We start from the raw sequence: 72,089 nt of genomic DNA on the forward strand, positions 1-72,089 counted from the left end.
AGCAACTCTCACAAGATCTTCATTAATATGAAAATTGTTGTTAGGCTGCAGACTAGTGGTAACAGCTGCCTTTGAAGGTTTGCAGCAAACGTCCTTTTGCATTAAAACTAGTGCGGGCCTCATCAGTTTGAATGTTTTATATAAGCTATCAACTCTATCTCCAATAACCAAAAGGTGTGCACGCATACGATCAAAACAAGACTCATAAACAGTAAAAATATGAGGTAAATACTTGTAAACCAGCATATCCTGAATAGCAGCTAAAGAAACATCATTCAACATAGAATCAGAGTCTGCAGATGATAAACTTGGTGGTTAACAGAGTCATTCAGGGGTGCAAGTCCATCCTTAGCAACTATCCAGGGGTATTTGTCTTGACATTTTCCTCCATTTCAATGACAGTAGGAGCATTTGTGACACAGAGATTAGAAAATAATACAGACCCACAACTTTCATGACCCTTACATGTTGATTTAACAGTTAAAATATCTAAAAGAAGGTGAGGCAGACCATGTATAGAGCTCAAAAGACACTTCTCAGTTTTGCTCATATTTTTTATGCAAGGCACCAATGCACAACCTAATAAGCAGTCCATTGATGAAGAAGCAGGGGGCATCTTCATCCAAATATGATCAGAGGGACAGTAGATTTTTTTCTCTTGACCATGTTAAATGGATTTCTCAGGAACTTAAAAAAAACAAGAACGGTGGCTTAGCCCAACCTCTTTCAGACTCATATGGCACTGACGAGTCCAATCTTTGCCCAGGCGGAGCCAGTGCATGCCATGCTGCAGGAGCACTAAAGCACGTTTTAGCACTTCCTCATCCTCCTGCAGCAGGCAAAAGTGCAGAATAACCTGGTAGGTGTAGTCCTGTCATCGCAGGCAGAATAAAAGTCCATGGCATTCCGGGCTGTGGGTGCACAAGCATTTTTAATAGTCCTTCCTTCTCCTCCCCCAATGGGCAAAGGTGTAGAGTCACCTGGGAGGTGCAGTCCTGCTCTCCCAAGCAAAGCAAAGGTGTGTGGCATCCCCCCTTAACTCAAACTTTAGACACCTCTCTCAACAGGGAACCTGGACTGCACTAACAACTCTCCTGGTGATAAGTTGGATGCATCTATATGGTCCAAGCAACTCCAGGTACACCCTTAGGATGAGCCACACAACTCTGCGCCCACCACACTCCTTCTGGCAAAGGTTCCCTCAGCTCACTGGATGTATTTCCCCTAGAGAAAACACAACTCCAGTACCCTCAAACATCCTGGTCACTACATCCTAATAAGTAGCAGGCCCTTTTAAGGACTTCTGACCCTCACCCACAGCACTTAGGCTGTCAATAGCCCTGCAGGATGACTGACGTTTCTCAGGAAAGAGCACCCCATTCAAACTTCAAATCACTCTGCTGATACAGTCACTATTGGGCAGTTCCAACCTAGGAACCCTAGGCCATCTGCCCCTCATGAGAAAAGGGTTCATGCATCCCCATCCGAGGATTCTCAAGCCCCACAGTGTCAACTGGAAGGGCCACTGCGCACTGTGATGGCCATGCCTCACACAACCCCACCTTGGGCCACTTCCTATCATCCAAGTGGTCAAGATGGCAATAGGGATCCGACAAAGCCTCATGAGAAACTTAGCATGTCACTCTGTAGGCACACACTGTCTCCTTGCGCCTCACTCTGCTGAGGGGCCATCCTCACCACTAAGCCCCTGCAAGGCATGCTAGGACTTCCTAGGGGCCAAATGGCCTCACAGCCCAAGTCTGGCATTAATAAAGAGCAAAAGGGTTTGCTAAGGCTCAGACAACCCAAGAAGCAGGATCGATTCCTTTGTCCCAATCCACAGAATTGTAGTCTTTAAACCTGCAGAGATGTGCTACCCTCATAAAGGCTTAGTTTGTGAAATGTTGGAGTTCAAAGGGCACTATGGTAATGGGTCCCTCTAATGGAAACAATTCTGTGAGAGCCCACCCCACCATCACATCATTTCAAAAGGTGTGGACTAGGAACTCTAACTTTCTGGTACAGAACACTAAATAAATAATTATCCAGTCAGTGTTTTTTATTATAACAAGGAGCTACCTTTATTACAAACACACACACACACTCATCAATGCTATGCAATCATTACAAATATATTTTATCAGGTAGATGGAAATACTTTGGGTAGCATCCTAGAGAAATTTCACATCCTCAAAAACCTTGCATTGTCGATCATTGCCATGGCTAGTAATGCATTAAAATAAATAACATGTCTCTTATTTGTATTTCAATCTTTCTTGTGCTGCTACTGCATCTTTAGAACCAACCAACAGGATGTCCCACACTCCAGAGCTTACGAGAAAAAGCTTCAGCTGCAGCTATGTATTACAGTGATAGTCACTTTCACAGCTGCCTTATCCCTTTCCACCACATTGTCAAAGAGAAGCCCCTTCTTTGTTTGGCTCCAGGGGTCTGGCGTTCCCCTTTTATTTCTGAGGGACTGGCCAGGCCAGTGAAGAGTGAAGATTTCCTCCCCACTTCTTCCTTTATCAGGAACTGGGCCAAGCACTGACTATATATCTTTTGTGGGGAGGGCTTTGCTCCTCCTGCTGGCCAGCATAGTGATTAAGCTGGTCAAGTAGGGGGCAACGGCATGGATTCTGATTATGACTGAGCCAGGGAAATATGATAATTCTTAAAGTGCCACAAGAAGTACAGCTATCATAAAAATGATAGTGAATCTAAATTCAGTGTACATTTTCCCCTGGACCTTGTAGGCCTATGTGGGGGAAAGACTACCTTGAAAAGTGCCTTCTGTGAGAGGATACCTGTGCGCAGATACAGGGTTGAGCCAGAAGGTAGCCTCACATGCTCAGCCCACAGATGTGAGCACACTAGTGTGCTCACTTATAGCAAACATAGAGCCCCTTACCCTAGCTGTGCAACGGCTGCCTTATCATAAAAGCCAGACACAAGTGGTTAGCACACACACCCCATTTCCATAGAATTGAAAATGAATGAGAGGTTGTGAGACTCACTTACAGGAACAGTCCAAAAACCGGGCAGTCAAAATAAACAAAATCAGGGGGGTTTAAAGAGGCAGAACCCATCTTCTACATTGAGGTATAATCATCTGTTAAATTTTCATTGGTGATTGAATTTTTTTACATTTGAATTATTGCAAAATGAGAAATTCCACAAAATTGCAATTTTGCACACCCATAGTCCATATTCAACCAATGGATTTTCCAATGCTAATGACACTTTTCACATGGCTGGATGCCAGCCCAACCAATCTATTAAAAGTATTGTATTGCTTGAAATACTGAAGTAAATATTGTTGTACTGTACTTCTTTACCATACAGTATGACAGTGCCAGTAGCATGGTAAAAGACGTATTCATCATAAGTGACTTATGCAGAGATTCATTGACATTTTGCTGAAGAAATAGCAAAGATGATTACAAGCTCCTGAAATACTGCTTTTCACTATATGTGTATATCCTTATTGTGTTTACCTTGTTACAGAATTATATGTAGACTCTTTAGGATAGCTGAATGCTGTGCATTTTTACAACTAATGGTGAATTCCATGGGCAAAATAGAACATAGTTAAGAAACTGTGAGCCAGATGTATCAAGGGGCTTCACCTATTCTGTCTCTATGGGAAATGTGTTTGTACATATGGCCGTGTATTATTTCTTAGGTGCAAACAGTATTCACTTTTACAACACACACACTGTGACAGAATTTCGTGCTTAAATGAGATACAATTTAGAAATAGTCAATTAATACACATTATTAGAAAGCAGAAAGATCTGAGAACATTATCACAGTTTTGCATCAACAACTACAAGTTGAGAAGTATCTTAAGAGGATTCCTGACAAGACACAATCTTGCCTTTATCACCACCATGTATTAGAGTTTTGAGTCAGTCGTGACTTTGCACTCTTTATCTTGCCTCTTGTGCATGTCTACCACAATCTGCTGCTTCCCTTCCATGCAGCGACCACCTTGAAATAGCAAAGTCCACTTAGGGGATACGAAGAGACTAGAGTCCTGTCTGGTGCAGCACACTGATCAATCCCGCAGATGCAGTCAATAGAACGTAACTGATGTCCTTGCTGTTTGCGTCATCTCTCGTGCCATTGGTACCAGCTTGATTGCAAAGATCGTAATTGCAGCAGGAAATTGGATGCTCTTCTCCAATGCTATCTTGGGATGGGTTGCAGCTTTTAACACAATTTTTGACAACATATCCATCTGGCGGATAGGGATAAACTGGAAGAGAAATTTCACTCCATTAAACGCTCTGTTTAACCCCAAAATGTGATACCAGTGCACACAATTCAAATATCTCATTTTGCCAAAAATAATGTTTGTCAGATATACACAAGACCAATACTTTAGGAAGTTTCATTATCATCTATTGAGCGATAAAAAACATGTAAATATTCTTCGAACTTCATCATTATGTGCCATTATTTGCGATTGAATGTAAATGAACACCAAGTGTTTTATATGTTCCACAATTTGTATAAAAACAGAATTTGGGCCTCATTCATAAAGCATATTGTTCTCCTGTGTTACATTGAGATGCCATACATTGGATTTGCCATTGTTAAATGCAATTCCTGATTTAATGAATAAGGATTTCCACTTTTTCAAAACCGAAAGTCTAGTTATGTGTGGATACAAATAAATCTGTTTGGCGGACTTTCACAATGAGTTGGTCTGTCTTAGGGAATGGAGAGTGGAGAGGCGGGCTCTGTTGAGCTACCATGCTAGAAACAGATCTACAATGATGGAATTAGAAAAATGTCCGGATAGAAGATATTTATGTCTGGCATTTAGCTAAACCACTTCAGTTTTTCAGAACATGGTCTTGCGTAGGAGTTGGCAATGTCATATATTTTTATTCTGACAGTGGGCAAATGTGTTCTTGCATAGCTGATTGACTCCACTTGAGGTGAAGGTTAACATGTCTAACCCATCAGCAGTGAGGGTATCCTGCAGAAACCTCTCTGCAATTGCCAGGCATAAGGTTCCAGGTGGGCAGAGGCATGACAAGCTGCCCTGGGAGTGAAAGGAGCACAGGTAATCTCAGCTCAGAGAGGGTTAGGGTGGTGCCGGGGAGAGCGTTGGAGAAGTGAACTCTATACAGGGGAGGAGTGGGAACTTGAGATATCGTTTTTGCTTGTGGGGTCCAGTAGGATGTAAGGGGATGAATAAGGGCTGACAAGATTTCCACCCACTTTTCTAGGCGATTATGAGTAGCAGTTGTAACATGTTTCCACTGTAGCTCAAAGAGGCGAATGCTTCCCCCGTATGACCAAGGCAAGCCTCACATGTCGAAGTTTCCTCTTCACTAGTTTACTCCCTAGTGGCAGCAAGAAACCTCTAGCAAAGCGGCTGCAAGTGTGTGAATTATACTTTATAGAATAATAGATTGGTAACTGAGAATACACTCCAAGAGATCCTCCGTGACATCAAATAAACAATGTCACTGAGAAACGCAGAGTTGAAAACACCACTTTGTTTCACATGACATCCTCAAATCCTCCCCGTTCCGATCAGAAGTGCAGGAATATTGAAGATATCGGGGAGCCGTTCTTAACATATCCTCACCACACTCACCATGTGATGAATGTACAGGAAAAACTGTACCTGGTGTCTATTTTTGTAAGAAACTTTGATGTTTATATGATATTTTGTATTTTGGAACGTTCATCGAGCCCTTGCCCCGTGGCCAATTTCAAATACGTTTTGGCTTGTTTCTTAAAACACTTCATCTATTTGGGTTGTTGGCTAGGAAACCAACAATCTGATGTTGCTGGTACTACAGTTATATAGAGTTCCACTAGTGGTGCAGTCATGGTGTTGCATCAAATTCTTGACCGATTCTCTGTGCCGCTTGTGACTACAAGGATATATAATTTATATATCACTAGTGTGGTATTGTAACTGGTGAAACTCAAAGATCTATATGATATGTATATATATATATATATATATATATATGTAAATATATATATATATATATATATATATATATATATATATATATATACACACACACTGAAAAAAAACAAAGGTTACAGGGACTTTCTAGTTAGGAAATAGATATAAAAAACTTTGAAAGTCACTTAAAAAAACAAAGGTTACAGGAACTTTATAGTTAGGCTCACATTTTAAACGTACAAAACCATAGAAATTCACTACTTTTAGTTAGAATTATCTCAAGTTACTATAACTTGTGACTTAAGGTAATTATAACATGTGCCCCCGCCATACACATTTTTTTGGTCAAAAAGTTTACAGCAAATATTACATTGATATTATCAATGAAATCAAAGATGTCATGAGTGCTGTAATTTGTGGGGTAATTAGCAGTGTGTGTTGAGGTCTCGAGTAATAGTTACTTTAGGGCCCGATTTATAGTAACTGGAGATAACTCTAACTATAACTGGTGAATTTCAATGGTTAGGTATGTTTAAAATGTGAGCCTCTCTATAACGTCCCTGTAACCTTTGTTTTTTTTAAGTACATTTCTATTTTTTTTAACATATAGTAATTTTCATTACTATACGTTAATCCAACCACTGCCGCATATAGTGTACTGCCGTGCATAGCTGCAGTTGGCCGCAGGGCCAGCAGCCAACTCCTATAACCACTGAACTCCATGCTGCGCATTTCCTTTGGCTGTGCGCAGCGGAGATTGTCAGCAGGGCCTGGCCTGTGGCCACTCCCTGTGGCCAACCACTATGACAACCCAATCTCTGCAAATATGGGCCCCAGAGACCCCATCCCCTGGGGCCCATCGTAAATATAATTTTTTTGTGGGTAGGGGTGCTGCGTGCTCCTCCAGTTCAATCTCGGCCCTGGAGTTCTGATCCCCCCGGGGTCTGGCCTAAAATTAAATTTTTATTTGGGGAGGGAGGCCCAAATGGCCCCACTCCCTGGTCCGATCTTGGTCCCTGGGAGCTCATCCCCCGGGGTGCAGTTAATAATTTATGTTTGGGGGGGAGGGCAGATCCGTGGCCCTTTCCCATGGCTGAACTCGGCTCCGGGGACCCTTTACCCCACGGCCTGACCATGTGACCTGGTGCAAACACTGGAGTGGGGCACAATGGTCTAGTGTAGAATGAAGTGGTGTAGAGTGCATTGCATACACTGGACTGTGTAGAGCACATGAGTGTACAATGGAGTAGCATACAGTGGAATAGGGTAGAGTGCAGGGCTGTAGAGTGCAGTGGCATACAGCGAAACAGTGCAGAGTGGAGTTGCATAAGGTGAAAGGCGTATAGTGTAATAGCGTATAGTGGAGAAGGGTCCAGTGGATTGGGGTACCGTGAAGTGGCATAGAGTGGAGGTGCATGCAGTGTGAGAGCATGCAGTATAGTGGTGTACTGTTGAGTTGTGTACAATGCGCCAGTGTACAGTGCAGTGACATAGACCAGAGTCTCGTACAGAGGACTGGTGTAGGGTTAAGTGGCATAGATTGGACTAGCATATATTGGAATGGTATACAGTGCCCTGGCATTGAGTGAGGTGGCATAGAGTGGAGTGGTGTACACTAGAGTGGCGTATACTGGAATACCATAGAGTGGAGTATAGCAGGGGTTCCCAGTCTGTGCTCAGGGGACCCTTGAGGGTCTGCGACTGATTAGAAAATTAAATAACATTAACAGAATAAGAAAATGTATTTAAATAAAGTGGCTAAATGTAAATTTAAAAGATACTGTTAATGTCAAGGAATTTGAATTTAGAGACTCAAAATTAAATTAGCATCCTCAAACTGATTTGTGGTAGCAGTGCAGGTGCATGAAACAGACTATAGTATGGCTAATGTACGGCTTCTATTAAATTTAGAAAAGCTTCAGCCATCCTATTAAAACATTACGTTTTTAATTTTTCTTGTTTGCAAATGAAATGAAATGTGTTATCATTTGTGTATGTGTTTGATGAAAGCTTGTTTCTTTACTTTTCATGAATCGCTTTGCATTTCAAATCATTACAATGTTAGGCTGGGGTCCCCAGTTTCCAGTAATGACTTAGTGGGGGGTCACAGGATTCCAATAAGGATTCAGTATTGGGCCCAGGTTCCAATAATGATAAAGTCGGGGCCCACTAAAATCAAAAGGATGGGAACCCCTGCAGTATAGTGTAGTGGTGTACAGTGGAGTGGTATATGTATGCATGTGAAATTTGGCAGCAATGTAGGTTATGGTGTGTAGAGTAACACAAACAGTGAATTGTGCTGCCTTGAAATTCTCTAGACTTACAAATCAATGCAGGGGCACCCATAGGGGCCTTAATTTGCTTTGTAAATTTAATCTAAGTATTTTGATGCCCATGCGGCACCATGAGTGGGCCAAAGGTACTACAATACAATAATGCAGGTTGGCCTTTGTTCTATTTTGGGCCACAGTATACCACCGTAACTTTGCAGTTTTTTACAGTGACATGACAAGCCAGCATACAATTGAGTAATGGCTATGTTTAGAGGCAGCCATATTATTTTCACTACACTTTGGCTGTGTTCTGTGTTAGGGCCTTAAATATAGGTGAGTCCAGGCCAGGCTCCGCGGCCAACCCCCTAAAACTACCCATCCCTGCATGCATAAGTCTCAGAGGGGGTCTGTGAGTGTGTGCATGAGTAACTCAGTGGGGCTGTCAGTGGGTGGATGGTCTTTGAGTTGGTTTTTGAGTGGGTGCATGAGTCTCTGAGTGGATGTGTGAGTGGATGCATGGCTCTTTGAGTAGGTCTGTGAATAGATGCATGACTGTCTGAGTGGGTCTGCGAGTAAGTATGTGATTGTCTGAGTGGGTCTAAGTTTGGGTACACGAGTTTCTGAGTGGGTCTGTGAGTGGGTGAGTGAGGGTCTGAGTGGGTCTGTGAGTGGGTGTGTGAGTGCTTGAGTGGGTCTGGAGTAAGTATGTGATTTCCTGAGAGGGTCTGTGAATGGGTGCATGAGGGTCTGAGTGGGTCGGTGAGTGGTTGCGTGAGGGTCTGAGTGGGTCTGTCAGTGCATGAGTCAGTGGCTGGGTCTGTGAGTGGGTGCATAACTGTCTGAGTGACTGTCTAAGTGTGTCTGTGAGTGGGAGTGCTAGTGTCTGTGTGGGCGGTTAGTGGCTGTGTGAGTGAGGCCACAAAGGAACCTCACCTGCCCTTTTATCCGCAGTTATGCACAGAACATCTACCCAAGTGGAGTTGTTTCTGACTCCTTGGATAAATGTGCAGTACATATTCTAAACTACAGCTGTGTAGTGGGCCATGAGGAAATCAGCAAGCTTGGGTGCGTTTGGCAAGGTGTCTGTGACTCATGCATCTTTCTCCAAAATTCTGTGATAACATGAATCCTCCTCTAGAGAGGATAAAGAGACTACAAAGATGTAAATCTTCACCAAAGCAGGGTCCTTCCTTTTATCCTTATGATAAGTGCTTCTTTGTATTGTAGAGATGTCCCCATATCCCTTGCCGGAAAACACACTTGAGGGCCAGGTAACGCCCTCTACGCCGACTCTTAAACAACGAAGTCCTGGTTAACGAAAGCGTAACAACGCTTTCCTTAACCATGACTTCATTGTTTTGTGCCTTAACCACGCATGGGCTGAACAACGAACATGCGTGGTTAAGGCACAAACAAGCGAGTCGGCTGAGGAGGACGACGCGGACGACGAGGCGACGACTCAAGTAAGAGGGTGTTCGGGGGTTAGGTTTTGGGGCGGGGTGGGGGGTCGGGGGTATTAGGTTTTGGGGCGGGGGTGGGGGGTTTTAGGTTTTGGGGCAGGGGGTTTTAGGTTTTGGGCGGGGTTTTAGGTTTTGGGGCAGGGGTGGGGGGGTGGGGGTTTTAGGTTTTGGGGCAGCGGTGGGGGATCAGGGGGTTTTAGGTTTTGGGTCGGGGTGGGGGGTTGGGGTGACGCATGCAGGAACAACGGATGCCTATTAGTAATGCCTTTACCAGGAATGCCTTTACATCGAAATATCGTTGTTAAGGCATTCGTGGTAAAGGCATTAGTGCTAACAACGAGGTCGTTGTTCCGACCTCGTTGTTCAGGCACTCGTTGTTCCGGCAGGCGCTGTTCAGACATACAACTTTGAGGGCCCTTTGATAAACTGTCCATCATCCTGGCAAAAGGTGAGAAGACCATCCAATATTAATATAAATGGGAGAGGGGCCGTACGCCCCCGTCCAATTTTGGCCCTTTAGATCCCATCCCCCAGGGCCCAGCCATGTCTCCATGGGTGCCCTGGAACCTACCCGTGGCACCCAGTGTGAAATGGGACTGCAGGGGGAGCCTCAAGACCCCGCGGTCCCAGCCAGCTCCCTGCCTCCTGCAGGAGCCAGCACCGCTATTGCACACAGGGAGCTGCTCAACATGCAGCTCCATATGTGCAAGAGCAATATTTTCATCTCTTTCCCTGCCCGCATCTCTGCGAAAAATAGATGAAACCTCTGCTTCCAGCGTGCGGAAGCACTTTGACAGCTCCCACCTGCTAGAACAGGAATGTTTGCTTTTGCTAGGAGGGCAAGCAAAAGCAAACACCTCTGTACCCAAGGTGGGCACCCTGAGACATAGTAGGAGCTATCCATGGGTGTGGGGGTCCCCAGGACCATTATTGGCTCAAGGAGGGGTGCCACGCACCTCCCCTCCTTTACTTTTCATGGCCGTCCCTGGGGAGGCGGTGGTCACTGAAACCGCATGTGGCCTGGAAGGGGGGCCACAAGACCCCTCTCCCATTGTTTTTTAATTATTTGGCCCCAGGGAGATAGTGGTCCCTGGGCCCCAATTACATGTTATTTAGCCCCCAGAGGAGGTGGTCCCTGGAACTTATAGAGCCGCAGGGGGGGCTGTAGTGATATTTGTGTTTTGACCACTGACTCCATGTCGAACCACTTTGCACTTGGCTTAGTGTCCACCATCACATTAGCAGTCACAAGTTACAGACTCCATTTTGTATTCAGCTTAGCTTCATCGCCAGTTAAAGGTGGAGGATTTTCCCAGACAAAACATGTTATGCAACGTGTTTTCTATTCTGCATGTCTGCGTGTACTTTCTCACGTGGAGGAGTCAGTCAGTCAGCAAGATAAGGATGTACAAGAATTATATTTATGGTACAGCAGGGAATGATTTAGTTAGACACCTTGGGAAACTGGTTAGATCAACGTGTTTCTTTCAAAACTGACCTAAAGTAGCCAGCATTTTTTCACACTTTTCACAGAGCGGGAGGGGTTTTATAGAAATCTCCTTCCTGGCTTGTTTAAGGTATATAAGAGACCCAGGTCGACAGTGGGAGATTCAGAGACCTCAATCAGGATTGAGACGTCAAACACCTGATATATTTCAAGTGAGGGTAGATCTCTCTTTCTGTTGCTATCAAACTGGTGTCAATGACTTGCTGGCATGAGAAGGATGAAGGAGCAACTGTGCCCCATGGTGATACATTTTTAAACATTATTTGCTTTGCCTTGTGTATGAATATATATGTCAATATAGGTATTTGTATCTTTGCATGTATATATTTGCTGTTTATAGATTGAAGGTTCTTTGTACATGTTCTCACTTTATTGTTGCCCATTTTAAAGGTGTACTTTTGGTTGTACTGACCTTCATTCACGAGCCTTGCAAAGTGATTTAATAAATGTCTTCTTTAGACTAAGAATTGCATTCCAGAGATTCTTTTTTACTCTTTTCAGTGTATGTATTTTGGCTCGGTCAGCAGTAAAGTAAAACAGGGGCCCATGTGCCGCGTCCTTTTTATTATTTAACAAAGCCTGGGGGAGGTGGTGGTCCCCGGGGCTCAAGAAGCCTCCTGAGGGGGGTCTGTACACCCCCTCCTTTTCTTAACTAATGCCCCAGGGACCTGGCCCACCCAGGTACTTTATTCAAAACAAGCTCGGGAGCCAGTGGTCATGGATTCGCCACAACTTTCGGAAATTTTTCTTTTTTTAAATGCTTTTTTGCCCCTCTGGAGTCCTTCTAGGACCCCAGCACCAGACCTAAGGGGTCAGAGTGTTCCTACCCTGACCCCTTTTCTTTTTTTAATCTGTTTTTCAGGAACTCAGTTGAAGCAGAGTCCTAAGAATGCTGCTAACTCTTCCTGGTTGAACTGCTGGCAGCCAATCAGATCTCTGCACGCGGTCAGGTGGGTTTGCGGAGCCTTCGTGTCCCTATATATTTTTTTTTTATTTTTCTTTAATATCTCAAAAGCTACTGAAATGATTTACACCAAATGACAAAAAGGGCGATTTTTGGACCAACAGCTACCCTTCTGCCAAATTTGGTGTAATTTCACCTAGCGGTTTGGGCTGTAGTCGTGTTTAAAAACCCTATGGGAATTAACATGAGGAAAACACATTTTGGGACAACCCCCTGCCCCCATTTTTCTTTGCCCCGCTTGACGGATCACAACAAAACTTTCCAGACAGCAGCTGAAGTGAGCGTCAAATTTTTGGGAAAAATGTTGTGAAGATTCATCAACAGGTGCCAAAGATATAGATACTAGGTCCTAACTATGAGGCGACCGCCAATAGGTATATATACCTATGGAAAGGCTGGCCGTAAGGGGGACATGGGGTGCCCACTTGGCATGGGCAGTGCAGGGGCCCCCAGGCATAACCCCATCGCGCATTTCACTGCCTGAATTTCAGGCAGTGAAATGCGCGACGGGTGCTACACATCAGCATTGCCGCCGTCTCAGTTACGAGCCGGCAGCAATGTTGATGTGACGTTTCCGCTGGGACAGCAGACGGTAACACTGTTACCGTCCGCTGGCCAGCGGAAAAGTCGAAATAGGGAACCAGAAATACCGCTGAGGTTGTAATGAGGGCCAATGTGTGCTTATTTTCTGTAGGATAAATAAATATACCAATCCTGGTTTGTAGTAAACATTGCTGTTTACAATATGTTTGAAAAAGGCCTTTCTGAAGGATCACCCCAAACTTTTTGTCTTCCTCCTCTTCTCTTTCTGACAACTTTTTTGCTATCTTTAGGAGTCTTGACACTTTACCACTGCTAACCAGTGCTAAAGGGCATGTGCTCTCTCCCTAAAAACATGGTAACATTGGTTCATACCCAATTGGCATACTTAATTTACTTGTACGTCCCTAGTGAAGTGCACTACATGTGCCCAGGGCCTATTAATTAAATACTACTAGTGGGCCTGCAGCACTGATTGTGACACCCACATACGTAGCCCCTTAACCATGTCTCAGGCCTGCCACTACAAGGCCTGTGTGTGCAGTGTCACTGCCACTTCGACTTGGCATTTAAAGGTACTTGCCAATCCTTAAACTCCCCTTTTTCTACATATAAGTCAACCTTAAGGTAGGCCTCAGCTAACCCACAGGGCAGGGTGCTATGTAGATAAAAGACAGGACACGTTCATCTGTGTTTTATATGTCCTGGTAGTGAAAAACTCCCAAATTCGTTTTCCACTACTGTGAGGCCTGCTCCTTTCATAGACTAGCATTAGGACTGCCCTCACATACTGTTTGAGTGGTAGATTCTGATTTGAAAGGGGTAACCAGGTCATATTTAGTATGGCCAGAATGGTAATGGAAAATCCTGCTTATTGGTGAGGGTGGATTTTATATTACTATTTTAGAAATGCCTCTTTTAGAAAGTGAGTATTTCTCTGCACTTAAAACTATCTGTGCCTTACAGCCTGTCTCCAATCAACGTCTGGTATGGGCTGGTTGACAGCTCCCTTGTGCATTTCACCCAGACAACTACAAACACAGTATACTCAGTCACACCGGCATTCATCTGCATATTGTATGGGTCTTCCTGGGCTGGAAGGGTGGAGGGCCTGACACTTACATTTCAAAGGCCAGTGGCCTGCCCTCACACTATAGACTGCCAAACCCCCTACTGGACCCTGGCCGACAGGACTGAACTGAAAGGGGAACTTGTGCACTTCAAAACCACTCTTTGAAGTCTCCCCCACTTCAAGGCATTTTAGGCACATAAACTGGGTCTCTGACCTTACCACTTCAGACACTTCTGGACCTACACCTGCATCCTGTCAGAGGAGTTGCCTGGCTGCCTAAAGGACTCATCTGGATTGCTTTGCTGAGGAGGACTTCTGCTCTGCTGTTGCCCTGCTGCCCTGCTGGAAGCTGGCATTGCTTAGACGGACTCCCCCCTTCCCCAAAAGTGCTTTCCAAGGCCTGGGACTGAGCTTGCCTCCTGATCTTTGAAGTCTCAGGGCCAACAAAGACTTCATCTCTTAAGAAACTCCTTGTGTGCCAAAAATCACTGCACCGCATGCCGAAATCCACACGAAGCCCGCATTGCAACTGAGAAATCGCGGCACAACCGACCGGAACGATGCACCCTGACTTTCCGACTGGAAATTCAAAGCAGCCCCTACCTTGGATGGAAAATTCAACGCATCACCTACCAGATCGACGCAGCACCCGTGCCTTCTTCCAGCTTGTCAAGGATTTTACCTGCATCATTCCTGGCCATCAAAATATCCCCATATCACAGTGAGGAAACAAGAATGTGCGCCAAAAAATGACACAAACCCTTAGCAGCGTAAAAAGAAATTACACATAGTCCGTGCCACGTTGACAAATCTGATGCAACACCTTATTTTTCCACGCATCTCCTCCTCTGCGGTCTCTGTGCATTGTTATTTTTGACGCATACCAGGTACTGTGTGTAACAAAGAGACAAGTGTTTCTTTTCAAGGATTAAGACTCTTTTAAACCTTTTAAAAAGTTATATTTTATCTTGTGCTTATTGGATCTTTGTCATTTTGACCTTACTTTATTGAGATAAATATTATCTATTTTTCTAAACCTGTGTGGTGTATTTTTGTGGTGTGTTCACCGTGTTACTGTATGATTTATTGAACAAATACTTTACACATTGCCTTCTAAATTAAGCCTGACTGCTCAGTGCCAAGCTACCAGAGGGTGGGCACAAAATAATTTGGATTGTGTGTGACTTAGCCTGACTAGGATTGTGGTCTCTACTTGGACAAGGGTGTATACCTCTGTCAACTACAGACCACATTTCTAACACAATACATTCCTTGAGGGTTTTGGAAAAAGTTGATGAAACCCTACCATACATAGGGATTATCAATCATTGAAAGTGCAAGTGTCTAAGAAGTGCTTCTCTTGGAGAACTATTTTTAGGTGTATGTGTACAGGTGCAAGGGCAAAAAATGATTTTCTAAAAATGATTTTCTTTTTAGATAGCTTTTTCCAAATTATTGATTTTTGATTAAATTGATTTCGCGTGAAGACCCACATGCTGATGCTAATTTTAGATAGATAGGCTGACGAGGGTAATTAAGGGTGACTTTGACTAAGACTGGTCGACTCATATTGCTGAATTATTCAATGTTTATGATTTGCTATTGTTTGATTAATGTTGGTTGCAGATTAATAAAAATTCTGATAATTAATTGTTCGTATTGCTAATAAAGTTTGGTAATTATGGTTTTCACCGAATAAAGGACTTTTGATTAGAATTGTAACTAATAAGGAATAAAACAAACTAACTTCCATATGAGTGATGGTGGTTATTTTTGATTAGAATAGTTCATGATATTTAGAGTTGATTGAATTGAATTCATGTGAATGTCTTTTGCTCCCTATGCTTAACTAGGATACCCTATGCGATCCAAAAGATTAATCGACCTATACGCGCCCCCTTGTAAGTTTACTTACTAAGGACAAGGCGCGCTAACACAGCCATGAAAACAATTATTTATTATATCATCTGCCTTCAATATACCATCAGTCATTCATATCATCAATCATTATATTAGTGGTCTTCAAACCATTTGATGCCTCCCCACCCCTCCTCACATGATATACTTGCAGAGCGAGATCCTCAAAATGATAAATAGGACTTTTGAAAGAATAATCCAAAATCAATGTTCTGTATTAATCTTACAGTAAATCTCTTATGTGAAATTAAAAATGTGTTGTTAAGCAAAGAAGTCAAACAGTGAGAAGGACTTTGGAGAGGACTGTTTATTCTACCTTTTATTTTTTTAAATTATTGAATTCAGCTGGCAGTTTGCCCCACACACTAATTCATCCTTAGAGGGTGACCAACAGGAGCTTGATTTTCATATATCATACCACAGCAATGCTTTAAGGTTGTTGGACTGGCTAAGAGCTCCTCTCGGCCAGAGTCTGGAGCCCCCCTTGACATCCATTAAAACTTTCCCCACAGGGGGCCCAACCCATAAACTGAAGACCACTGTTTCACATCACTCCTATGTCACTGTAGTTTTCTTTCTTATGTTGGATTGTTGCACCTATTTTAATGGTATGCAAACTCGGCAATAAGTAATTAGTTGTTCTGTATCCACCTCTTGATTATAACTTAAAATCTTACCAACTTCATCTGAGTACAGCTTTGTCTGACACCACTCGAACTGGTCGGTGCAGTTTTTTATCTCCATGCATTCTGCAGCAGGCACTGGCATAGGACAGTAGTAGCAGCGGAAAGCGTCACCTACAACAGAAAATGCAGTCAATCAAGAGTTTGCACGTCTTTAGGTGTATGTACATGTTTAAAATTCAAATGTGCAATATGGTACCTCAAGGAGGACCTAAATGTGTACCCGTGAACAAGTATGCTGTAAATTTATAGTTAGAACGCAATAATCATAATGGTAAAATCCAATTGTACTGGAATGATTGTGCAACAATACAGCTACAATTCATCCTTTCTTTTCCACAATATCTTAGAATTTAGGTTCAAACTATTTGTATTGAATATTTGTAAATGCATGCACACTGAAGCTTTATGCCACTGCAAGAATGAGAGAAAGAAAAATATGAGATTTCTATATCAAGCACTGTAGGCAGTGGAATGACTCAGGGCCAATAATTGCTGGTATAAGCCTTATGCTCTAACATTCCAGTGTTTGTCTTCATGTTTCTCTCTTTTAAATTTAGAACATTTTATTCCAAAAGGGTAACTTGGGTGAAGGGCCTTAACAATTTGTAGAGCCCTCTGTAGAGGGCTATAAGTCCATAGAAAAATGTATGGGGTGCTAGGGTGCCAGATAGTACTACTGCTTAAATAAAGATGCTTTTGAGGAGAGTAGTTGGGAGATTATCTGAATTTTGTGAGGGAACTTATTCCATTTTCTGGCGACAATTACCAAGAAGGCTCTGTCCACTGAGGTTTTTTGTCCAGGTTCTTCGGATGGCAAGTGCCAACCACCTCTTGATTTCTTGATACTTCTAATGTTATCAACAGCAGTTCAGTCATTTCAAATATCAAATATTCATTCATATCAGCAACTGCACAAAATTCCCATGCAGGTCAATAGACCCAATAGAGGCGGGAGTCTCCTGATTTTTGAAGTCAAATATTACTTTATTTTGGCTGTCCCCTGCCTGAAATTGCTTCTGATTCAATAGAAGTCAGTGGGAAAAACACAATCTCTCGATTATTTTTAAACAATCTTCTAAAATGTTGGCATGTATGCATTTGGGTCTTTATCTTATCACTTTTTGCACCAGTATATGTAATATTTTGAAGTAATGGCTCACTGATATGACAAGTCAACAATGCTGATGTGAGACCTAAAGATATGGACAGAATTTATGGTTCAAATTATACAGTAAGATAGTTTTCTGCTCTTTCATGGATAGGTGGCACAATACCTCTATATCATATATTTAATATACGACATGCACAGACACTCATCTGGTGTGTTTTTGTCCACTCCTTACTTATCCTGTTGGAATTTGGAAACATTCCAATCTTATTTTGCGCAATGATCATGCTGTGTATAATTTTCCTTACCTACCCATTAGCCATCATGTACGTACTTTTTGTACAGTTGTAACTTCTTTGTGTTGTTGGTCACTCCATCTACACATAATTACTGAATTATGTTGGCCCTTGATATCATGAAACCCATTTTAATGGCCCCTTATTCTATAAAGGTGACAAGGTATTCCATACTTTCTTATCGGTTATCTAACATTTATTCTGTAGATCTGAAATATTGCTGATAAGCTGTATGACCAATCTAGCTTCAGAACCTGAACTGGAATCTTCCTAATGATCCCACACAAGGTTTTCCCCTCCAGGTGCTCAGATATTAGAACTTCATGCGTTGTCTTTTAAATACATGGCATTAATATAACACTAGATGCCTGGTAGGTTATAGGTAATAATGTGTTTCTATCACAATTCTTTACTGAGTTCTGAATAAACATTTGCATGCAATAATCATTGATATGGTTCCCTCCACTCCTTCTGAGCTGTTGCTTCATCTACTCATTGCACCCATTCACATTGGGTATCGTTTATCATTAACACACACCCTTAATTAACGACCCTTGTTTTGTTGCGATATATCAACACAAAGTAGTTCCACAACACTGTACCCCTGGGCTCTTGTTCAAGTAAAAGCAATAAGATAAAACACCCTCCTAGCAGTGCTGAGGCTTTTCCTAGGACTAGAGCATCCTCCCACAATGATCCATGCATACATTCCACAGTCACACCAGTCCCATCACTTGTAAAGGCCCAATAATCACATAAATCTTAAATCCTAGCAAGACATCAATTAACTGCCACCCAATTACCAAATAAACTGTTTCCTAAAACCTAGCTTTCCTGCATCATGAACATTTTACATCTATGGTGCCGAATTTTGCAATGAAAACCGAGATTCCCTAATGAGTGTAGATTTTGTTAATACTCACCTGATTTATGGAATTCTCAACATATATTGTCTCTCTTTCTCAGCTTTATGTGGGGAAAATGCAGAAGCAACAGAAAGGAAGGAGGAATGATTGAAGCAAAGGAGATTCTGCTCCAGAGGGAGCTATCATCGTAAGCTACTAACAGGGCAGGTGCAATTTGGGGTACAAATTGTGTTTAATTAAAGCTCTGCCGAGCTGACTTCAGTGCTGACTTAGTGGGGCCTTCAAGAGGTTAATCTTTGCAGGAAAGCTGCAAAGAACAAATTACTGAGCCAGAGGTGGTAGGTTCTCTTTTATGCCCAGGAGCTGAAAGTTTCAGACAAGTGTGCTATTAGGGATACTAATATACAAAGAGCAGAAAGCGGGTAAGTGCACGAAGGAACAATTACCTAATTTAAGGACGGGGGTGAGTGACTGAAAGCAAAACTAAAATCATGGAAAAATGTTGATAGAATACCCAAAGGCCAACATTACCCCTCTGGGTTTACAAATCACCAATAAACTTGTAACTTTAATTGATAACTCAATAATTAAATGAATTATTAGCAGACACAACAGTCCCCTTCCAGTTAACATCACTAGAAATGCAATTATTATTCATTCTCTTCCAGATTGAAGATCTTGACAATCATCCACAATTGTGTATTTAATGCTGTTTCCCCCTATATTTTCTCAGTGTTTCCCTCTACAACAGTGGTTCTTAACGTATTGACTTCTGAGGACCCGTAACTAATCATTACTGGAAACAGGGGACCTTTGCTGAATTATTATTGGAATTGGGGACCTCCTCTGAGCCATTGCTGGAAGCCGGGGAAATTGGCATAACCATTTTTGATGATTTGAAACTCTAAACGATACACAAATAATACACAAACAAGCTTTCATCAAACAAGTACACAAATGATAAAATCATTTATTTAATTCATGATCAAATATAACAAAAATCAATATTGTAATTTTAATAAGGGTGTTGGAGTGTTTCTAAATTCAGCTGAGGCCACTCATCGCCCATATTCTATTGTGTATGATGCACTTGCACTGTTCTCACAAATCAATCTGAGGATACTCACTTGATTTTTAGCCTCCAATTTCAAATTTCTTCACATTTACAGAAGGTTTTAAACTTAGAAATTGCACATTTAGCTGGGTCTGTCTTCACAGCATAAAAAGCATCATCCTCTGCCATATTTAGAGGGAAACCCCTTGTAAAATATGTACACAACAGTGCCGGAATGTCAGTAAAGAACTAAGCATCAACTGGCATGTCCGGCTACAAACTGCTCCCTAGTGAGCATGCAACTGCCCCAGATTTCTACCAACATTGTTGGTCTCCAGCCCTCTGTTGACATACGACACCCTTCTTGTCGAAAGTGCTGCAAGGAAGAGGCTGAGTATGACTCATGTCTGATTTTACTAGTCAGGACTTTCCTTGAGGCACCAGACAACATTCCACAGATGCTTCTATAAGGAACAGCACCAGAGCTTTACACATGAGAAACTGCTTCACAGCTCAGTTAGCTCTGCACTCCCTGGTATTTCATTGCAATAATGCATCGCAATTGGGTAATCTTGCTTTATCTTTTTGTCCACACATTTATTTTCTTTCTATCTGTAAGGCTGCAATAGAAAACGCCATGACACTTTACAAAGTACTAATATATCCTAAAGATATTACTTTTTTCTATTTGTACATAGACTTTTAGAGCATACATAACTCTTTTTAAATAATGTATACACATGTAGCAATAATGTCTGCTCTTCTGTGAGGCAAGCAGTATCCTCTTGGAAAAATAAATCCAGACATCATTATAAATGCAGCTTTCAAACAGCAAATTAAAATGGGATTTAGCTAGGACTTAGTCATGAGTGTGTTTTAAAAATTGCCTACACTATATAACTACTTAATCTGCATCATGTCTACACGTGGATATACAACAGGTTTGTTTCTTTCTATTGAAAGAAACATACATTTCTCAGGGCAGAGGGCATTTCCTGCATAATATTTAAGGCATCCATGCCTTAACAAACATCTGGCAATAGTGGGAGGCTTGGGACCCCCTGCCAGATCTGCCACATGGAATGTGAGTATGTGGCCTTCTTGACCCCAATTAATATATTCTCAATATTTTTCTTTGCTGCTGTGAACTCTTTACATAACCTTTCCGTTGACTTTTTCAGTGTACTACATATTGCCTTTTTTGTCAATTTGGCATTGCTTCAATATGTGCTTGTCTATTGCCTCCAAAGCTTAAAGAACCACATAAAAAACTAACGTTTGTTGATACTATTTCTCTTGATTACCTGATTCCATAAAGCTTACGTTTTTGGTACCCCTTCTTATTTTTATTTCTGGAGAAGTACTACGCAAGGGTGTCCCTTATGCCCAGTTTTGGTTATTTTGATGTTGAATGCATTTCAACGGCTTTTATTTTAAGGAGTACTCATTACAATGTTATGCGTATGCTGTTTATATTTTTTATATATGTTTGATCTGTAGATTTCACTACTTGCATTCTTTGTTGAAGTCAACCCTTATTTCGCGGTTTCTGGATTAATATTAAATACAGATAAATCAGAACATTTAGCTTTATTTACGTTTTGCTGAGGTCTGTGTTTTCACGTTATAATTTCACTTGGAGTAGCCCAAAAATCTGATACCTTGGAGTATGGTTCTCTAATTCAGTAACAAAAACTTTTAAATAAAATTTGTAGTATATAAAAATAAATGTGATAATGTCACAGTCAATTGGCTTCCTATATGCCTGTCACGGTGGGGGAGCTTAGACCCCACAAAAATAAGAATACCTCTTATAGAATTTTATGGTATTTCAGTGGTATTGGTCAACTTACCTAAATATGGTTTAAATCTATTGATGCTGTCCTTTCAGCATCTGGAACAATAATAGAGCAAGGGTTGCTTTCTATTTTTTACTGTATCTCTTTATTCAATTTTTATGATAGTGCTACATAACATGAAATTACAATAGAATAGCCATCATTTCACATGCTTGCCATTACAATTCAAGACATGCAATGTAAAAATCACATTGTCCCATCATTATGACCCAGAAGTTGGGATAAACTTAAACAGTTGTATAAACAAACATAACCACGTTTGATCCTTTTCGGTTTCTCCGTATGTTTGTGGATGAAGAACTGCCTGCTCTATACATTGATATTCTGTATGTTTGCAGCTTCAAGCAGGCTGACTGTCTGATTAGGTATCTATCTTTGTCAGGTCCCACTGTGTGTACCGGGATCCCAAAGCTCCTGCCACCTGGGGGCCTGACAGTGTGTCAATTTCAGCGGTAGCCTACTTGCCTTGCTCTCTCATCCAATCCTTGAGGTCCTGACTGCTGTTGTCTTTCAGGACATCCCTATGCACTGGTTCACCAGTACTAATGCTAGGTCCACAAATCTGCAAACATCTTATCATAAGAAAGGCAGCTGAAATGTTGGACTTGCCTCTTCCGACAGCAGAGTTTAAGTCCAATTTGCTATCAGAAGCCCTTCTTTTTTCAGTGTTCACTTCCAAGCCTTTACTGCCATTCGATGAGGCCCTGACCGAGCCAGTTTTGGAAGTATGGTAGAAGATTGTGCGGCTCCAGCGGTTTCAAGAACTATTGCCAGTGGATATAAAACGGCACCAGGGGATCCTGTATTTTGGAGTCATCCCCTGACACTGGAGGGCTTGGTGGTCCAGGCTTCTTGTTCTGCTAGAACAACCCCTAGTTCCTTTCCGATGACTCCTGAGGATAGGGAATCAAGAAACATGGAGCACTATTTGAGGAAGATTTTTTCTTCTGAAAGCATGGCCTTGAATTCAGTAAATGGCACATATCTTTTAGGCAGATATATCCATGCTTTGATGGACTGAGCCAGGGATGTGATTTCCAAGTTACCACAGGATATTCAAGATCATTTTGTCGATCCTTTAAATGAGAGTAAAGCAGCAGCAAAGCAGGTGATTCAGTCAGGGGGATTCTGTGTCCAGGGCCATGGAAACATCAATTGGCATGAGGCAACACACCTGGTTATGAGGCTCTGGATCTTACCCTGATGTACAGTCCACACTTGTGGACTTGCCTTGTGATGGATCCAAACTGTTTGGTGCCAAAGTGAATTCAGCCTCGGAAAGGTTTAAATAAAGCAAGACAACCGCAAAGTTCGTTGGGTCTTCAGTCCCTCTCAACGAGCTCCAAACCACTGCATATATTCAGGGAGCTGGCCAGAGCTACTCCTTTTGAGGGAGGCAGCATTTCCGGAAGCAGCAGTCAGCCAATCCTCTGGACAGATCCTATACAGGACGTGGCAGAGTTAGGCAACGAGGTGCAGCCCATCAACCTTACACTTCCTCTTCTTCTACCTCCTGTGCTAATGCTTCAGGAAAACAGCCCTAGTTCCACCATCTCTGAGGATGCTTTACCTGTTGTTTTTACAAGAATGGAAGTCCATAACATGAGACAGTTGGGTGTTGAACATTGTGGAAAATGGATATGACAGCCCCTTGCAAACGTTTTCCCTCACTTTCCTCCCCAACATAGTTTTTGTTTGAAAGAACATCTTCTGCTACTCCAGCAGGAGGTTCAAACTCTGTTTTTAAAGGGTGCAGTAGAGTTGGTTCTGGAGCAGAAACAGGGGCAGGGATGTTATTGAAGATATTTGCTAATACCCAAGAAGGACAGCAGTTTACAGCCGATCCCAGACCTAAGGATTTGGAATTTGTTCCTCCAAAATGGAAAATTCAAAATGCTGACCTTGGCAGAGGTGCTTCTTGCATTGGACAAAGAAGACTGGATGGTTTCCATCGACTTACAGGATGGGTATCTTCACATTCCCATTCTGCAGTCACACAGGAAGTATCGCCGGTTCATGGTAGGGTAGCAACACTACAAGTTTGTGATCCTTCCGTTTGGTCTCACTTCCGTTCCTTGAGTCTTTACAAAGGTGATGGCAGTGGTTGCGGCACATCTCAACCGGTGGGGAATACCAGTGTTCCCTTACTTGAACGATTGGTTGCCCAAAGCCAAGTCTCTGGAGTTGGTGCTGCATCACCTGCATTTGACAACTCAACTGTTGTTCACCTGGGATTTCCATCAATGTACCCAAATCTCACTTGGGGCCCTCTCAGTGCATCCTGTTCATAGGGGCAGTACTGGACACCACAGTAAATCGTGCCTTCCCTCCTATTCAGAGGATTCAAGACATTCAGGCTATGATTCTGATGTTTCAGAATTGAGCTCTCATTCCAGTCCTGAAGGTCCTACGCCTGCTTGGTCTGTTCGCTTCCTGCATCCTGTTAGTCACTCATGCACGCTGTCACATGAAGGCCCTAGAGAGTCAGTCAAGATCTCCAAAGACATGGCAGTGGATCTCCAATGGTGGGGTGTCTATCACAAGGAAAGCCGTTTTGACCTCCACCTTTGGTGGTCACAGTGATTGTAGATGCCTTCACTCTAGGTTTGGGAGCGCATCTGGGAGGATCTGGAAATCAAAGGACTTTGGTCTCCGGAAAAAAAGTTGTTTCACATCAATCTGTTGAAGTTGTGCATCAAGACCTGCACCGTTGCGGTCACTCAGTGCAGGTCTTGATGGACAACACTACCGCAATGTGGTACGTCAACAAACAGGGAGGGGTAATGTTGTATCTTCTTTGCAAAGAAGCTCTGCGACTCAGATGTGCATCGTGGCAAATCACTTGGCCGGAGTTCTGAACATTTGGACAGTTTCAGCCGGCATTTCTCAGCCAACCATGGGTGACATCTCCATCCAGAGGTGGTACTTCACATCTTCAGGTTATGGGGGACACCTCAGATAGACCTGTTTTCCATTCACAAGAACGTTCGCTGCCCGTCGTTCTGCAGCCTCCAATGTCCCATGTGGGGGGCACTGAGGGACGCGTTTCAACGTAGCTAGAGCATCCAGCTATTTTACGTGTTTCCCCACATACCCTTGATTCCTCGAGTTCTGAGAAAGATTCACCAGGACCGGGCATGAGTCACATTACTAGTCCCAGATTAGGGGAAGGGGCAGGGGAAGGTTCTACAACTTCACCTCCAAAGCTTGCACCTACTTGCCTGGAGATTGAACTGGGCAACCTGAGTTCTTTTTATCTTCCACCTGAAGTGGTGAATGTTATTTTATCGGCCAGGAGACACTCCATCAAAACGGTATATGCTGGTAGATGGGATGAATTTGTAAAATTGTACACTTTAAAGGATATTAACCATCTAAAAGCCCGACTATCGAATGTTTTGCAGTTTGCACTTTCCCTAGTGCAACAAGGTTGTGCAGTGAGGACACTGAAGGGCTACTTTGCTACACTATCTGCATTTATCTGTTTACCTTCCCTGTTTAAGTCTCCTATAGTTATAGTTTATAAAGGGGTTACTGATATGTATCCCCCAACTCCGTTTGTTATGCCTCAGTGGGACCTTGATTTACTTTTATCCTTTTTTTCAGTTTCTTTAGTTTCAACCTTTCTTATGGGTACACTGTTTGAGCCATTGCATAGCTGTCCATTAAGACTCCTTCATTTTAAAACTGTCTTTCTTATAGCCATCACGTCAGCTAGACGTGTTAGTGAGTTACAGGCCCATTTGCAACTTTTTATAAGGAAGAGGTGGTCACTCCTTTCTACTACGGCAAATCTAATACCCTCCCTACTTTTCATCCTCACCCCATCCTTCTACAGAGGAAGAAAGGCTGCATCGTTTGGACCCAAAAAGAGCTTTGAGCTTCTACATTGAAAAAACGGGTGATCTGAGGATCGATGATCAGTTTTTTATTGGGTATGTGGGCAGAATAAAGGAGAAGGCTGTCCACAAAAGGACATTATCCAGGTGGATCATCATCTGCATAAAGATCTGCTATGCCATGGCGAAGAAAGAGCCACCTGAACGAATTAGAGCTCATTCTACCAGAGCTAAGTTTTCTACTTCTGCCTTGGATAGAGGTATCCCTGTCGTTGACATGTGCAAAGTGGCAACTTGGGCTCCCCTCCACACTTTTTCAAAGCACTATTGTTTTGATTCTGAAGGGAGGAGGGAGGGTCTCTTTGCCTGTTCTTTCTTACAGGATTTCTGGCTTTAGGCAGACAGACACCCATCTCAGAGTTTAGAACTGCTTGGGGAGTCTATTCAAAAGATGAGAAATACACAGGTAGATGTATCCATCAGAAGAACAAGTTCCGTACCTTTGGTAAAACTTTTTATGTAGATTCCTCACTGACCCGCTCACCTCTCCATTACCGGTCTGACTATACCAAGAAGAAAAATAAATATGTTTGTAGATAATGTTTGTATTTGATATTCCATATATGTTCCATTTTCCATACATATATTTAAATCTTTGATTTGAGAATGCACATGTTGTTGTATTTGTGATGTTGGTTTCACCCGTTCACCTCGAAGGCACAAAAAAAGTGGGTGAAACTGAGGTCAGCACGCCAGAAAAGACTTCTTATGGTTCTGATGATGTAAGACGGAGTCCCGTGCAGAGTTGTGCTGTTGGGACGTCCTCATCAATATGGAGAGCAGAGAAAACATTCTGTTGAATGTTGGTGCATTGGGGGGATTCAGAAGGTGAGGAATCCACAGGCAGATAATATATCCACCAGAAAACGTGTTACCAAAGGTAAGTAACTTGTTCTTCTAACACAAAATGATGAGCTTTACACATGGAAGGTGAACAGGGTGATAAATCTTCTTGAACATATGTTTTGTTCTGAATGCTCTAAATTATTAACCATTTTCTCTTCTCCAGAAAAGAAATATATATATTATATTATTATATAATATAGGTACAGATAGTTTCTTAGTCTTGATTTTGACTTACTGAACTCTTATGCAATCTTATTATGTTAATTTCAGACTAATAGCACATCTGTCTCCTTTTTATCCTTTCCCTGTACATTTGTTTTTCCTTCTGATATACAATTGTTAAACTGCTGTTGATTTTAAGAATAATCCTGGAGGTTATAACACTTTCTGTCTTCATTGTAGTCTTGTTTCATTGATATATTCATCATATAATATGAACATGAGTTACAATTAGAAATCTCTTGTGTGGTGAATGTTTTTTGTCCATTTTTTATCTTTATTTGATACACTGATTTGTTTGCTGTTAATATTTTCAATAAAGCTATTTACACAGAAAAAAGTCAAGGTTATTCACAACAATATATCACTAAATGCAAAGAGCTGTGGTATTCTCTTTTTTGGAATGAGTTTGTGTCAAATAGAATATTAACATGTCACCAGCCTACAAACTGTTCTGGGATAGAATGTGATGTTTTGAAATGTCAAACAGCAGGAGCAGCTTGAAGGTGGTGGCTGGGATGGTTCCTGGCAGATGTGTCTTGTATTAAAGTAGGCGAAACTTTATCTGTGTATGCTGCCTTCATTCAATAGAAAGGAAGATAAATGTTACTTACCTGTAACTGTAGCCCTCCAGTATTGGAATCTTTCATAGATTAACATGTTTGAATCCTTCCCCGTCGTCGAGATGGGAGTCCCTGGTACCTTAGCAAAGCAATGTCTTAATACACATATCCATTGTAGGCCTTAGGCTCTTAGTTTAGTATGATATCATAGTCATTTGCGTAAAAAGGGACAAACTTTAGAGTCAACTAATCAGGTGATTCCAGAAAGAGGTTGCCTTCCCTCAGATTTTCTAAGCAGTAATGCGTATCTGTGGTATATCCTTGAGGGAAATAAAGGTGAGCTTCTCTGGGGAGGTGGGTGGGTCGCATGTGAATCTATAAAAAATTCCAATACTGGAGAACTACAGTTACAGGTAAGTAACTATTTTCTTACTCCAGTATTGGAACTTACATAGATTCACATGCTTGAATCAGAATAGCAAGCAGTAAGAAGCACACATTTTCTTCTTTCTCTTCTCTTTTTTTATATATATAATGAGATTAACAATGTAACATAGGAAAGATGCAGAGGCTATAGAGAAAATTGTTCAGAACATAGAGTATGTGGCTGGTGGGAGGATGGAAAAGGCTCACTTTTATTGAAAGAGATGTTTTGTCACTGCCTTTCCCACAGCTACATCTCTCAGGACTTCCATATCCAAACAGTAGTGTTGAGTGAAGTGTGTGCATTTTTCCATGTCGCTGCATTGTAGACGTGGAGAGGGCTCTTGTGGAATGTGCATGCACTGCAGAGTTCAAAGGCTGCCCCGACTGTTGATGACAATAAACAATAGCACTGGAAATCCATCGCTATATGCTGTGTTTTGTTACTGGACAACCATTCCTAGGTGCACTCTAGGTTACAAAAAGCTGATTGGTTTTCCAAACGGCTTTAGTGCTGTCTAAGTAGAACCTGATGCATCTTTTGAGATCTAGCGAATGAAGAGCTCGCTCTGCTGCAATCTGAGGGTTTGGAAAGAATGATTTAAGGATTACAGGCTCAATGAGATGAAAGTCCAAGGGGACTTTAGGAATTAATTTTGGATTAGTATGTAAAATGACTCTGTCTTGTCTTAATTAGAGGAAAGGTTATTGGATGGTAAAAGTCTGAATCCCGCTAACCCTACGTGCAGACGTGTACACGAGGAGTAGAGCCACCTTCCAAGGAAGATACTTCAAGTCCGCTGTATGGATGGGCTCAGAAGGAGCTTTCATCAATTGTCCTAACACAATTTTGAGCTGCCATGTCGGAGGAGGGGCTCTGACTGGGGAAAAGCTCTAAACAATCCCTTGAGAAATTGCTTAATGAGCCTGATGGACCACAAAGATGGTTTATCTGGTGATCTTCTGCACTGGGGAACAGCAGCAAGGTGCACCTTAATGAAAGCGTGTGCCAAACCTGATTGCGCTAGAAACAATAGGTAGGACAAAATCTCTTCTGGAGACAAGGAGATGAGGTGCACTTCAGCAGTTGCACACCACAGACAGAAAACTCTTCCTATTCAGGCGTGTTTCATTAGTACTATCCACTCGCACCTTGGAGAGTATGTCCCTGCAGTACTTTGGAATATTCAGATGACCAAATTCTTGAAATTCAGGAGCCAGGCTGTCAGACTGAGGGAGCTGGGATCCGGATGCCAAACTTGACCCTGGCTCATCATCAGTAACAATGGGATTGGCTTGAGCCTGATGGGAGCATGCACTGAGAATAGGAGATGCTCTGTGGACCATTGCTGAAACAGCTATGCAGGGGCTATTAGTATGATCTGACAGGGCTCGGCTTTCATTTTGTTGAGCACCCTCGGAAGGAGCGGAATAAAGAGGAAAGGCATAAGCAAATATACCGGAACATGCAATTGAAAAGGGATTCCCCCATGACCCCTGATGCCAGCTTGCGAAGAATTGGCATTTAGCATTCTGTGGGGTCGCAGAGAGTTCCAGAGTTGACTTGCCCCACTGGAGAAAGATGGAGTCTAGTGTTCTTTGGTCCTATTCCCACTCGTGACAAGTGGTCCTCATCCTGCTTCGGGTGTCTGCTTTGGTGTTCTGGTTTCCTGGCACGTGTTCTGCCTTCAGGTGTACTGAGTGGCAGATACACCAGCTCCAGATTAGCTGAGCGTCCTGAGATAGTCGGCGAGATCAAATTCCTCCCTGTTTGTTTATGTAGTGGATTGTCGTTGTGTTGTCTGTTCTGACAAGCAACACAGAATGTTTGATCCTGGGAAAGAAGGCTTGCAGTGCCAGGTTTACTGCCCTTAACTGGAGATGATTTATGTGAAGGCTCCAATGTGAAGAAGGCCACTTGCCCCTCTCTGAAGGTCCTGGAGATGAGCTCCCCATCCATCTAGGGATGCATCCTTTGTTATAACTAATGGGGAGATTTGAGGTAAGAATGGAAGACCCACTGAGATATTTGCTTGATTTGTCCACCAGTCGAGTTATTTGACTATCAACAGAGTTACTTTAATGATATCTTCAAACGACCCTGTCGCTTGTTAACATTGGATATCCAGTGCTTGCTGAAGTGGATGCATATGTAGGCGACACTATGGTATGAGATGGATACAAGAGGACATCGTGCCTAGGAGAGAGTTGTAAAGGCGAACTGAAAGTGACTTTCTTTTTTGCAGTCATCCTGCAAGGGTTGTTAATTTTCGGTGTCCCTCAAGTGTGGGGTAGGTCATATTGAGGCTTACATCCAGTATGGCTCCCAAGAAGGTTATTCTCTGTGATGGTTGGAGCACCGATTTATCCAGGTTGAGAGTGAGCCCTAACTCGTCAAAGAGGCGTAAAGTAGCTGTGGTGGACACCTTTGCGAAGTGTTTGGTGGGAGCTTTCATCAACCAGTCATCAAAAAAGGGAAAGACTTAATGCTTCTGCTGCTTGAGATAAGCTGTCACTGGCATTAGGCATTTGGTAAAGATGTGAGGACCAGACTTCAGACCAAAGGGTGAGACTCGAAATTGAAAGTGATTGCCGGCTACTGTAAACCGTAGGTATTTTCTGTGCCTCTGGGAGATGGACATATAAAAATAGGCATCTTGAACATCTAAGGAAGACATGTAATCCCCTTTGTTGAGGAGCTGCACATTTTCTTGGAGTGTGACCATGTGAAACAGTTGTTTCTTGAGATTTTTGTTGAGTTCTCTCAAATTGAGAATCGGTCTCTATTGTTGTGACTTCTTTTGGATTAGGAAGAAACGGGAATAGAAACCATTCCCCTCTCTAGTGCCCCTTTTTGTAACATGGTCTTTACTTCTAATTTGGGCTAGCATATATGTTTTTATATCCCTGGTTGAGGTGGTGTTAGAGAGGGTCTTTGTACAAATTCTAGAAGTTGTCCAAATTGAATTATGTCTAGGACCCATTGGTCTGTAGTTACCTGCCTCCATCGATGTAGGTGGTCTGTAATTCTCCCTGGTACCCTGCACCGGGGAGAAATTGTGGTAGCTAGCTCCCGGTTGCTGTCATCGTCTGCTGGAGGTGTCTTTGGCCTGCCTTGCAGACTTCTGGTCTGAAGTTGGTGGACTTAAGCCATCGCTGACAGCATAGAACCGCCGCTCCTGCCAGCTGTTTAACTCCAGTAGAGGCAATGTCTAAATCACAGTCAATAATTTCAGAGGAAGAATGTTGGCCTTCCAACAACATCTTCTTCCCTTCCCCAAGCTCATCCAAATATTGAGATATATATGACCATAACTGTCTGCCATATCTGCCGAGAAGCGCCAAAGAATTGTAGCTCTAACAATCAGGGCGGACATTGCCGAAAAGTGCTTGCCTATGTTATCAAGACATCTGCTGTCTTTATCAGGTGGTGCTGTCTGAAGAGTGGAGGGGTTTCTTGATCTGCATTGTGCTGCCTGTGAGATGACCGAATCAGGTTTAAGGTGACCTTTTAGCCATTTATGAGCATCTTCTGGGGCTTTGTATTTCTTGTCCAGTTTGGGCAATATTGCAGGTACTTTAGCTGGATTAAGCATGATCTTTAAGCCCTGGCTCCAACTATAATCTATAATTAAAGTGGCCCTGACTTTTTTTCTGATAGGGCTCTATGAAGATATACAGAAAACAGACCTTTTGTGTTGCAGGTATGGGTGAGTCGAAACGCGTGGCTGCTCTTTTAAAGAGGTTGTAGAAACCTCCTATGTCTTCCGGAGGTGATTCAACTGTAGGTACTGTTAGGGATGCTTGCGTGCGCAAGATGTAGTCATTTCATTCATCTTGATGTGTCTGAATTTCACCTTCTTCTCACTTCCTCTAAAGATGTTGGGTGACAAACACTGTATCTGAGGAGGAAGCACTTGAAGGGGAATAGAATCTGCAGAGGCTGGAGCCTTCTGCGCAGTAGTAACTACTGGAGGGAAACATGCTCTATAATTTTCTAATTTGATTGTAGATCAGATATAAGGGCTGACGGAATGCATACCATGTCTTGTTGATACTGTTGTAAGAATGGAAGACCCACTGAGATATTTGCAGGGTGTGTCCACCAGTCGAGAGATTTGACTATCAACTGAGTTATTTGAATTATATCCTCGAGCGAGTAATGTTGCTGCTCATAATACTCTTCTTCCTGAGAGTAGTCTTGATATTTGACATGCAGCTCAGATGGTCCTTTTGCTGGTCCATAAAGGTCATCGTCATCAGATTCGTCATCATCCTGCAGGTGGGATGGCAGGAGTGTTGACACCTTGCCTGGTGATGTCACAGATGGTGTCAGTAGTGTATGTTTCAAAGATTTCAGTCTTATTTGGGCTTTCGACGGTGTTGTCGAGAATAGAGGAAGGGTGGTGGGTCTTTGCCATTGGTGTTTGCATTCTCGACGACTTAGTGGAACCCATCATAGTTAAATCAATTGTAGGCCGTTGATCTGTTGTCGGCGGTTAGAGCATCGACAGGATGACTGTTGTGGGCGTCGACTAGAGTGTCGTTGACGAGAGCGTGGTGATGTGATAGTTGTCGTTGATGATGGTGTAATGGTTATCGTCGATGGCAATGATGGAATGACGTGCAGGATGCCGTCGTTGACACTGTGAGGGTGGTGACAGTGGAAGTCAAGGTAGAGACTGTAGACATCATTGTAATCAATGTCCTGTTCGACTGAGATACCTTCGACAATGTGCCTGTAGATTTTGAGGGAAAATCTGACTTCTTTGTTTCCTTATATGGCAGTATGGCATGTTTACGAGGTGACTTTGAAGGGGTGTGATGCTTGACATATCCCTTAGCATATTTTTTGGATGCCTTCTTAGGAGGTTCTGAAGAGGTAGGGGTGAGTGGAACCTCTCTAGCATGTTTCACTAGTGTTCTAGAAGATGCAGTAGACGAGGTTTAACTTTCTTCCTCAGAGACAGGGTTGTCTTTGAGCGTTTGCAGCCAAAGAAGAAGCCTTCCCTCCTAGTCTTTTAACGTTTTTTGTAGAAAATGTGCGGCATACTTTGCAGTCTCTAGTCTTGTGTTCTGGGTAAAGACATGTTAGACCTGGAGGCCTTAGGGTGGTCACCGCTAACATTTTGGGTGCCTCCCCCCACTTTTCTGACACTGTTTTTGCTGGTTTTATGACTCTGTACACTTTACCACTGCTAACCAGTGCTAAGGTGCATATATACTCTCCCTTAAAACATGGTGACATTAGCTCATACCCAATTGGCTTATTTCATTTACTTATAAGTCCTTAGTAAAGTGCACTAGGACCTGAGGATTAAATGCTACTAGTGGGCCTGCAGCACTAATGCTGCCACCCACATAAGTAGCCCCTTAACCATGTCTCAGGCCTGTCATTGCAAGGCATGTGTATGCAGTTTCACTGCCAATTCGACTTGGCATTTAAAAGTACTTGCCAAGCCTTAAACTCCACTTTTTCTACATATAAGTCACCCCTACGGTAGGCCCTAGGTAACCCATAGGGCAGGGTGCTATGTAGAGAAAAGGCAGGACCTGTACCTGTGTAGTTTATAGGTCCTGGTAGTGTAAAACTCCTAAATTCGTTTTACACTGCTGTGAGGCCTGCTCCTTTCATAGGCTAGTATTAGGGCTACCCTCATATACTGTTTGAGTGGTAGATGCTGTTCACAAAGGAGTAACAAGTTCATATTTAATATGGCCAGAATGGCAATACAAAATCCTGCTGACAGGTGAAGTTGGATTTAATATTACTATTTGAGAAATTGCACTTTTAGAAAAGGAGCATTTCTCTGCACTTAAATCCTTCTGTGCCTTACAATCCACCTCTGGCTGGGTTAGTTGACAGCTCCCTTGTGTATTTCACTCAACAACCCCAAACACAGGATGCTCAGTCATACCTGCACACATCTGCATACTGAATGGGTCTTCCTGGGCTGGGAGGGTGGAGGGCCTGACACTTACATGTCAAAGGACAGTGGCCTAACACACACACACAGTGGACTGCCAAGCCCCCTACTGGTACTCTGGCAGACAGGATGGAAGTGGAAGGGGACCTTGTGCACTTCTAAACCACTATTTGAAGTCTCCCCCACTTCAAAGGCACATCTGGGTATTCAAACAGGGCCTCTGACCCTAATTACTTAGACACTTCTTGACAAGATACCCCCTGGTAAAGAAACTTTGAATCACAACCTTCAACCTGGCACGAGAAGCTGCCTGGCTGCCCAAAGGTCTCACCTGGACTGCTTTGCTGTAAAGGACTGCTGCCTTGCTGTTGCCCTGCTGCCTTGCTGACCTCGGGCTCTGCTGAGAAGTGCTGTCCAAGGGCTTGGATAGAGCTTGTATTCTGTTGCTGAAATCTCAGGGCTAAAAAGACTTGTGCACTGAAAATTAGATGCATAGCCTGCTGGAAACGGCTCACAGCCTTCACCGCAACAAGAAAATCGCTGCACAGCCAAACCGGAACGACGCAGCCCGACTTCCCAAGAGAAGATCGACTCAGCACCTGTGTTGCGACCGCAAATTCACAGCACAGCCTACTGGATTGTCACACAGCCGAGCCTGAACAATGCAGCATGACTTCTCGGATGGAGAATCGATGCAGTGCCTGCTGTGCGACAGAAAATCCACTGCAACACGCTACTGGAAAGACGCAAGCCTGTGACATCGCCTCGCATGCCCAGGATTCCCAAGCATCATCCCTAGGTGCAACGAAGATACCCACATCGCAGTGAGGAACCCGGACCGCACGTCAAAGAAATCACATAAGTCCCGGGTTGCGGGAAAAGAAACAACGCATTGTCTGTGGGCGCGGGAAAATCCGATGCACACCCTCTCTTTTTCCACGCAACCTCCTCCTCTGCGATCTCCGTGCGTGTAATTTGTGATGCACACCACATACTTTGAAAACTCAAGCATTATTACTTATCTAAAGACTAATTTACAACTTCTGGAATTAACTTGTACTTACTGCATCGTTATCATTTTGACCTTACTTTAATCAGATAAATATTCTATATTTTTCTAAACCTGTGTGGTGTATTTTTGTGTTGTTTATACTGTGTTATTGCATGATTTATTGCACAAATACTTTACACATTGCCATCTAAGTTTAGCCTGACTGCTCAGTGCCAAGCTACCAGAGGGTGGGCACAGGATAATTTGGATTATGCGTGATTTACCCTAATCCCGACCCGACAGCTTCGCTGCGTCGACCTTGGCCTCGCCACAGTCGCACGTATCAGCAGAGCAACCACCAGTGGCAGATCATTCTTGCACCTCGCCGCCAAGATGTGGTACACTCTTCCCACCCACCTTCATCAAACCAAGGACCTCCTTACCTTCAGGAGACATCTCAAGACTTGGCTGTTCGAGCAGTAGCAGCCCCACCCCCCTCAGCGCCTTGAGACCCTCACCAGTGAGTAGTGCACTTCACAAATTCCCTGATTGATTGACTGATTGACTGATTGACTAGAGAGAGGATCCTTTCTTGGACAGGGGGCAACCTGACTGCCAACCAAAGACTCCATTTCTAACAAGACAGTATATACAGTCCTTGTGAGGATCATCTTTATGCAGCCTCTTCTTCATTCATGTGCCCAAAGTTACAAGCCCCTTTTTTTGGTGTCTCTGACGTATTGGTTGTGAGGTTGAAGCTAAAAGTTGTGGAAAATGGCTTTTTGTGAAGCAGAATAATGAAAATGAATAAACAATGCTTCTTAAGCAGCTGTGGCTGGAAAAGAACTGAGCAGATCTCAGAGGAGACTCCCTAGCCTGACTTGCTGTGGAAAGATATGAGAGAAGGCAGCTTTTCTCAGGAGGGTTCTAACAGGTGAACCTGAATGGTTTAAAAAAAATGACTTTGATGTGATACTAAGGGCTTAAGGCCTACAATGTATGTGTCTATTCGGACACTGCATTTCTAAGGTACTGGGGACTCCCATCTCGACGAGGGGGATGGATTCAAGCATGTGAATTTATGAAAGTTTCAATACTGGTGTAACAGGACTTCCATCTTATACAAGCTTATTGTCCCATTACCATTGCACATGATGACTATCCAAGTCATTGAGGATGCAATTTGATTTAGGATGTCCGTTGTGGTTCCATGAATTATTTAGGCATTAATTAGGCATGAGACACCAATACAGACAACAGTCCATGGAATGTATCAGGATAAATTGAAGATGGGGGATCTCTTCTGCCACACTAAACATGGGCTCTGAGGCTGGAGGTGCGAGTGGGGCAAATACATTGGTAACCCATGGTAACACTAAAATCTAGTTTGAGGCAGGCACTCTACCTACAAAGACAGAAGTCTGGTTGGACAAAAGAAGGGTCCTCAAGCTACCAGACAGATAAACAAAAGTTGTCTTAGCATCCTATCTACTCCTTTTGAAAGGTGACAAACCTTTAGATGTGCTTCGGAGAGACCTGTCATCCAGGATTTGACACAGTGGTGTCAACTGGAGGGGCACAGCCCCCACCCTACTTTTGCGCTCAGAGGTATCAACTCTAAATAGTGTGGGCTCCTGGGAGAAATTTCACATCTCTTTCACACCAGGCTGAGCACACGCTGAGAGGGCTAGTGCAAATGACCCTTCTGATTGCTCAGGCAGGTAAAGGGTAACATTCTAAAAGTTACTTTGCCTCAATATTAATTAAAATCCAACTTCAGTATTGAAGTGGATTTTTAATAGCCATTAAAGACAAAGGTTTAATTTTTTTTAGCTGGTCCCATTCGTGAGATATGGTATTAGTATACTAATCCAGACTCTAGTTTGTTTAAAATAACCTTTAAAGCTGTATCATTGTAGGTACATGTATCATTTATTTTCTAACTGTCCCACTTTTAAATACCGTCCACTCTATGTTGTGAACTGCCAGGCACACATAGGGGAAACATACTAATATTTTAAAAGGAGTTTCACCTGTCAAAAAGTGTTATTTTACCAAGTTGCTCTGCAGATCTAAACTGCAGATGTCAAGCTACAATGGATGTCAGAATAAGGCTGGCAGTGGATAGCACAAAAGGGACTGAGGTTCACAGAAGACTTTCCATACAATCAGTGATTAACCAGTTTCTACATGTTTTAGGGGTCAAAGCATGTCCTTCGGCATTGGGCAGCAGTGCCCCATTGTGCAGTCTAAAACCCAGCAATGCAATTCTGCAAAAAATGGGAGTGACCACACAAAAATGGGCACTCTTCAAAACCTGCAACAGTGTACAAGAGATGGCTGTTTCCACAGCTTGGTACAGTCATTTATTATAGGCAGCTCAGCTCTAGGGGAGAAGATTTGGCTAGAGCTGCTAACTTTGGAACCTGGGGAGCCAGGTACAAACAACAGCCTTGCTGCTTTGTTCAAAATCACATTCATCTGGTGAAATCACTTAGGGCCTGATTTAGAACTCAGCCGACGGGTTATTCTGTCACAGTGGTGATCAATATCCTGTCCTCCAAAATCTAAATCCCTTCTATGGGACTTAGATTTCAGCAGACAGGATATCCATCACTGATGTGACAAAGTGACCTTGCCGCTGAGTTCTATATCAGGCCCTTCATTTCCCTTAGCCTGAAAATTGTTGAACGTAATGCATGAAATGTATTTGATTAATCCCACACTTGATGTATACAATCTGCTAGCTCATCTCCCAACCCTACTTGCAATGTACAGAGCTTCATTGCTTCCTAGCTATCTTCAGTCTATATAACGATCAGTACATGGATGCATGCTCAAAGTGGACAGCAAGTGTTAAGGCAAAGATATTAAAACCATAGCAAAAGATAAACCAGAACACTATGTATGCAAGCACAGCCAACACAAACTGAAATGCTACTGCGGCTCAGCAGAAGTAATCCCCCTCAACTTGAAAGTCCTACAGTTCATATGCAACACCCCTGCATCAACAAAAGAGGTGTGCAGTATGAGTTTCATCTTTAATACATAAACTCTTTAGAGGTCTTCTTAAGATCTTGACAATACTAAAATGCCTAGCTGATCGTGCTAGTGCCAGCAGGGGCAATGTTCTGCCAGGATAACTGAAGTGATTGTATTATTGCCCCCTCCCAAAAAACTGCTGCAAACATCAGCATGCACAAACCTTCATTGACACATTATCTTTGGCTTAAAGCCATATGACCCCATTCCTTGAAGCAAACTCTGGCTCTCACGTAAAAGTACTGAAAAGCAGCCACTAGTCAGTACCTACTGCTATTAAAAAAAAGAAAAATAAACACTGCTATTACCATTGTTGATACTACTACCACTACTCAACTGTTACTACCACTACTAATAATGTTATACAACCATCTTTATAAGTACATTACTAGTACTTCAAGACTACTGCTGCTATCACTGATAGAAGAATCACTCCAAGTATAGCTCCAGCTGTCAATACAACAATCACAACTGTAAATTCACTTCTACTGCTACCACTAATAAAACATATACTACTACCATTACTACTACTATAGTAATTGCTAAGATTTACTATTAACATACAACTTCTACTACTACTATATTCTACTAGTATATAATATCACTAGAAATATGATCATATGACTTCTATTACTACTACCACCTCTACTACTAATAGAACTTCTATGACAAAATAAGCATGCATTTTATATCTTCATTGTTATTTATTCCACTTGCTTTTCTGACTTCATACAATTATAAAAAGCCTGAAATTCTTACCTAGTCGAGAACAGAAGGCTGCAGCCAGCAGCAAAATCAGGCTTGCCTTCATCTTCGGAGTGTGGTTCTGGACTGAATTCACAGAGAGCTCCAGGGAGTTTATACGTCCTTTCGTCACATGCCTAATAAATTACTAGGACATGTATCCATAAACAAATCTCATGATGAAATATGATATTAATCAAGCCGATTCAAACACCCTGTAGTTTCTTAAATTGCATGCTACACCCTAAGCCTGTGCAATGAGTTTGTTTCCCATTATCTCAAAGCCAAGATTCCTCTGTTTGAGAGCCCTAGACAGATGTGGAAGGACAGGTTTGAGTTTCTTGCCACACGGCCTGTGTTCTCCATTTGATCACTCTCTTTAACTGGTATGAGTGTCAATCCATAAAAATAAGCCCATGTGCTTTCTGTTCAAACACAAAGAATGTGTAGGGCCATATTTATGACCCGCGACGAGCTGCACTCGCCTCGCACAAGGCAACATGATGCATGCGCCACACATCTCGAAAATTAGATTTATGAAGCAATACAAGGCCCACTTGGTTGGCTCTGAATGGCTTCATAAATCTTGAAATAAAGCAACGCAGCACAAATCCCGATGCTGCCTTACTCTGCATCTGGGAGGCATTCCATGGGTATTGTGCGGCTCTTCCTATGCAACATCCATTAATTCTGATGCATTCCCAGATTTACCAAAAGTGGCAGACCAGGGAATGCGCCAAAAAACTACGTCTCCCCAGTTGAGGCATATCGAGGAGCAATGTCTTTATTTCTCCTCTTTTTCTCCTCTATGTGTTCTATGTGTGCATTCTGCAGCATACACAGAAAGAGGAAAAAGCGTCAGGGGGTTGTTTTTGTGCAAACAACATACTACATGCAATGTAGGCACCCTTGCACCATGGTGCAAGGATGCCTCCATTGGCTGTAGGCAGTCCATTGTGTGCCAGTGTTAGGGAAAGGACAGAAATGCTCCGAATTGGGATAAATATGGTGCATTCCTGCCCTTTCCGTGTGTGCAATGAAGCAAGGTAATATGCAGCGCTGCGCCATGTGGCCATAAATATGGCCTGTAGTTCATAAATAGTTTTACTAGGTTATTGAGTTCCACTTTCTTCAATAGGTGCTCCACTGTGGCTATCTGCACTTCTATATACAGTAAGCACCAGGATATCCTACTTTTGATAGCTAGTGCGCTATTTACATCATAAATTAAATGAACATTTTCAATGCACCACACAATATTTTTGTTTGATTCTCCTTATCTTAAGCATTTCTGTGCTAATTGACTTGGAAGCAGGCAATGCTGGGTGGAGTCAGGCAGCTAAAAAACTCAACTCACTGCCTCCAGATGTTTTCAGTGAAAGCAGTGGTTGTAAAACTAATTAATTATGGCTACTATTGCAAGTTTACTAATCAATTATACTTATAGCAATAAAAGAGAGGATTTGCCACAAACAAGATGAAAATTAAAGTATTGGTTTATGTTTTAACTGAGTTACCAGGTGCGGCTTCTAGCAAAATATGGATGCAAAAGTCAAAAATATATGATCATCGAAAAAGCCTGTGGCAAAATATATTTTTTTGAGAAAAGGAGAGACAAGGAACTTGGGACTCTGAATGTGCCTGTCAGGGAAGCTTGGTTTCTGGTTCATAGAAGTTGGGAAACAATAAACCCATGACTCCTAAGTCTGTAAAAAATGACTTGACTACACTAACAAGACCAACTTATAAAAATGAAAGCATCCGTTTAGTTTTGAACAGTTCTAAACCTAATGATGGTCTTGGGAAGCAAAAGGGGGCTAGTTAGTGACTATGGCCCTCATTCTGACCTTGGCGGGCGGCGGAGGCCGCCCGCCAAAGTCCCGCCGTCAGGTTACCGTTCCGCGGTCGAAAGACCGCGGCGGTAATTCTGACTTTCCCGCTGGGCTGGCGGGCGGTCTCCTTCAGACCGCCAGCCAGCCCAGCGGGAAAGAGGCTTCCACGATGAAGCCGGCTCGGAATCGAGCCGGCGGAGTGGAAGCTGTGCGACGGGTGCAGTTGCACCCGTCGCGTATTTCACTGTCTGCGCAGCAGACAGTGAAATACATTTAGGGGACCTCTTACGGGGGCCCCTGCAATGCCCATGCCAGTGGCATGGGCACTGCAGGGGCCCCCAGGGGCCCCGCGACCCCCCCTACCGCCATCCGGATCTCGGCGGTCCGACCGCCGGGATCTGGATGGCGGTAGGGGGGGTCAGAATCCCCGCGGCGGTGCAGCAAGCTGCGCCGCCGCGGAGGATTCAATGGGGCCGCGGTACACTGGCGGGACCCCGCCAGTGGTGCCGGTCCGACCGCGGCTTTACCGCCGCGGTCGGAATCCCCATTGAAGCACCGCCGGCTTGTCGGCGGTGCTCCCGCGGTCCTCCGCCCTGGCGGTCAAAGACCGCCAGGGTCAGAATGAGGGCCTATGTGACCAGTGGTTTTTAACCTGTAGTCCGCGGACCCCACGAGTCCACAATGTATACTTAATGCGCCTCCTATTGTTTATAAAGTTAAATATTGACAGATTAATAAAGTACATATACATATAAAAAACAACATTGAAAATTAAAGATTTTGAAATGCTCTGTAATTTGAATGAACTGAAACTGAAAACTAGAAATTAAGGGGGTCATTACAACATTGGCGGTAAAAGGCGCTTACCGCCGTGCAGAAGACCGCCAATACACCGCCGCGGCCACGGAATTCTGCCACAGCTATTATCACCCACATCTCGGAATCCGCCGAAATTCAGACACCCGCACAACTTCGCCACACCAAAGGTCAGTGATAAACTGGCGAAAACAAAACCTCCACCTCCACGCCAACAGAAACACGCCCATGCTATTACGACCCACGAATCCATGCAGCGGTCTTTCAAATGCGGTATTCCATTGGCGGCACACAGCGTGGCACTCAAAATACATACACATCTCCAAAACACCGCCACATTGGACAATTCAAAATACACACACCTGATACACATACAAACAACACTCCCACACACCCAACGCAATATAAAACACACACCCACATCACCCACAAACCCCTACGACCACAAATTAGTCATGGAGGCCAGAGAGACAGCACAGATTAGACAATCCAACCACACACAGGCACACAACACCATCACCCACACAACATCCACGCACAAAACACCACACACCACTACACATCACCACACTCATCAACACATACACCACCCCACACATCACCCACACCACCCCATGTCACGCCAAAGACACCCCCGCTTTTCCGAGGAGGAGCTCAGGGTCATGGTGGAGGAAATCGTACGGGTAGAGCCACAGCTATTTGGCTCACAGGTGCAGCACACATCAATAGCCAGGAAGATGGAGCTATGGCGCAGAATAGTCGACAGGGTCAACGCTGTGGGACAGCATCCAAGAAATCGGGAGGACATCAGGAAGAGGTGGAACGACCTACGGGGGAAGGTGCGTTCAGCGGTCTCCAGGCACAACATAGCGGTTCAGCTGGCTGGCGGCAGACCCCCACCTCCTCCCCCACAACTAACAACATGGGAGGAGCAAGTCCTGACCATCATGCATCCAGAGGGCCTCGGAGGAGTTGGTGGAGGAATGGACACTGGTAAGTCAAATCTTAACTATCATATCCCCCACCCTACCTGCATGCTATCACACGCCCCCACCCTCACCCCCTCCCCTATCACTCAAACTCCTCACTAATGTACTCATAACACAAACCACACATCCCAACACCAAGCCCTACATGACACAACTAAGCATGGACAACCAGCACTAAAGCACTAAAGCATGATCACTGCACATACCCACAACACCCCCCAACCATCATCACCCAACCCCCACACCGGAATGCTTGCACTGGGGTACACGGTCACCCACCAATTGCACACCATGACACACACACATGCAATAATCATGCCCTTATGCCCCTGCAGGATCACGAAGGATAGTCACCACCCTGGAGGGTCCAGACAACTCCACTCCACCCACAGAAGAGGCCCACAGTGACGATAGCAGCTCTGCCCTACTGGATCCTGATGACCAGCCCGGACCATCGTGGGCCTCGGGACAGTCGGTTCCCCTTTCACAGGCACAGCCCAACACTGACCTTCCACCCTCTGGTAGCACCAGCACAGCACCCACCCAGCGTGCCCAAACCTCCGTCCCCAGGACAGGTCAATCAGCGGTGTGTCCACCACTACAGGGAACCCAGGATAACTCACCACCCCAACAACAACAGGGAGATGGGGGCAGTGGTAGTGGGCACACGGTCCAGGGGACGGAGGCACAGGAACACAGGGGAACTGGGAGGGCTGCTGTGCGACAGGGGGCGGACAGGCCAAGGGAACCCACTCTCCACAAGGCCCTATCCTCCATCATGGGAGCATACCACCACTCCCAGGAGACGATGGCGACGGTCCTGGTCAAGTTTCAGGAGACCCAGCGCCTGCAGGAGGACCAGTATTTGGGGTTCAGGGAGGAGCTCAGGACCATCAGCTCCGCCTTGGGCACCATCGTAGGGGTTCTGAAGGACATACAGCAGACCTTGAGGGACACCGTGGCACTCCAAGGGGCCCCTGACACTAGCCAGGACAATGAACTGCCCACCACCTCTGTCGGCGCCGGCGTTAGTGGACAGGACGCCCCGCCACATGACCACCACACCAGCACCCCACCCCCTGCAGACGGACAACCACCACACAAGCGGGCCCTGAGATCCAGGAACAGGACAGAGCAAGATGGCAAGACCCCCGCCAGGAAATGAGACCACCCTGATTGTCCTCCCACTGTCCCACTTTGTAACCCTGTCCATACTTAAACTGCCCCAGCTCCACTACCTTTGCCCATATGGGCAGTGCACCTGTGAGACTAATAGACTGGACTCTGCCATGGACATTCCTCCACCATCACCCCTCACCATTTTACAACCCCCCTCCATTTTTGAGCACTTCAATAAACACCCTTGTACCACAAAACAATGTTGAGTCAGTCTACGATTTGGTAATATGTATTATCCATGACAGTGTCAAAATGCGTTCCTACTTGTAAAGGCAACATACCTATGTCATACATCACAAGTCCTTGAAGGATGCATGCAGATGACACACGTTGGTAACCACACCTGTGAAACCGTAATGGAAAGGAACAACTCAGTTACCAAATAATGTAATGAAATTACACACAGGATAGAGGAAGACGTGTGACAGTGAATGTAATGGTAAAAAAGAAAATGTTCTCACCTGTGTGTCACTGGAAATATTGCTGTATGATTGACTCCCTGTTGTCGTTGTCTTCTTCCTCAGCTTCCTCCTCATCACTGTCCACAGGCTCCACAGGCTCCACAGCTGCCACAACACCGTCATCTGGACCATCCTCCTGCAGAAAAGGCACCTGATTGTGAAGCATCGAGCAGGCGATGATGATCTGGCACACCTTCTTCGGTGAGTAGAATAGGGAACCACCTGTCATGTGGAGGCACCTGAACCTGGCCTTCAGGAGGCCGAATGTGCATTCGATCACCCTCCTAGTCCGCCCATGGGCCTCATTGTAGCGTTCCTCTGCCCTGGCTCTGGGATTCCTCACTGGGGTCAGTAGCCATGACAGGTTGGGGTAACCAGAGTCCCCTAATAGCCACACACGGTGCCTCTGGAGTTGACCATCATATCAGGGATGCTGCTATTCCGCAGGATGTAGGCATCATGCACTGAGCCAGGGAACATAGCATTAACCTGGGAGATGTACTGGTCTGCCAAACATACCATCTGTACATTCATAGAATGATAACTCTTCCTGTTCCTGTACACCTGTTCACTCCTGTGGGGGGAGACCAGAGCTACATGGGTGCCATCAGAAGCACCTATGATGTTGGGGATATGTCCAAGGGCATAGACGTCACATTTCACTGTAGCCAAATCTTCCACCTCAGGGAAAATTATGTATCTCCTTACGTGTTTCAGCAGGGCAGACAATACTCTGGACAGGACGTTGGAAAACATAGGCTGGGACATCCCTGATGCCATGGCCACTGTTGTCTGAAAAGAGCCACTTGCAAGGAAATGGAGCACTGACAGCACCTGCACGTCAGGGGGGATTCCAATGGGATGGCGGATTGGTGACATCAGGTCTGGCTCCAACTGTGTACATAGTTCCTGGATTGTGGCACGGTCAAACCGGTAGGTTACGATTATATGTCGCTCCTCTATTGTCAACAGGTCCACCAGCGGTCGGTACACCGGAGGATTCCGCCATCTTCTCAAATGTCCCAGCTGACGGCGCCTAGGAAGGACAACTGCGACCACAGAGTCAATTTTAAGCAAGGTATGTACCCACAGTGACACAGAAGACGACACCAAACACAAAACCCTTCCTGTATGTGTGTTGAGTGTAGGCCTAGCTATGTGTGACGCAGAAGTAAATGAAGCCATGTGGGTCCCTGAAATGGCGGCTGCCTGACCTCTACACTGGGACAATGGGATTGTGGGGTAACTGCCTTGTAATTGCACACCGTCGCGGTAGGCGGTCGTAGACCACGGCGCAATGCTGCATTGGTTAACATCGGACCCTATGGGTCCCAGGAGCCAATGAACAAGTGCGCCGGCGGTGATGATACGCACAGCCGCGGATGTCACCGCCATATTCTATCTGTTCAATCACTAGATACCTGATCTTCGACAGGAGAGGACCTACACTGCAAGTGCTGCTTTGACCTCGGTCTGGAAGGGACGATGGCTGCTGCGTCTGGGGAAAGGGCCCCTGCCTTCACTGCTCAGGAGTTGGAGAAACTAGTAGACGGGGTCCTCCCCCAGTACACGCTACTCTACGGTCCACCAGACCAACAGGTAAGTACACAGGGAGCACATTGTATGGGCTAGGCCTGGGTGGAGAGGGCTGGTTGTAAGAGGGAAGGGGACAGAGTTCAGGGAACATGAATGCTTGTGCCACATGGCAAGGGTAGGGAGGGGAGACACTTACATCGACGGTGCAGTTGGTAATGACTTCTCTTCTTCCCTTGTGCATGTCATGTAGGTCAGCGCCCACCAGAAGAAGGACATTTATCGTGCCATCGCCAAGGACGTCCAGACCCTGGGGGCCCACCAGAGACGGGGCACCCACTGCCGGAAAAGATGGGAGGACATTCGCCGCTGCAGCAAGAAGACGGCGGAGGCTCAGCTGGGGATGGCCTCCCAACGTGGGAGGGGTGCCCGTCGCACCATGACCCCCCTGATGTTCCGGATCCTGGCGGTGGCCTACCCTGAGTTGGATGGGCGCTTGAGGGCATCACAGCAGACACAAGGGGGTGAGTACAACCTCATCTGCGGACTTTGCGCGCTTTGGAGGGATCTTAGTGGGGGAGGAGGCCTGTGGGTGTCCTTAGGCCAGGCAGAAATACGTAGACTAGGCCCCTCAGTAATGCAGCCCATGTGGCACTCTACCCCACCGCAGTAGAGTGCCAAGTACAGGTATAGATGCCCCTGTGGCATCCATGTGTGCAGATGTCCACCATAGCCATGTAGTCCAGATCCAAGGAATTGCATCTGCAGAGGCCAGGAGCACGGCGTAGTGCAGGGGGCTGCTGTGTCTGTCTTGTCCGCCAACGATAGTGGTATGCCATACACTCCACCTGTTCTTCTTCTGTCTTCCACCCCCCCCCCCTTTTTGTGCTTTCCCTGTTCTTTTGTGCATCAGCATCATCAGGCGGAGGTACAGTGGCACCGGAGCACGAGGGAGCTGCATCCCACATGGCCATGGAAGGCCACACCACGAACTCAGAATGCACCAGTGGGAAGGAGGGCGAGGGGAGCTTCACGTCGGCCACCGGATCACCAACCAGCGACACGGACTCGTCCGCCGATGGGAGCTCCCTTGTGGTGGCGGCACCATTTGTGTGCCCCACTTCTACAGGTACAGCCGCCACCTCCCCTACCAGCACCGCCCTCCCAGCAGCCCCTCAGCGTTCGCCCCGTGCCCGCTCACCCAGGAGGGTGGCCATCACCTTCGCCCCAGGCACCTCAGGCCCTGCCCCAGTCACCCCTGCTGCCCTCAGTGAGGAGACCATTGACCTCCTCAGGTCACTCACTGTTGGGCAGTCTACCATTGTGAATGCCATCCAAGGTGTAGAAAGAGAGTTACAACACGGTAATGCGTTCCTGGAGGGCATTCATTCTGGTCAGGCTGCCCTTCAGCGAACCCTGCAATCTCTGGCCTCAGCACTGATGGCAGCCATTGTCCCTGTGTCTAGCCTCCCCCCTCCAACCTCCTCCACCCAGACCCAATCCCCTGTACCCCGGCCCATCCCAAGCACACCTACAGACCAGCATGCACACACGTCAACACCCAAGGGATGCTCTGGCAAACATAGGCACCACACAACCCACAGGCACACACACAAGCATCACACACATGCAAACACACCAACACCCACTGCCTCCACTGTGTCCCCCTCCTCGTCGTCTGCCTCCTCCCTCCCAGTGTCGTCTACACTCTCACCTGCATGCACTAGATCTACAGGCACCAGGAATCACACCAGGACACCCAGCACCACAAGACGCTCACCTGCACTCACCACCTCCACTCACATTTACACATCCCCTGTGTCCTCTCCCAGTGTGTCTGTGACGCCCCCACCCAAAGTACACAAACGCCAGCAACCACACACCCAACATCCATCCACCTCACGACAGCCTCCAGTACCTGCACCTGCACCCAAAACACCTAAAGTGACACCTCCTACAACCACCTCCTCTTCCTCCACTCCCAGACCCCCTCCAGCTACTAATCCCAGTGTTCGTCAGAAACTGTTCCTCTGCAAAATTTACCTTTTTGCCCCCACCCCCCCTCCAATTCATCAGTCCCGTCGTAGCGCCTCAGCCAAAAAGCCTCCAGTACCGGTGGTGCCTGTTCAAGGTGTGTGGAGTGCACCGGCCACCAGGGCAGGCAGTGTGACCTGGAGCCAAGGCACTGGCAGCCCACCCCCTGTAAAGGCTCTGAAATTGGAAAGTGGCCGACGGGACCGTGTGAAGACTCCTGGAGGCAAAACAACTCACAGGGTCTCCAGGGGGATTGCAGAGTCAGCTGTGACTCCTCCAAGGGTGGGGAAGGGCCAGAGGAAGTCTGCACAGCCTGGTGTGAGCATCACGGAGAGAAGGACGGCATCCTTCCCGGCGGTCGGGACGCCACTGCCAGCACCGTCTTGACTGATCCGGAGACCACCGCAGGAGTCAGTGCCCAGGAGGGCCCAAGTATCGTCACTGGTCAGGAGACCACCGCCGGAGTCAGTGCCCAGGAGGGCCCAAGTATCGTCACTGGTCAGGAGGCCACCGCCGGAGTCAGTGCCCAGGACGGCCCAAGTATCATCACTGGTCAGGAGACCACCGCCGGAGTCCGCCGAAGTCAGTGCCGAGGAGGGCCCAAGTTTAGTCACTGGTCAGGAGACCACCGCCAAAGTCAGTGCCCAGGAGGACCCAAGTATCGTCACTGGTCAGGAAACCACCGCCACCGCAGGAGTCAGTGCCCAGGAGGGCCCAAGTATCGTCACTGGTCAGGAGACCACCGCCGGAGTCAGTGCCCAGGAGGGCCCAAGTATCGTCACTGGTCAGGAGACCACCGCCGGAGTCAGTGCCCATGAGGGCCCCGGCTGCCACAGCCCCGCTGGGCAATGAGGGAACGTCATTCCACACACCAATGCCCAGTCCAGAGAACGTCATGCCACACACCAATGCCCAGTACAGAACCGCCATGGCAAAGAACCGCTGAACAGGGCAAAGACCGCCATGGCAAAGCACCGCTGAACAAGTCAGAGACAGCAAAGGCAAGCACCGTTGAACAGGGCAAAGACCGCCATGGCAAAGCACAGCTGAACAGGTCAGAGACAGCAAAGGCAAGCACCGTTGAACAGGGCAAAGACCGCCATGGCAAAGCACCGCTGAACAGGTCAGAGACAGCAAAGGCAAGCACCGTTGAACAGGGCAAAGACCGCCATGGTGAAGACTGCTGAACAGGGCAAAGACAACCAAATCAAGCATTGTTAGTCTATGTGCAGCTGGGACAGTGACGGAACTGGGACCGTCACGGGGAGCGTGATGCACTCTGGGCACCAGTCCCCCTCCAGAACCAGTGGAGACTGTTATCCACTTGAGAGACTGTGGCTTTGCACTCCCCAGGATAAAGCAGTGGGCAACCCACCCACTGTAGAGACTTGAGAGACTGTGGCTTTGCACTCCCCAGGATAAAGCAGTGGGCAAACCACCCACTGTGAAGACTTGAGAGACTGTGGCTTTGCACTCCCCAGGATACATGAATGGACATGGAGCCCCGTCGTGGATCTGGCTTTGCACTCATCCGGCTGAGGTGCCCCCCCTGCCCTTCCCCCCAAGGTGCCTGTAGTATTTCTATCTGATGCCCCGGCAGTGTTCTCTCCGTTTGTGGACAGGTATCTTTTGTGGGCCTCGCCCATGCATTTTTGGACTAGTGGTGCTGATTGATATGTACATATCTGCACTACTTCTCGTAATGTATATACTTTTGACTGATTTTATGATATATCTGTATATTTTTGAGACATGTATATTGATACATTACAAAGTTTGAACTGATTTTGTTTTGTCTTTGCATTCTTCCGGGGGGGTTGTGGGTTGTTACTGAGATTTTTGTGAATGCATTGGTATGTGTGTTATAATGTGCGAGGGTGGGGGTGTTGCGTGTGTGTCCCCCTGACTTTTGCCTCCCCCCTCCCCTATGTCGTAGGTGCAGTACTCACCGTTGTCTTCGCTGGCGCCGGCGTTGCTCTTCGTAGATGAGTAGGTATACAAGGGCCGGTAGGATTTGTAATTCGGGCTCCATGGAGTCCTCCTTCCTCGTGGGATGTGTTCAGGTGAGCGTTTTTCCATTGCAGAAACTGTTTCCGCCGTGTTTTTATCCACGGTGAATCCGCCCCGGAAAAGGTGGCGGATTGGCGGGTTGTGATACTATGGGCGGTACATTGTCTTCCTCCTGTCTGTTGGCAGTGACTGCCGTGCTGCTTGTCTGTACCGCCGTGGCGGTCGGAGTGTTAAAGTGGCTGTCTTTGTTGGCGGTTTCCGCCAGGGTCATAATTCCCTTTTTTTTGTCCGCCGGCCTGTTTGCAGTATTACCGCACCTTTAACACTGTCCGCCAGGGTTGTAATGACCCCCTAAGTGTTTATCCTTATTTTGATACCTTGGTTCCTGGTAGCCTTGAATAAGGCAGCACTGATAGGCATCAACAGAAATACAGCTTTGCAAGGAATAAAACAGACTAAAGTCCTCATTACAAGTTTGGTAGTCTTTTGGCAAGACCGCTGCAGTGGCGCCCGCCAAAAGACTGTCATGTTGGCGGCAATTGGACTGCCGTATTAAGAGTCACACTGTGAAGTCCACCAAATTCTTGAAACCGCCACAACACTGGAGTACGGAAAAGAGGCGGTCCAACCACCAGCACCGCCAGCCAACATTGGATAGTTTGAATACCCCACACTGAATACACATCCACACACATACTCACTGAACTATATAACACACCCCTACACAACCCACAATCCTTTGCAATCAAAATGCCACACAGAGCCACAGACAATCAACATCACAGAGAGTTTCAATTAGCAAGAATAGGCACCCTTTTACACTTCACTACGCACACATCACACAGCTGCACAACATACAAAACACACATATTAATACCACACATAATCCACAACACCCGTCACCCACTAGCATCACAGCACCTACACCTCACCATTTAACTAACTCTGCACCCTTTGACTTTGAACACAACTACACCGTCTTCACAACCACTACCATGTACCCACAATAACACCCACATTTCACTGATGAGGAGTTGAGGCTCACGGTGGATAAAATTGTCAGGGTAGAGCCAGACTTGTTCGGAGTACAGGTCCAACAAACATCTATTGGCTGGAAAATTGAGTTGTGACGAAGGATAGTCGACAGGGGGACTTCAGTAGGCATTTATCCATGCACAAGGGAGGACATCAGGAAGAGGTGGAATGAACTTATTGGTAAGGTCCATTCCTTGGCATTCAGGCACCAGCTCATGGTACTGAAGACTGGCAGTGGGCCCCCACCTCCTCCCTCTACTGTCACATCTTAGGAGGATAAGGTTTTGGACATCCAGCATGCTGAGGGCCTGGCAGGAATAACTGGGCATGTGGAGTCTGCTAAGTACCCACAACATTCATGTCACCCAATTGTCCACTCCTGCATGCTCCCTCACCACCTAAGCCCACCCCAATTAACACAACACCCACTACAACTCTGTCCTAATCACCTAATAACCCTCTTTAGCGTGCCACATGTCCACTGAATACATCTAGCCCAACAGCCCTTGGAAATGACATGTGAAGCACTGGCTAATTATAGCACTGCCACTCCCAGAATGCTAAATCGTAACATAGTCAACAACAGTATACTGTACCAAATATTACTTGTCATGCATGTCAAACCAATATCCGATCTATCCCATCTTGATTATACTAGTGTGGAACAGTGAATGGCAATGACAGCAATGCAATGGCTTGTTGTGTAGCCATTTTAGCTATAGTTTTATATACATTATTTAAGCAACCTAAGCCTGCCGCTGTGCACTTTAACCTGGATATGTTCTATTTTAGCTTTGTTATATTATTTTACCAGCAGCCACATTTGCGGTCTTGTTTTTTTTCTCTATCTAGCTGTTCTTCGCCTAGGTCAGCACTACGTTCTTCAACAAGACATTTCTTTCACTCTGTGCATTTCCTAAGGCTGCAGTAAGATAGGTTGGCGGCAAAAGTGGTACACTTGTCTCCAATGTTCACAGAAACACACACATCTCTTATGTGGGGATCCTTTCTTGGAACATCAGCTGTTTTATTATGAAGAACACTTTGACCCATGTACGTTAGCAGGAGGTTCCGCTTTGCTACAGCTGCTTAAGTAGACTACAGGCCTCTTGCTCAGGTATGAGGGATGATGTCTTCCCAGGGGAAACCTAAAGGGCAGTATTAGAGCTTAACATGCTGTGCTCTAGGATAGCTTAGGTAGGAACTATCCCTAAAGACCTTAATGACAACATGGTAGCGTTATTTTTGGGTTTTACTCTCCTTGTCACAATTTTAATCTTGTTGTGCTTCATCATTCTAGTTATTGCAATTCATGCTTATTATGCAGGTACTTCAATAAAACCTTATTGAACTATACTCTGCCTCTGATTGTCCTTGCATACGTGAGACTAATGTAACTGAGAGAAACGGATGAGATCTGAGTAACCACGATTTCCCTGAGGAGTCATTTATGTCATGCACCCACTTGCACAATCATCCCTGCTCTTGGGTGGAGGTGAGGTACTGCTAGTTAGCCGAAACAAAACCCCTGATTAGGCCGACAGGTGTCACATGGTGCGGGATAAGACTCAGTCCCCCGCAGTACAGGTCATTCTGCTGCCCAAATCTAGTAGTCTCATTAGGATAACGAGAACCTACGCGTCAGGCTTACTCACACTAACATCCCAAGCAAAACACAGCTATAGCTGAGTGCCCATATATAATGGAGCCTGCCTACCAATGTCTTCCCGCCACACAGGCCACACGGGCGGCCTGATCCCTGACGGCCCGATTTTGATTTCCATGCTGGATAGACGGGCGGAAACAGTGTTTCCGCCCCCCGGTCCAGCGGGGAACTGGGCATTAATATTGCAGCCACCTACTGATGGAGCCAGCTGCAATGTGATGATGCAGCAGCACCCGTCACGCATTCCACTGCCCGTAATTCGGGCAGTGAGATGCACAATGGGGCTGTGCATAGGGGCTCCCCGAGTCCCCCATTCCACCCACCGCCATGGACAGGCTGGCGGATGCTTGCAGTGCTGCCCTGGCGGATTACAACCACCAGGACCACCAGACTTCAGGCTCGCCATTGGACCGTGGCGGCTCTGCCACAGTCATAATGTGGCAGTCGGACTGCCACAACTCACCCCCCCTAGTGTGGAAAGCCAGGTGGCTGAGTGGAGGCACATGCAGTACATCCAGATACAGGTCAATGGCCATTGTAAACTCATATACTGTGTTCCAACAAGGACACCAATGTGCATTCTACAGCTCTTATTTGTGTCAGCTATCAAGCCAAATAGTTCACGAGGTAAAAAAGCATGTCAATTATCTGACATTATCAGATGCCATCAGCTGTACAATCACTATCAACATGGTTTACCAGCATAAACCACGTTGTATGGAATTGATGTAACAGAGTTTCATGTTGTATCCAACGTACATAGTGCATCAGCTGTCAATGTCATTGCTGGGGATCATGTCAAGGCACTGTTTGCATCTCACAAAACTCCTAAAATACCCCCATTGTAACCTGAACTCTGTGTTCCACTCCCTCCACAGGTAACCTTGCCATTGTCACTAAGGAGAGGATACCAGAGACTGTCACTACCCTTCTGGATGAAGGCCCCAGTGAGGACAACACCCCTGGATGTCTGGACACTGATGAAGAACCTGGCCCATCTGGGACACCTGGTCAGTCAACAACTGTCAGCCTCACCCTGCCGACAGCAACTCCTCCCGGCAATGTTGCTTCTACATCACAGGCAACCATTTGCCCCCTCACCTGGGTACCAAAGACTATGTCGTCCTTTGTGTGCGCCACAGTACAGGTACCTAAGCCTCACCTTGTCACCCCTTGCAATGATGGACCTGCCATCACTGGGAGTGGGCACACTGTGCCAGGGACACAGGCATATGGGGGCAGGATGTGTGGGAGGGGATGCTGTGGACCAGAGGATGGTGTCTCAAAGGGACACTACTGACCAGGATGCCATCTTCCAAGTCTTGGAAGGCTACAAAGGCATGATGGGCCAAGTTATCACCATGTTGGGGGAAACCCAAACGCTGCAGAGGGACAACCACAAGGAAGTTATTCAGCAGTGGCAGGCAAATAATGCCCACTTGGCTTCCATCACAGAAGTGCTGAGAGACTTGAATACCACACTGAGTAGGTCTTGTACCCAATATCTGGCCCCTCCCAATAGCAATGATACATCAGGCCCTTCTACATCTGCAGCTGCTGGTGGAATGGAGGCCCTGTCAGGGGAAGGACATGCCTCAGACACCCCACCTTCTGTAGTTGAAGAACCTCCCCGCAACGTGGACATACAGCAGGAGCAGATGCCAAGACCAAACCCACTGGCAAGAAGTAAACCTCTCCTGAACTGTTCTCCTTGGGTCCCACAGATACACCCTGTTGACTGTTCTGTAACCAGTCTCCATTTTCCAATGATGCAAGGACACTAGACCTATGTTCCCAGATGGTGCAGTAGCTAAACTGATGATGTCATCCACTATGACTAAACATATCACTATTTTGTTGTGTGTTTAACGCTCATAGTCACATATGTGTTTTGTTTCTCCACAATAAACCACACTTAAACCCAGGTCCTTGTGTATGTCTCAATTACCAACCATGTACAATAGCTATGCATGCCAACTCTAGTCTGATCATGTCCCTATGTACTGTGCACCCATTGTTATGGACCCGATACGTGGACTCCATCGGGGGAAGACTCATTACAATAGGAACGTAACTTCACAGATACCAAAAGGTTGTAAACTACAACTACACACAATCAATGAAAGATATGCTTAGGGTCATGTCACTCTACCAACAAGGCAGGAGGTACACAGTTGGTTCTTTGTGTCACTTGACAAAGCGTTATCACATATACCATAGCTTATAAATATACATATCCCATAGTACAGACAGAGATCAGTGCAGTTCAACCCAGTCACAGAAACGTTCACTTATATTGGCCACATACCTGTAGACTTGTCACTCACCTATGTCAGTCCACAGTGACATGCACATTGGTCTGCAAAGTAGGAACACACTGACAGCTAGATTCAAGGTAGAATACATAGAACTGTTACTACTGCGCAGGGAGAGGCTATTATCCTACATTTACACATGAGCCATACACAATTTAGAGACAAATGACAGCATTAGACAACCTCATGTATCCTACAGGTGACCTTGATGGGAAAACACTTTTCCACCCCAGTGTTCTGACAGGCTAACAATGTCAGTCACACTCCACATAATCAAGACTCGTAGTACCTGGTATCAGCCATGTCTACTTCTCATCTCTGTCTGCAATTCCCATCTGCTTCTGACACTGTCTGTCATTTGCCAGGGTTGATCAGCCAAACAGGATCTGGGCAAATCTGTGTTTGTGAGAGAAGAGGGATGGGACATAGCATTATATGCTCCTCCGTTCAGGGAAGGCATGTCCAAAAGTGTAACTTTGCATCTTCTATAACAAGACATGAGAATGAAGACCACTCTGTTCTGTACACAATACAGTTTACAGTTTGCAAGCACAACTCACCCATTGGCAATGGAGCTAACCAGAACCCCGCAGATGATGCGAGAAAGGAGGTGACATGCTACCTATCTACTTCAGGTTTCAAATTTGACCCACAACATTATGGCGGTCATTCTGACCCTGGCGGTAAAAACCGCCAGGGCCGGGGACCGCGGGAGCACCGCCAACAGGCTGGCGGTGCTCCCTTGGGCATTCTGACCGCGGCGGTACAGCCGCGGTCAGAAACGGAAAACCGGCGGTGTACCGCCAGTTTTCTGCTGCCCTGGGGAATCCTCCATGGCGGCGCATGGGGATTCCGACCCCCATACCGCCATCCTGTTCCTGGCGGTTTTGGCCACCAGGAACAGGATGGCGGTATGGGGTGTCGTGGGGCCCCTGGGGGCCCCTGCAGTGCCCATGCCAAGAGGGCCCCACCATGATTTTCAGTGTCTGCGATGCAGACACTGAAAATCGCGATGGGTGCAACTGCACCCGTCGCACCCCTTCCACTCCGCCAGCTCCATTCGGAGCCGGCATCCTCACGGAAGGGTGTTTCCCGCTGGGCTGGCGGGCGGCCTTCTGGCGGTCGCCCGCCAGCCCAGCGGGAAACCCAGAATACCTGTGGCGGTCTTTTGACCGCGCAGCGGTATTCTGGCGGTCCCAGCCAGGCCGGCGGCTTCCGCCGCCGGCCGGGGTCAGAATGACCCCCTATGTCTACTTCACATACCTTTTAGTCAGTTAAGTATTAATTGATGAGATCTGCCCTAGAGTCTCCTGCTTCATCTTCCTCTGGTGCTTCATCACTTGGCAAATCTGCATTAACACCCACAGGTTCTGCTGCCTCCCCTTTATCTGATATAAATAGTATTTGTCATCTCAGGGCAAGATTGTGGAGCATGCAGCAGGCAACTATTATTTGACATACCTTGTTGGGTGAGTAGAGGAGGGCTTCTCCTGATCTGTCCAAGCACCTAAATCTTGCCTTCAGGAGCCCAAAAGACCGCTCAATCGACATGCCTTGTCCTCCCGCGGACCTCATTGTAGCAGACTTCCCCTGCGTGGTTGGATACCTCACTGGTGTCAACAACCAAGGACAGTTTGGATAGCCAGAGTCACCTGTGAACAAATTGGCAGAGCAACACATATATGTGGGACATGCAAAATTGTAATGGCAGGAGATATACATTGCAAACACACATTTCGGTTGTAACATAATAACAAGACAGGCCCTCTCTTTGTGGAATAGTGTCATCAGCAGTGGGGCATTGCTGTTCTGCATAATGAAGGAATCATGGACTAATCCAGAATACTTGGCACTGACTTGTGAAATGCACTGGTCTTCAAGACACACCACCTGAGCATTTATTGAGTGGTAGTTTTGCCTGTTCCTATACACTTGTTCATTGACATTGGGGGGAACCAAGCCTACCTGGGTGCCATATATGGCTCCAACCATGTGTGTAATGTGTCTCATAGCATCAAACCCAGCATTCACTTGGGCCAAATCCGCACACTGGGGAAACCTAATGTAGTTGTCCAGGTGTTTCAACAGTACACACAGTACATCCCTCAAAACCAGACTGAACATGGGCTAAGACATTCCTGCAGTTAGGGCCAATGTACTGTATTCTGAAAGGACCCAGTGGCCAGGAAGTGTAGCACTGACAAGGCTTGAACTATGGAAGGTATGCTATAGGCATTGCGAATAGCAGGCATCAGATCTGGCTCCAATTGATCACAAAGATCCATGATAGTATGACGATTCAGCCGATAGGTCTGGATACAATGTCTCTCCACAATGGTGTGCAGGTCTACTAGTGGATGGTACACTGGTGGTTGTTGTCCTCTCCTCATGGCAGGAAAAATATGTGAAGAAATGTCAACATAGTATGTGGCATGCACCATGCAGACATCGTTTAAAGTCAGATACACAACTCACTCATATCTGCTATAGGTTACAAACTCAGATATCTACATTACTGAAATAAGGTATGAATCCGATGACTCCCTCCTTGGGGCACATTCCCCCACTTAACTATTGAACTACACATACAGATTAATCTGTTACTGTACATGGTTATAAGTCCAACAGATTTGACGTCTTACACATATTGTTGCGCATTATCTAAGTTTTCTAGACACCATGGGAACATCCGAGCAGGTGTACATTGCTAACACCCCTAGTCCTCCTGTAGCACAGCATTTACTGCACAGATCACACATTGACAACTAAACATGAAGGCAGTACTTACAGCTGCACTGCACGATATGGGGCATAGTAATGACGCAGATGCTAAAACATTTCCATGCATGTAATGTGCTTAAAATGGCAGCCGCCTGACCTACTGTACTGGACACATGGAAGTGACCTACGTCTGCCAGCGGAAGTTGTAATTGAGATTGACAGACACAACTGCGATCAAAATTACCATTGGAAGACATTGCTGGCAATGGCGATGTCTGCCGGTGGTGACGGTCCTGACTGTGGCGGACATGACTGCCATCTTCTGCAGTAATGCTCACTTGACTCCTGACACTGCTGCCAGCAAGACCTCCACTACCTGAACTGCTGTGTGCTGCCTCTGGGAGCTATCATGCCATGTCCTAAAGGTGATAGGGCCCCAGGCTTCACCCATGAGGAGCTGGAGAAGATCATGGAGGAGGTCCTACCCCTGTATGAACAGCTATACGGTGCACCAGAGGAGCAGGTGAGTCCAATGCAATACAAATGTGTGACAGGTGTGGTGAAGGTTGGGGTATCTGAAATATAAAGTAGTGAAGGTGTTGATGCATGCAGATGATAATCTGTAAATGAGTGTGAGTTGAGAAGATGGGAACGTTTGCCTATTTGCTGTCACTGATGTGTACTGTCCATTACTATTGGTATGGTTCATGTGGACATTATTTTTTCCTTTTGTTTGTGTCATCCATGCAGGTCAACGCCCATCAGAATAAGGGAATTTGGACGGCCATCGCCAAGCAAGTGCTGATCCTGAGAGTCCTCAGCCAGCGGAGCACCCACTGTTGGAAATAGTGGGAGGACCTTAGACGATTGGCCTGGAAGACTGCTCAGGCCCAGCTGAGAATGTCCTCCCAACGAGGGAGGGTTGCATGTCAGACCTTGACCCCCCTAATGGCCTGCATTTTGGCAGTGGCCTACGCTGAGGTGGATTTGCGTTTGAGGGCAGCACAGCAGCCACAAGGGGGTAATTACTGACAGAACACATGGACTTGCCTCTGATAGTTTAGTGTATGATGTCTAAGTATTGCAGCTGTGATGACGTGGTATGTGCTACAGGTATGGTGACTACTAGGAAGACATGGTACTACAGTGGACAACATACAAACACAGATGTGGCAATTGTATTGTGCATGGGAACATGTTAATCACCTTTGTCTACCAAACTGTATGACTGCATGTGGAGATGCACATGTGACTGAGTCATATGTGTGACTCTACTCAGCCATACATATTTGTAACCTGCTTTGTCATCCCTCCCACCTAGTCTTCCCAAGTTCATTTACCCAAAAGGTGAGTTGAATAGCTCTTTGGTCTCTGACCACTCCTATTCCACTGGATCTGCTCTATGTGCAACATTCGGTCGGACAGATGAGTAACAGGGCCAAGTAATCCCGTGTCCTGAAATAGTTGGGCACTTCATGTGAGACTGTCATCCATATCAGGCTTTTGATATGACTAACCTACTGCAATCCTTATGAGGTCTGAGGAGGTGTCCCCATTGTCATGTCAGATTTACTCATTGGGAAATGTGAAGTTTGATAAGGGTGGAGATCCTACGGTGTGGAACTAAAGGTGCCAATAAGATATTGATATGTCATGGTATTACACTGACATGTACAAATACACTTTATCCTAATGTATTTGTTGTAGAGAAGGTAAGTGACTAGGCTACTGAACCCAAAGCCCATGCATATGGTCCATGCTACATAGGCCAATACCATACCTACATGAGTGCAACATGTGCTATTTGCTGCCTACATCATGTGTCCATTGATAATTAGTGCCTGATTTGTCATTGTAGTCTCTTTTCCCCCAGACTTACCTTTGCAAATCTGAGGCTGTTTGGATAGTTTTGGTTATGGCTGTGCTCATTTCTGCCTGACATAATGGTGTAGAAGGTGTTCCATTTCACATAGACATGTTGGTGTTATGGGATATGTTGTCATTCAATTAGCTTGACTCTAGGTGTATGTGTCATTCATGGGTACTTTAGTAATCAGTTGTGTTAAGTATTTAGTATGGAATTAAGTAGTTGGAATCACATGTCTGGACAGTTGTTAGTGATGTAGGTGTCCATGTTGTCATGTAGAGGTTTCTATTCAGCATGTATGGTGGAATAGTATGAGCCCTTCATGCACATTGGTTGGTGTCCATTGTTTTGTTGGTGTAACTGTGCTCCCTTTGGTTGTCTGTGGATGTATCCTGTGTGCTAGGCCGCCCCCTATTGCAGTACATGGAATTGTTGTCTATGTGACAATGTATCAGATTAGTGGGTGCAGATACTCCTAAAGTATCTTTTACTAGTATTTAGATGGATGTTTCAATGACATGCCATGTCATTTTGTGATGCACACTGTATGGGACTGCCACATGTAGTGTATTCATCTAAGGTTTTTGTCATTGTGTAAGTTGTGTACAGAATGATCAGTTAGGTATGTGGAGAGCAAAATGCTGTGTCGTATGTGAACTGAGATGAGTTTACTTTCATGGAACCTGACTTTTGGTTATGGACTTGGTAGGTGTGGAGTAGGAGTAGGCATGATATTGTGTTATCAGTCAACTGCATTTCCTTAGACTGACTTGATGATTGGGCATTGATGATCTGTATGGGGAAGGATTTTTGATGTAGCCAATCAATTTTGTGCATGATGCTTTTGAGTCACAGCTGAATTAATGGAATGGTGAAGTAGTTGTCAGATGGTTGGCTTATGTTGTGGATGAGACAGTTGTCATATGGGAAAGTTGGAAGTATCTTGTTGTGACATGATGTAGGTTCTGAATGGTTTCTAACTGGGGCTTTCTTTGCAAGAGATGTTTTGTTACTGTTGTGCATGTAGTAATGTATGTTTGTGTGAAGAATGTGATGACTCCTGGAGGGGGCTTTGTGTCCAGTGTGCTTCATCCTGCCAAGGAAAGGGTGAGCGGATGGCTTTCTCCACTGGTTCTGGAGGGAGCTTTGTGCCCAGTGATGCAGCACTTGGGGGGTGCCAGGTCACAGTCCCTCAACTGGGTGTCAGAGCCACCTGATTTGCAGTGGTCAGGATGCAAGATAGTCCATGAAGGCAAGGCTATAGTCCATCCGCCGAAGGCGACGGCTGCACAGTGGTGGTAGTGCCAGTGCTGGTGGGAGTGCTGCCAGTGGTGGGGGGAGGCTCCAGCCCTTCTCCTGCAGCCTCGGACGGCTGCCCACTGGGGCTGCTGCTGCTGGCAGTGGTGCTACTGTCAGCGGTGCAGGTGGCGGTGCTTGCAGTGGTGCTTGCAGCGGTGCATGCGGCGGTGCAGGTGGTGGTGCTGACCGTGATGTAGGTGCCGTGCTGCCAGTGGTGTGGGGAGGCTCCAGCCCTTCTCCAGCAGCCTCAGACCACTGCCCACTGGGGCTGCTGCTGACAGTAGTGGTGCTTGCGGCGGTGCAGGTGGCAGTGCAGGTGGCAGTGCTGGCAGTTGTGCTGGTAGCCACCAGGCCCTCACCTGCAGGCTCGGGCGGCTGAAGTGCCTTGGCTGGTGTTTTGTACCCCTTCCTGCCCTTGGCAGATGGTGGTGTCACCTTGGGTCTGGCAGCTGGCGTCTTTGAGGTGGCCTTGCTGGGTGGATGTGACTCCTCCTCCTTGCTGGATGCTGTCACCTTCTTCACCTTGCCGGGTGGTGGCATGTTCTTTCCCTTGGCAGGGGTTGGTGGCACCCTGGCTGGGCTGACGGGTGCCCCCTTTGAGCCCCTGACATCTGCAGGAACCACAGCGGACGTGGACTTGTTGGCTGAGGTGCTGGACTGGGTTCTGGCCACCCTGGCCTCAGGGGAAGGACGGGGAGAGGGGTAGGGAACAGGTCAATGTTGGCTAGGAAAACTTCTTAGGGACATTGGGGCGGGAAGAAAGTGAAGGTTTGGGAGTGGAGGAAGAGGGAGTGGTTGTAGGAGGTGTGAGTCTGCTGTGTTTGGGTGCAGGTGCATGAGCTGGATGCTGTTGTGAGGTGGATGGCTGTTGCGTGGGTGTGTGCTTTCATTTGTGTACTTTGGGAGGAGGGTCACAGACACAATGGGAGAGGACACAGGGGACGTGTGCATGGATGTGGGGGTGGTGACTGCCAGTGAGGGGTGTGTAGTGATGGGCATGCTGGTGATGGAGATAGTGGATGAGGATGTACTGCATGCAGGTGTGAGTGTAGATGCTACTGGGAGGGAGGTGGACGAGGAGGAGGAGAGGGACAAAGTGGAGGCAGTGGATGTTGGTGTGTTTGCATGGGGATGGTGCTTGTGTGAGTGCCTGTGAGATGAAGTGTGGTGCTTGTGTTTGCCTGAGCCACTTCTGTGTGTTGATTTGGGTGAATGCTGGTCTGAAGGTGTGCTTGGGATAAGCCGGGGTTGAGGGGATTGGGACTGGGTAGAGGAAGTTGGAGGGGGAGGCTAGAGACAGGGACAATGGATGCCATCAGTGTGGAGGCCAGAGACTGAAATGTTCTCTTTTGGGTCGCCATGCCCGAGTGAATGCCTTCCAGGTATGCATTTGTTTGTTGCAAATGCCTCTTAACACCGTGGATGGCATTCAGAATGGTTGACTGCCCAACAGTGAGGGATATCAGGAGGTCAATAGCCTCCTCACTCAGGGCAGGAGGGCTGACTGGGGCAGGGCCTGAGGTGCCTGTGGTAAAGGACATGCCCACCCTCCTGGGTGAGCAGGCACGGGAAACACACTGAGGGGCTGCTGGGAGGGCGGTGCTGTTTGGCGGGTGGCAGCTGTACCTGTTGTTGGGGTGGGCACAGAGGTGTCCGCCACCGCCAGGGAGCTTCCATCGGAGGAGGAGTCGCTGTCTGTAGTGTCACCTCCTGTCTCCTTCATGGTGCTCCCCTCGCCCTCCGTCCCACTGGTGGCCTCACCCTCGGTGGATTCGGCCTCCAGGCCCATGTGCGATGCAGCTCGCTCCGTTGCCGGTGCCTCTCCTCCTCCGCCAGATGATGCTAATGCACACAAGGACAGGGTGACAAAACAAAAAGGGGAGGGACAGAGGATACACTTGGTCAAAGCCAAGTGCAACACTATCGTTGGTGTACACAACACACAGGGAGGTGCCCTATGCACTAGACCATGCACTACTAGTTTCAATGCTAGTCACCAGCCCATGGGGGACATAGCATAACGCCATCAGCTGCACACCTGAAACCCACAGGTCCCTGCCCAGTAGTAGATGCCCACTAACACCATTGGGGTAGGAGTGCTTCAGAGCCTGCCCAACAAGGGACCTTACCCTGCCATGTTCGCCCTGGCCTAGGGGCACCCACAGTCCACATCCCAACCCAGGTACGACCTTAACGTGCGCCAACTCATGAATCAGAATTTGTACTCACCCCCTTATGGCTGCTGTGATGCCCTCAAGTGCCCATCCAACTCCAGATAGGCTGCCGCCAGGATGCGGAACATCAGGGGGGTCATTGTACGACGAGCACCCCTTCCTCGTTAGGGCCAGCCCCAGCTGGGCCTCCGCCATCCTCCTTGCCCAGCGGCGCAGGTCCTCCCACCGTTTGTGGCAGTGGGTGCTCTGCCCGTCAAAGACCCCAGGGGTCCACACCTCCTTGGTGATGGCACGCCAAATACCCTTTTTCTGATGGGCGCTGACCTGCAGGAAGAATACAGCAGAAAAGGGATTAGTAATACCATATCCCTCACATCCCCTTACGCACATACATTGGCCACCATACAAGCAGCACTCTGCCCAGGACACCTCAGCCCCCCCATATGTGGCTTACACACACAGCACTACATACATTCATGGCCCACGCATCATGCTCACAGTGTACGCACCTGTTTGTCTGGAGGACCATAGAGTGAAGTGTACTGGGGTAGGACCCCATCCACCAGTCTCTCCAACTCCTCCGCAGTGAAGGCAGGGGGCCTTCCCCAGACAGGAGCCATTGTCGCTTCCAAACACAGGTCACAGCAGCACATGCAGTGTAGGTCCTCTCCTGTTGGAGGTCAGGTAGAAAGTGAGTGAATAGATAGAAAATGGTGGTCACGTCCGCAGCAGTGCGTACCGTCACCGCTGGCTAACTTTGCCATTGGCTCCTGGAACCCATAGGGCCCAAAGATAACCAATGTGAAGTTGCGCGGCGGTCGTCGACCACCTGCTGCAAAAGCGCACAACGCCAGCAGAATTACCTCATTTCCACTTGTCCCTCCTCACAGGTCAGGCAGCCACCATTTCAGGGGGGCACAGGCGATGGCACCTAACTGCGTCACAGCAGACATTGGCACATCAACTGACTCTCGGATTTACATACTGGTTCTGTAAATGAAGAGATGCATCATTATTGCAATAGATGTGTGAATATGACCCTCTGCTCATCGTTTTCCTCCCTAGGCTTCAATCGCTAAGGATGAATATGAGATGGAGACATCCTCCAGTGTACAGACCCCTGGTGGACCATGCAACAATGGAGGACAGACACATAATCCTAACATACAGACTTGATCAGGCCACAATCCAAGAACTGTGTGCCCAATTGGAGCCAGACCTGATGTCAGCTATTCGCCAGTCCACAGGTATCCCTCCTCTAGTGCAGCTCCTGTCAGTGCTCCATTTCCTGGCAAGTGGTTCCTTCCAAACAACAGTGGCCATGGCATCAGGGATGTCTCAGCCAATGTTCTCAAACGTGTTGACCAGAGTGTTGTCTGCCCTGCTGAAACACATGCGCAGCTACATCGAATTCCCCCAGGTGGAGGATTTGGCCACAGTGAAAGCTGACTTTTATGCACTGGGACATATCCCCAACATCACTGGTGCCATTGATGGTACACATGTAGCATTTGTCCCCTGCGGAGAAATTAACAGGTGTTCAGGAATACAAAAAGCTATCACTCTCAGAATGTGCAGATGGAGTGTTTGGCAGACTAGTACATCTCCCATGTGAATGACAAGTATCCTGGCTCTGTGCATAATGCCTTTATCGTGAGGAATAGCAGCATCCCATATGTGAGGGCTCAACTCCAGAGGCACCGGTGTGGCTAATAGGTGAGGCCAAGGTCCCCACCCAGTATATGTTGGTGTCTGAGTATGGGTTATCCCTAAGGCTTATTATGTGTCTAACAGTTGTCCTTCGATATTTGCAAGTGACTCTGGTTACCCCAACCTCTCATGGCTACTGATGCCAGTGAGGAATGCCAGGGCAAGGGTAGAGGAATGTTACAATGAAGTACATGGGCGAACAAGGAGGATTATTGAAAGAAGTTTCGGCCTCCTGAAGGCCAGGTTCCGGTGCCTCCATCTGACCGGTGGATCCCTATACTACTCACCCAAGAAGGTGTGCCAGATCATAGTTGCATGTTGCATGTTGCACAACCTGGCCTTGAGACGCCAGGTGCCTTTTCTGAAGGAGGATGAGCCTGGAGATGGTCTTGTGGCAGCGGTGGAGCCTGTGGACAGTGAGGGAGAGGAGGCAGAGGATGAGGATGTGGACAACAGAGGTACTATCATACAGCAGTACTTCCAGTGACACACATGTAAGACACTGTAACTTCACTTTACATTTCAGTTTTCTGTTGGACATTGTACATGGCAGCATGATTTCCCTATGTCTATGGCCACTTACTGTACCCTTTGGCATCTCTATTTTCAGATCTCTGTGCCTCACTCTGGCTCCTGGTGTGTTTACTGCTGCCCACTACAGGTCATACCTATGTATATATTGCTGTACACATTAATTGCAAGGTTTTCAGAATGTTGTACTAATACATATTTCAATCAATTGACAGACTCCAGATTTGTATTTGTTCCAAGGGTATTTATTTAAGTGCTAATAAGTAGAGGGGGATGTGCAATGGGCTGGGGTGATGGTGGAGGATTGTCCAGTTAGAGTCTAGTCTCTTGGTATCACAGGTGCATTGTCCAATGGGGCATAGGAAGGGGAGCAATGGCAGTTCAAGGTGGACAGGGTGACTGAGTGGGACACAAGGGTGACATTCAGGAGAGTCTTATTTCCTGGTGGGGGTCTTGGCAATGTTCTTAGGCTTCTGCCTGGGTCGCAGGGACCATTTGATGGGTGGTTCTCCTTCTGCAGGGTGTGGAGTGCTGGTGGCCTGTTGTTCCAGTGGCGGGCCTCCTGTCACTAGCGCCGGCGGAGGTGGAGGGCTGTTCATCGCTGTGGCTAGTGTCAGGGGCCCGCTGTTGTGCCAATGCTTCCCTCATGGTGTTGGCCATGTCAGCCAGCACCCCTGCAATGGTGACCAGGATGGTGTGGATGTGTTTGAGGTCCTCCCTGATCCCCAGGTACTGTCCCTCCTGCAGCCGCTGGGTCTCCTGCAATTTGGCCAGTATTTGGCCCAAGGTCTACTGGGAATGTTGGTATGCTCCCAGGATCCCTTCAAGTGCCTCATGGAGAGTGGGTTCCCTGGGCCTGTCCTCCCCCTGTCACACAGCAGTCCTCCCAGCTTCCCTGTTGTCCTGTTCCTCTGTCCCCTGAACCGTGTGCCCACTGCCACTGACCCCAGGTCCCTGATGTGCTTGGATTTGTTGGGTTGCCTGGGGTCCCTGTAGTGGTGGACACACTGCTGATTGATGTGTCCTGGGGACAGTGGTATGGGCCCGCTGGTTGGGTGCTGTGCTGGTGTTTCCTGAGGGAGTCTGTGGTGGTATGGGACTGTGGCAGGGCAACCGACTGTCCAGAGGTCCCTGATGGGCCAGGTTGGTCATCGCGAACCAGGCGTGCAAAGCTGCTGTCATCACTGTGGGCCTCATCTATGGGGGGACTGGATGTTGGTGGCACCTCCTCTCCGGTGACGTTGAGTGGGGGTCCTGTGGGGATGAAAATGCAGTGTAATTGTATCTGTGTGTGCCATCTTGTGCATGGGTGTGTTTCCCTGTATGGTTGTGATTTTCCTGTCAGCGTTGCCTTGTGTGCATGGTGATTTTGTGGGCTAGGTGATTCTCTCTAATGGGCATGCTGTGGTGATGGGTGTCCATGCAGGTCTGTGATAAGTGTCCATGAATTGGTGTAGCATACAGGGCTTGGTAGTGGGATGGGTGAGTTTTGATAGTGGGGTATATGCGAGGTGGTGGAGTGATGGGGTGAAGGTAGGGGCGGGAGTTTGTGATGGCATGCAGGTAGGGTGGGGGCTATAGTAGTAAAGATTTGACTTACCAGAGTCCAGTCCTTCTGCTACTCCTGCGAGGCCCTCAGGATGCATGATCGCCAAGACTTGCTCCTTCCATGTTGTTAGTAGTGGGGGAGTAGGTGAGGGTCCACTGCCAGTCCTCTGTACAGCTACCTGGTGTCTTACAACCACAGAATGCACCTTCCCCCGTAGGTCATTCCACCTCTTCCTGATGTCATCCCTTGGTCTGGGGTGCTGTCCCAGGGCGTTGACCCTGTCCAAGACTCTCGGCCATAACTCCATCTTCCTTGCAATGGACGTCTGCTGCACCTGTGATCCGAATAGCTGTGGCTCTACCCGGATGATTTCCTCCACCACGACCCTTAGCTCCTCCTCTGAAAACCTGGGGTGTCTTTGGGGTGCCATGGATGTGGTGTGACTGGTATGTGTGAGGCTCTGTGGGGTGATGTGTGGGGTGATGTGTTGTGGTGTGTGCTGTGAGGTGCATGGATGGTGTATGGGTGATGGTGTTCTGTGGCGCAGATTGAGTGGGTGCTCCTGGATTGTCTCTCTCTGTTTGCAATCTTTTTTTAGTTGAAAGGGTTGTGGGTAATGTGGGTGTGTGTTTTATAGTGGTGTGGGTGTGGTGTGTGGATGTGAGTCAGGTGTGTATAGTTTGAATTGTCCAATGTGGTATAGTTTTGTTAGTGTGTGTGTATTTTGAGCGCAGCGGTCTGTACTGCCAATGGTTGACCGCAGTTGAAAGACCGCCGCAGTGATTCGTGGGTCCTGATACTGTGGGCGTATTCCTGTTGGCGTAACAGTGTGGGTTTTGGTACCGCCAGTTTATCAATGACCTTTGGTGTGGTGGACTTGTGTGGGTTTCTGAATAGTGGCGGATTTCTCTGTGTGGGTCATAATACCCGTAGCGGTATACTGCAGCGGTCATGGAATGTTGGCATCCGTCAGCAAGGCGATAGGTGGCATTTACCGCCAAGGTTGTAATGAGGGCTTATATTTTTCGAAGTTTCAGTCTTGTTCAGCACGCTCTCCTCCCTGCGTCATAATTGTAGGACAAAGTATGCTTACAGTTGGCAACCAGTTGTTTATCTTGATCATTGGTGCCAGTTAAGGCTGCTGTTTTCTTAAAGGTTAATCATTGACTAGATGTTTCCAACGTCCTTTATAATCAGGACAGGTGCGCCGACAAGGTAAGTCACAAGACGATAAACCACAGATTTGCGGTATTTCTTCCTTGCAGTTGTATTTTCATTTTTAGGGGTTAGAGTATATTACTGGCATGAGCTGAAGGGAGGGATAGTTGAGGAAACCATTTGTATTTTAAAATATTTTTGTTTTTTTTTAATAGGAAGACACTAAGCACTTTATTTTTAGGAGTTTTGTTCTGGTTCAGCATGCTCACTGGTTCACGTCATAATTGTTGGAGAGAGTGTGCTTACAGCTCATCCTCCTTCCAGTGGTCAGCCATTTTTTGTCTTAGTTGGAGGTGCTAGTTAAGGCTGACATTTTTTAAAAGTTGACGGTTTAGTCGTTGACTAGATGCTTCCATCACCCTTTACAATCAGGGCCAGTGTAGGGGCATGCAGAGGATACATTCAGTAGGCACACCGATGGCACCCCACTGGTCTTCCAAAGGCAAACACGTTTGTGCCCGTTTGGTGCTAGCCACGCTGATGGAGAGAGGGCCGGATCTAAAAGGATTTCTTATGTCTCCTTGGAGCTGAAGGTGTTTGGCTGACTCAGCCAGGCTCATCCAAAACTGGATGTAGAGTCAAGTGGATGCCTGCTTGCCTGTTCCTTGTGTTCAAGGGTAAGTTTTAGGCAAGAGGAAGAAGTTAATACTACTGAAGTGAAGAATCTAAAGATGTTTTCGCCTTCCTCATTAAAGTGCAATCCCTCCCTATGCAAGCACAGAATGTATCTAGCTAGCAACCAACCTTAAGCCACATATATTCTTTCTTACAGATACCTGGTGTCGTGTGGTTCCTATTTTGGTAATGATACTGCATGTTTTTAGGGTGGCAGCACCACCAAGTTTAGGTGACTGTGTCCATCCCACACCATCTGGAATTTGTTGACCTAACACCTGGCTAGTCCGCAGAGCCTCACCCACCCTGGAAAAGAAGAGGGGATTTGCTGCAACCTAAACCAGACACTCTGACTCCTCAGAGAAGTTTGTGGTGAAGAGATGATATTCCTTTCACCGCTCAGTTACTCAAAGATATACACGTCAAGGCAGAATAAAGATGAAAAATACGTTCATTAAAGCATTTGCATCCTATGGTAAAAAACATGTGCTGTGATAATTAGGCAGATGAAACAGTCATCATTCGTACAATCAGTGTGAAGAAGATAAACAATCCAACCATTTTTTATGATCCCAAAGACCTAAAGATTCCTACCTATAACCTCTATCTAAAAGCCTGACAGTAATCCTTCCGCCTGTCCTGATCTAAAGGAAGGAGCCCAACCCCATACCTGAAACAGTAGGCAAGAGTCTTCCTGTTATCTGGATAGCAATCCCCACAGGTAGCTGAAGAGTCAGCACCAGGATCAGCGTAACTATTAATGGAATTGTGTTTGTCTCTGGATGGCAATGACTGTAATGCCCTATGACCACTTAGGCCCATCTGATGTTTATATAAGGAATCTAACAGTGTTCTAAGATTAGGCCTGATGTATTACTATATCTAAGAATTGGGGACTGACTTCTGAACTCCTGGAGTAGCAATTCAAGTAACAATGTCATGTACCGAACATGACAGCCTTAAACAGGGTACAAAGTGTGTACATGGACTGATAAAATGTGCAGTGCAGATGTCTTCTCAGAACGAAGCAGCTGATTAAAATATATAACAAGCTGAAACTGGCTGTGCTAAAACATATGAGCAAAATAAAAGAGTATAAAAGGCACAGGCTACTGGCCTAATGCTAAAATAAGAGTGTCCAACCCAGGCACTATGGAGAACCCACAACACTTGCTGTCTATCTCTACTAATTCATATATTATATTAGAGGTTCCCTATGACAACTTTTTTAAGCAACAGGATAGGTCAGGGCAGAGAGGTGGCGGAGTGAGCATTATAAACAAGTCAGCAGACCATTTTAGCAACCTCTCTTTGGAGACGCTCAGCCATGCAGAAGGTTTGGAGGGTCCTGTTTTAATATCTAACACTACGTCCCCTTTTCGAGTGTGATTGTGTCCCAGAACATATTTTATACACTCCAAAGGGGAAGTGCTGCCACTTTTTACATGAAATACACATTTTTATCCCTGGGTGACTGTAACATGCATTTAGACAACCCAAAAAATGCATCAGTGGTTTGTCTGGGAGAGACCACATCAACCCTAAATTTGCAACAGTATATCACTTTCCCTAATCATAAGCTGGGTCATGCTATTGACTTGGCGTTTTTCTAGCATAGAACTGTTGCAGGGTCTCTATACCAACTAGCCTGAACTTCTGGGGCAAATTGCGTCCCCTTGAAAGGGAACACAAGCAACCCTGACCAATTTATGGCTTTTGAATGGTGTAGTAAACAAAACATTTAGGGACTTTATTGCAAACCTGTCAAGCCCTAACCTGTTTGTCCTATGGAGACACAACGTTGACCAAGTTGCTAATTCCCAATTTGTCCTAGACGATAGGTGCCTCCCACTTAAATGCACTTGATGGGCAGCCCCGGAGGAAAAGGGGATGGATAAACAAGAGAAAGAGAGACACTTGAGCCAGAGGACCAGATCCAAATGACTGGTGATGGTCCTTTAAGAGCCAGAATTTCCTATGATAAATTACATGTCAGTCAAACAGCTCTTAACTCGTAACCATGTATATACTAGTCTCTGAATACTATGTGCAAGTTAGGTGTTAGGTTCCCCTTTCCCTCTTTAGATGGCTCTCCTGCTCTCTAGGACTTTTCGGGAAATGATGTGGATTACCTGTATATAAATAAGAACCTTGAACCTCCTATAATATGTATGACTACTCCCACTGTGACCCCAGATTGGTCTCATGATTGGTCTTAATTAATGTACTTGAATGTACTTGAAGTTCGGTGGATATCTTGTTTGATGACCTTGCTGAGATTTCCTAAGATGCTGACTCACTTGACTCCATAGACATTTAAATAGGTAACAAATAATGACAACAACATCTCAGGTAATTAGGTTGGCAGACATTCCTGGGGTAATTTACGCACAGTACTTTAAATTCCAAAGAACACACATTTGGTGTGTTTTGATCACACTGAAAACATAGGGTTAATATCAAAAGATCACAGTGCAATGTTTGCACCACTCTGGGAACATAGTTTAGTTTAGTTTAGTTTAACAGATTTATAAAGCGCATAGCTACCCGAAGGCCTCCCAGCGCTAAAAAGGAAGTGACAACTCCAACACAGGAAATAAAACTATATAAAATATTAAAAAGTTAGGGCAAATGTAAGAAAGGTCTTTAATTTTTTCCGGAACGGTAGTTCCAAGGGTTCTTGCCTGAGTTCTAGAGGCAACGAATTCCAAAAGCTTGCTGCCTTGACTTAGAAGGAGTTACCTCCCCATGATGACCTCTTAAACCTTGATATGTGAACTAGCTGGGTGGTGGAGGATCTCAGAGTTTTTATAAGGGGAGATGCTTTGTCTGAGAAAGTGGGGACCTTTATTGTGCAGAGCTTTAAGTATCATGCATAGGGCCTTAAAACAAATCCGCTGTTTTATTGGTAGCCAATGAAGGGAAGCTAAGGCTGATTTGGCTGATTGATGTCTAGGTAAATTCGTGAGCAGTGTTGCGGCCGCATTTTGTACAACCTGGAGTCTCATCACTACATAGTCAAGGGAACTGAGAAAAAGGGAGTTACCATAATCTAGTTGAGAAAGTATCTTGGCCTGGATAAGAATTCTTCTGGCTAGATGGGGTAACAGCTTAAAGATTTACCTTAGGGTTCTAAGGAGGCCAAAACAGGATGCAGAAATCTTTTTACATTGCTGCTCCATTGTGAGGTGACACTCCAGCCAGAAACCAAGGCTCTTTATATGATCCTTGGGGAGGGGGGCGGAAGGTTGCTGAAAACCTCTGGGTATAATGCCAAAAGATTAGAAGAGCACCAGTGCCTACAATCATCACCTCTGACTTTCCGTCATTAAGTTTCAGTTTGGACATATTCATCCATTTGCTAATGTCAGCAAGGCAAAGAGAAAGATTCCTCAAGGAAGGATCCTTGGCATTGGAAAGAGATACTACTAGTTGGGCATCGTCAGCATATGTGACCACCGAAAGATCGTATGGTTTTACAACTTTAGCTAGGGAAGAAAGATAGATATTAAAGAGAGTAGGGCTCAAAGAGGAGCCCTATGGAACACCACAAGTAAGGGGGAGTATATCGGACAGAAAAGAACAATCAAAGACTTGGAAGGTTCTACCATTCAGGAATGAGGAAAACCAAGCAAATGTTGTGCCTTCTATCCCTATATTGGAGAGCCTATGAAGGAGGGTATTGTGATCTACAGTGTCAAAAGCGGCACTGAGATTAAGTAGAATAATGGCTGCGTGGCCTCCATGATCTAACAGTTGACAGGTGGTTTCAGTGACTGCCAGAAGGGCCGATTCTGTGCTGTATTAGGGTCTGAATCCCATTTGGGTAGAGTCTAAGAGTTCATGATCCTCGAGAAAACATGTCAATTGCTTTTCCATAATTTTGGATAGGATTGGAAGGAGAGTGATAGGCCTGCAATTACTGAGCAAGGTAGGGTAAAGTTTTTTTTTTTTCAAAAGAGGTTTAATGACAGCATGTTTGAGAGATTGTGGCAGAGATCCTGAGGTTAGAAGGTGATTGAGAATACTTGTCAGGGGCAGGACAATAGTATCGGAGGCCAACGCCAGAGTAGTGGGAGGAGCGGGATCAAGGGAGGATCCTGACTTAATATTATAATGGAGATTCGTAACCAAGGTTTCTGTTAAAGGCTGAAAAACTGCAAATGAGATCGATGGGGACTGGAAATTGGCAAACTGATCACTAGTGGCTTCATGGTTAGGTATAGTTGGAAAGGAAGAATATATATCAATAACCTTCTCCTGAAAGAAGACTGCCAGTTTATTACTATGCTCAATAGAAGCCTCTATAGGTGACTTATCAGAAGATATATGGGTAAG

The 72,089-nt window shown here is 46.1% G+C and overlaps 1 long non-coding RNA gene across 1 annotated transcript; it reads right to left on the reverse strand.

Annotated features, from left to right (window-relative positions):
* Window positions 1-2,055: 2,055 nt before the first annotated feature.
* On the reverse strand, window positions 2,056-38,295 carry LOC138282876 (uncharacterized). The gene is made up of 3 exons (XR_011201018.1): window positions 38,213-38,295; window positions 16,352-16,471; window positions 2,056-4,261 (listed from the first exon to the last, which is right to left on the reverse strand). It is a non-coding gene; the product is annotated as an uncharacterized lncRNA (long non-coding RNA).
* Window positions 38,296-72,089: the final 33,794 nt, after the last annotated feature.

Source organism: Pleurodeles waltl, chromosome 2_2 (assembly GCF_031143425.1).
Source record: "Pleurodeles waltl isolate 20211129_DDA chromosome 2_2, aPleWal1.hap1.20221129, whole genome shotgun sequence".
Lineage (NCBI taxonomy): Eukaryota > Metazoa > Chordata > Amphibia > Caudata > Salamandridae > Pleurodeles > Pleurodeles waltl.